At 35.3% G+C, this 72,089-nt stretch overlaps 3 protein-coding genes across 3 annotated transcripts in view; all 3 read left to right on the top strand.

Moving 5' to 3' along the window:
* Window positions 1-42,582: 42,582 nt before the first annotated feature.
* LOC149165516 (U-box domain-containing protein 26-like) lies at window positions 42,583-43,194 on the top strand. Its single transcript, XM_089429841.1, has one exon. The coding sequence runs from the start codon at window positions 42,583-42,585 to the stop codon at window positions 43,192-43,194; it is 612 nt and encodes a 203-aa protein (XP_089285967.1).
* Window positions 43,195-43,224: 30 nt separating this feature from the next.
* Window positions 43,225-43,811, top strand: LOC149165515 (U-box domain-containing protein 31-like). The gene is made up of 2 exons (XM_089429839.1): window positions 43,225-43,355; window positions 43,403-43,811. The coding sequence occupies exons 1-2, from the start codon at window positions 43,225-43,227 to the stop codon at window positions 43,809-43,811; spliced, it is 540 nt and encodes a 179-aa protein (XP_089285965.1).
* Window positions 43,812-71,966: 28,155 nt separating this feature from the next.
* Window positions 71,967-72,089, top strand: part of LOC149165514 (U-box domain-containing protein 26-like) — a 612-nt gene continuing 489 nt past the window's right edge. Inside the window, exon 1 of the mRNA XM_089429838.1 lies at window positions 71,967-72,089. This exon is cut by the window's right edge and continues 489 nt beyond it. Coding sequence (XP_089285964.1) covers window positions 71,967-72,089 — 123 coding nt within the window.

Genomic DNA, 72,089 nt, shown 5'->3' with positions numbered 1-72,089 from the left:
AGGCTCATCAAAATTTACTAGAATGTCGGATTGGTTTATTAAGACATAAATATGAAGCTTTGGATAAATTTAAGGACTTCAAAGATTTAGTAGAGAATGAGTTGGACTTAAAAATGAAATGTCTCGAATCTAACACGGGAGGAGAATTCATGTCAAATGAATTTTTTGACTTTTATGAATAACATGACATCAAGAGGAAGTTATCTATACCTAAGACTCCTCAAAAAGATGGGGTAGTAGAAAGAATGAACATAATAATTCAACAAAGGACACATGTCATGCTTGATGAGTCTGGGACACATCATACCTTTTGGGGTGAAGAAATACATACAGAGGTAACTATTCTCAACAAAGGTCATATCCGTGTAAGCAATGATAAAAAGACTCATGAACTTTGGTTCGGTAAACATCCAGTTATTAAGAATTTTAGAGTTTTTGGATGTAAATGTTATATAAAGAATAATGATGATAAACTTGGAAATTTTGGAGGTAGAGTTGATGAACAAATTCTCCTTGGATACTCCTCTATATGAAAATGATATAAATGTTACAATAAAAGACTTCAAAGTATTATTGAATGCATTGGCATTGTGATTGATGAAGCATGCATAGGTACCAAAAGCGGAAAACTAATAAATGATGAAGATACTCCTACAACAAGCCAAAATGAGGTTCAAGAAAGAATCAATGAAGCATCAAAAGAAGAATTTGATAGTACAAAAGCATCATAAAAGACTCCATCAATGTATGTTCAGAAAAATCATCGAAAATCATAAATTATAGGTGATAAGGAAACTGGAGTACAAACTAGAAGAACTCTTATTGGAACTTCTAGTTATCTAGCCTTACTATCCATAATTGAACCACAAAATATAAATCAAGCTATAAAATATGAATTTTGGGTTAAGCGTATGAATGAAGAACTTGACCAAATAGAAAAGAATCATACATGGGAATTAGTACTAAGACTTGGTGATAAGAATGTTATTGGGACAAAATGTGTATTCAAAAATAAATTGAACGAGAATGGAGAAGTAATTAGAAATAAATAAAGACTCATTTTCAAAGGATATTCTCAACAAGAAGGAATAGACTTTGAAGAAAAAATTTCACTTGTAGCCAGACTTGAAGCCATCAGAATATTTCTTTCCTTTTCAAGATTTCATCATTTCAAAGTCTATCAAATGGATGTTAAATCTACATTTTTAAATGGGGACCTAGAAGAAGAAGTCTAGAATATAGATTGAACAACCTAAAGGGTTCATTTTACGAAATGATGAGAAATTTTTTTGCAAACTAAAGAAGGCATTATATGGGCTAAAACAAGCCCCTCATGCATGGTATCACCTTGATAGGTATCTTCAACAACAAGGCTTCACTAGGGGGTCTACTGATATAAACCTATATATAAAGGTGGATGATGGTAAACTTTTAATTGTTGTTGTTTACATGGATGACATCATCTTTGGTAGCAATGAATAATATATTAGTGAAGGGTTTTATTCTATCATGCAACAAGAATTTGAAATGTATTTACTTGGTGAACTAACATACTTTTTTGGTTTACAAGTACAACAAGCAAAGAATGGATTTTTCTCTCACAAACAAAGTACCTCAAGTAGATTATGAAGAAATATGGAATTGAAGATTACAAATAGTTATGCACACCAATGGTGACAGGATGTAGTCTCAGTTCGCATGATGATTCTCCCACAATCGACCAATTAGAATACAAATCCATGATCAAAACTCTACTTTATCTTATAGGAATGAGACCAGATATCATGCATGAAATTGGGATTGTTGGATGATTCCAAGATAATCCAAAATAAACTCGTATTTAAGAAGTCAAAAGAATATTCAAATATCTACAAGGAACTCAAGAATTTGGTTTATCGTATCCCAAAGATGCATAGATTACTCCTCTTGCTTATAAAAATGTAGATTGGGATGGAAATATTGATGATAGAAAAAAGCACTAGTGGAGGAGCATTCTATTTTGGCCCCCCCTTCGTATCATGGTTAAGCAAAAAGAAATCTCCATTGGTTTATCTACTACAAAAGAAGAATATATTGTTGCTGCATCTTGATGTGCACAACTTCTCTAGATGATGCAAACATTGCAGGATATTCAAATCAATTATTCTCCACCCATTTCCATTCTATGTGTAATACAAGTCCATCAGAATTTCGAAAAATCTTATTATGCACTCAAAGGCCAAGAATATTCCAATTAAATATCGTTTTCTAAGAGAACAGGTGCTTGAGAAAAATTTCAAACTGGAATATGTTCCCTGAAAAGAACAAGTTGTTGACATATTTACAAAACCACTTCCATGTGATGCATTTGAATATCTTAGACATGAATTAGAATGATCCATTCTTAATCACTTTTATCTTTCAAGGTCAACGAAAGCAATGCATATGTTGTCTTGGAGATGATCCTCATGGTTTCTTTTTATATCTATCCTATTATTACTAACATTGCATCTAGTATATTTACAGTAACTATGATTAGATATTACAGGCTCAAGGGGAGCTATAGTTGTGAATTTTTAGTGATTTACTTTCTGTACGAGGATCCTATAAATAATAGTCATGTATATAAGTGAGTTTCTACTTAGACATTCATGTATATTTCACTATGATGAAGAAACAAGCTCCAACTTTGGGTGTTGTTTCTAGAATCGGTTGAGTACAGTCTGATGATATTACCTGTAGTTTAGGAGGAGAAATTGCATTGCTAGAATTATATTTACTTGAAAATGTATTGATGATTATGTTGTTGAAGTAACTTATATAGTTTGATTTTTTCTACCTCACTCATTGAGGTGTTTTTTTGTTATAAATGCCATATTTGTCTCTTGATGTAAAGGTCATGTAAAGACCTATGTTATAAATCATTGTAAAATTTACTCATGTATGGACTATTGTGGTCAATTAATGTAATCCCATCTTTCTTGGAATGTGATGTAGTTTGTAAACTCAATGTATTGAGTGATGAACGTAAGCATGAGTCATTGGTAATAGGAAAGGTCATGTCTAGTTGAGTCATAAAGTCATGTACATCTTTGTATAACTTCAGAAAATTCAACATGTGCTAAGGGGGAGCATGGTCAGTATTCAGTATACGTAGTCAATAAATCAAATCTACATCGCTCATGTCAACAAAGGTTAGCCCTTTTCCATTGATGTCAAAAGGGGAGAGAAGCTTGGTGTTTGGATAATATTTGGTATCTATACAGATGTGTTTACAAGTACCTACAGGTGGTGGTGAGGAAACACCAAAGTGGTTTCCATAAATTCCAAAGGGGGAGGTTGTTGGCATTATGAAAAATGTGTTATTATTAATGGAAACCTACTTAATGAACATGTCAACATGATGGTAGTAAGATGAGTATTAAGGCCAGTACAATTGTGACAAAAATATTGGACAAAGGAGTATCAATTCAGAGATAGAGGAATGATAAATATGAAGTTTGAAGAAGTATACATGGGTTCTATGAAGAAAATCCATGTACACACATGAGTATGAAGAAGAAAAGGTGCATACAGTTTATGCACCATGGTATTCTAAATACCAAGGGTATTTACCATGGTATTAGCCCATATTATTGAGCCCAATAACGATTATTTGATCGAGTCAAATAATACCATTGGCATTAGTGTGGTTTTGATCTGTGGTATTGGATAAGTTCTAAGTTATATAATGAGATAAAGATCAAAGTACTTGGGTGTGCAAGTGATGAATATTTCATGAATAGTTAGATTTGAAGCAAGTGTGTATGTAATGGGCTATTAATGAATTGCTTGATCTGAAACTAAGTATGCATACCAGAATTTGTTAATGGATTAGATCCAATAGTTCTGAAATGACTATAGTGATAATGGATTGATTTGATCTGTAATATTTGTGTCTAACACATGTTTTATTATGTATTATGAAAGATGGGTTTGATTTGAAGATTTGATGTGCAACGAAGCTATAAGTCAATAGTTGCAGATCTATACATGGTTTTGATAACCTGAAAGGCATGTACAAATGCGAGTTTAGTGTTGGTCAGTCATGTATTGATTCTGCACTTTGGATATATATGTAGCAATTTTCATTACTAAAAATAATGTATACACGTAGAAATGTTTTGGGGAAAGTGCTTATTTAAGCTAGGGCCTTGTTGAATAAGATGTTCAATTAGTCTAGTCAGTCTTGTTGTGTTTCTGTTGTCTAACAGTTAAGTTTTTATTGATGATCTACGTTTAACAATGATGATTGAAGATGAATTGATTGATTGAAGAGTGATGATACTGCTAGTTCTAAGTGATTGAAGATTTGTGATGGTTCTATGATTATTTTAGAATAATTTGGTGGTTCAAGGTGTAAATTAGTGTTTATTTAAAAATGATAGTGATTTCGATTTAGGGTTCAATGTTTTGAGATCTGTACGCTGGTATGCTTCAAGGAACTCGCATATACATGTTGATTAGCTAAAGTAAAGTAGCATATATACTCTTGACATTTTATTGATCAGTGTTTTTAGTTGGCTTAGTGAGTTCATGCAATGTTTGGATTCATTATTGATATTCTGGTTATAGTGATCAATTTTAGTTTTGATATTTGGTAATGGGCTTAAATTATGGTAGTATGTCCAGTCTAAAAATTTGATGAAACATGGCTTGAAGATTTGATGTTTTGGTTTATGTGGATCCACTATGAAAATTATGAAACGTGTTACACAAAGGTGTTTAGCATTGGATCCTTCAATGAGGAAGTTGAAGTTTCCTTCCAGTGATAGCTGGTAAACCTCATCAGGCGGTTGGAGCTCCCTTCTAGTCGGTGCTAGAAAATGAGATAAGGTTGTATCCTTTTACAGGTGGGTGCCTGTGTGATGGTATGAAACTACATAGTAAGGGATAGTAAGAATTATTTCATCATAATAAAAAGAATATAGAGACGACAACAATGGTGGTTTTTTCTAACATTGGGTTTCCACCGAAAAAAGCATGATGTTCATCTGTTTCTTATGTTTGATGATTTATTTTGTTCTTACTTCACATGGTTATTGTATATATAATGGTGATGAAGTACTAACATACTGGTTCAAGATAAAATTGACTAAAAAACTAATTTGACTGGATATATGCTAGTTGTCTGCATGAAAGTCATGTACATATGAATGTTTACTTTAGAATAGTAATGTACAAAAATTAGAATAAGAAAATTAAATCAAGTTATGTTAAAATACTAATTCACCCCCCCTCAATATTTTCCTAATAATCCACCAGGTCAAGACTAATATAACTATAGTTAGGTCCAGATTCAGTCAAAATATAAAAAACTTGATCACAAATCTTACGTTCCATCTCAATAATATATGGTTGATTATCTACCTGCATATTATCCAATGTTGCATAAATCCAAGGAATACTCTATCTAACATCCCCCACTTTTTGTGTCTCCCGACCACTATAAATTTATGTTCTTACACCGTGATGTTGTGGATAATATCTCCCATGATGATCCTTTCCACAAGTTCAACACTACAAACGTTTCCTGCCATCACTCTTTTTGTGCTTCTTAGACTAAAACACATGTCCTCTATCAGTTTCATTGAACTTCTTTTGTGGTGCTATATTCTCCTTGTCATTTGTATCCTATGATTTTCCTCTCTTCTTAACCCACTTTCATTTATTGTTTTCAATACCTTTCCAATCTTTCTTAGACTTAGTATTGTGCTTTGATGTCTCATAATAGTGCTTCAACATTTGGATGGATTCCTGCAACAATCTAGGCTCATAAAAATCAATCCTTTCTTTGAATGATATCAAAAGCCCACTCATGAATCTCTGAATCTTTGCTTTCTCCTCCTTAAGATAAGGCACACATCTCAACAACTCCAGGAATCGGCTGGTATACTCCTCATCAGTCATAGATCCCATATTCAACTCATAAAATGTCTTTGCCTTGTCATCATAGTATCTCTCACATATATAGTTATTCTTGAAAAGTCTCTCGAACTCACTCCAAGTCAGCTCTTATTCTTGAATGCCTCTAACATTCTTGACATATTCCCACCAAATCTATATATTCCCTTTAAAATTGAATGTATCTATCATGGCCTTCATGTTACCTGCATAATCATGCAATCTAAAAAATTTATTCATCTTTTGTGACCAAGATTCTATATCCTATGAATTCTTCATTTCTCCATCAAATATTAGAGGCTTTGATTTCTTGAACTCCTTTACAGAGTATTTCTTCTCACTCCTCTTATACATATGGTGATGGTGATGATGATCTTGTGTCTATGACCCAAATCTAGAGTAGATCCCATGGTCATTACCCCTCCTGTCAAGTGTATCCAAGAACCTACCACCTCTGACTGTATCATCCCTGTCAAACCTGTGTCCTGATTGGAAAATATTGCCATATGCATCATTGGTCATTTCCACCTATCCATGACTGATCCTAAAAGGTGCCTATATATGTAAATCTGATCGGCTCTAAAGGATGACTGCATAATCACTACTTGCTTCTCATATTTCCTAGAAATTCTTTCCTGTGAGTGAATGATCCTCTCATTATCTACCTTACAACTTTTGATCTCTACCTTCAAACTTCTTAATGTATTTGCTATGTCAAGGGAGTATTGATCACCATGTTGTTCATCTGATCTATAGGAAGAATCATGTGAATTATAGTCCACCATTTTTCTTATCATCTTTGATATTCTATTTCATGAAAGCATACCATGTAACATAATTAAATATAAACATAATCAATATACCTCACTAAAGTTTAGGAGAGGCTATCTCATTTGTAAAATCAATTCAAATTAGGACAAGAGAGGTATATATAATAAGATCAAAATCTGAATCATATTAACATCAACATCATCTACTTCTACATAACAACACTACTGCAACAATGACTATCACAATGCATGCATAACGAACACATATAAAACTAACATGCATGCATGATAAACACATTTCGACCATCTAGTCCAAGTGTTGAGATTGAGATATTTGATGCCAATCTATAACCAACGCTCCCACATTTACCAAAATTCATTGGCATTCCAAGGTAAACATCAGAGGAAGGGATACTATTACCTGACCCAACCTCCCAGATCCAATTAAGGAAGTGGGGACAACTAACTTACCACAAATATCAACTCAACAAATCCTATGTGACGTATAGGTCACTGAGGGGTTGAACAACTACCCCAAGTGGCCAAACCCTAAGCTAGACGTTTATTTATCAACCCTAGGACCATAACCTCACCTAAAACAAGATATCCATGTAGTTGGGAGCCTCCAACTGTGTTGTAGGGAAAAGTATCCGACTCGGATGACCCTATCCCACTCTAAGGGTGATAGTTCCTTAGCAACAACTGTAAAACAAACTACTTAAGGTTTACTTCTTTATGAAAGCAAAAGAGAATGGAGAAATGCACTAACCGTTTCCTTGCGCTTAATGTCGAATCCAAACTCTTCTCTTTGGCCGCTTGCTCCTAGCTCCTTGTTCTTTTGCTTGCCCAGCTACAATGAGATCCTGCAAAATAACAAAGAAGGAAACTACAAGAGGCATGCAATCATAACTGGTTCATGGATTAGTGTAAACCAAACATGCAATCATCACAATATATTATTGAAACAAGAGCACATAGAAGAACCTCAATAGCTTTTATTAATGAAGGAGTAAAGGTTCTAAGAGTATTACAACCATTGAAGGCTCCAACCCAGCAACACCTCCCAACAGAAAGAATTTCTCCTCTTCACCTCTCTCAAACAATCACCCAATAGTTCTATAGTGAAACCAACAGCATATCATTACTTTGCACAAAATTCCAGCCTCCTGAGCTCATAGGAGAGAGCTCAATATATAGATGAATTGAGAAAGGATGAGTCAGCTTGCAACTGATGTGTAGCTGCCTTGTGTCCTCTCTCTCTTCAGTTAATCTTTAGTTGATCTTCAGTTCTTGAGTCCACCTGGAGAACCTTGCTTCCACTTGGAGAAACAGAGCCTCTGACTCATCACAAGGCGAAATACCTGATCCAAGTGTCATTTTTGGAAGATTCCAGAGCAATGACTCAGTGTGCCACTTGTCCCATCTCGCTCAGCGCAGGTGGCCTTTGTCCCACTTGCTTTGCAACGCAGGTACACCATGGAGCAACTGAGTTTCAGCGCAGAAACCTAGTGGAGCACCTGCTTTGATTTCAAGATTGCTTGTTTTTGAGTGTTTTCAGGTGGAGAACTGATCTGAGAGCTGTTGGTTTGCTGACCTTGTTCCTCTAGGGGTAGGAACATCATGTTTAGGGAACTTTGGATCCCTTGGATTATTGACAATTCATGCTTGTTGCTGTAAGGCACAAATTTGTCTATAACAGATGCCCCCTAAAGTATGAGGTCGTTTATCGGGTGAAATGCTTTATTGAGAGGATCCGAAGTTCATTCAATCTGCTGAGAAGTGTCCTGTAATAAGATACAATACAATACATTATTTTTCATACATTTTCATGATCTAGCTGAGGCGGGCATTCCCATGCTCAGCTTTATAAATACATTTTGGTACATAGAACAGACGATCGTCTGATTGTAGACTGATAATTCTCTGCTGAAATTATCATCCTTTGAGAAGGATGATCATCTGCTGCAATGATGTACATATCAAATGTCTTTATATCCTAAATATATATCGCAGCCCGGATGGATGAAACTAGATCCGGGGTCTTCAATCTCTTCCGATCTTCACTCGATGTACAAGTCGATCCATGTGAGAATTTCTTGAAGTCGAACGTGGAAAGACATCGCTTGATTACCGGCCAATGATGTAAACCATTAACAAGTGCGAGAGGAATCACCGATAAGGATGATGACCAAATAGAAAAGAATCATACATGGGAATTAGTACTAAGACTTGGTGATAAGAATGTTATTGGGACAAAATGTGTATTCAAAAATAAATTGAACGAGAATGGAGAAGTAATTAGAAATAAATAAAGACTCATTTTCAAAGGATATTCTCAACAAGAAGGAATAGACTTTGAAGAAAAAATTTCACTTGTAGCCAGACTTGAAGCCATCAGAATATTTCTTTCCTTTTCAAGATTTCATCATTTCAAAGTCTATCAAATGGATGTTAAATCTACATTTTTAAATGGGGACCTAGAAGAAGAAGTCTAGAATATAGATTGAACAACCTAAAGGGTTCATTTTACAAAATGATGAGAAATTTTTTTGCAAACTAAAGAAGGCATTATATGGGCTAAAACAAGCCCCTCATGCATGGTATCACCTTGATAGGTATCTTCAACAACAAGGCTTCACTAGGGGGTCTACTGATATAAACCTATATATAAAGGTGGATGATGGTAAACTTTTAATTGTTGTTGTTTACATGGATGACATCATCTTTGGTAGCAATGAATAATATATTAGTGAAGGGTTTTATTCTATCATGCAACAAGAATTTGAAATGTATTTACTTGGTGAACTAACATACTTTTTTGGTTTACAAGTACAACAAGCAAAGAATGGATTTTTCTCTCACAAACAAAGTACCTCAAGTAGATTATGAAGAAATATGGAATTGAAGATTACAAATAGTTATGCACACCAATGGTGACAGGATGTAGTCTCAGTTCGCATGATGATTCTCCCACAATCGACCAATTAGAATACAAATCCATGATCAAAACTCTACTTTATCTTATAGGAATGAGACCAGATATCATGCATGAAATTGGGATTGTTGGATGATTCCAAGATAATCCAAAATAAACTCGTATTTAAGAAGTCAAAAGAATATTCAAATATCTACAAGGAACTCAAGAATTTGGTTTATCGTATCCCAAAGATGCATAGATTACTCCTCTTGCTTATAAAAATGTAGATTGGGATGGAAATATTGATGATAGAAAAAAGCACTAGTGGAGGAGCATTCTATTTTGGCCCCCCCTTCGTATCATGGTTAAGCAAAAAGAAATCTCCATTGGTTTATCTACTACAAAAGAAGAATATATTGTTGCTGCATCTTGATGTGCACAACTTCTCTAGATGATGCAAACATTGCAGGATATTCAAATCAATTATTCTCCACCCATTTCCATTCTATGTGTAATACAAGTCCATCAGAATTTCGAAAAATCTTATTATGCACTCAAAGGCCAAGAATATTCCAATTAAATATCGTTTTCTAAGAGAACAGGTGCTTGAGAAAAATTTCAAACTGGAATATGTTCCCTGAAAAGAACAAGTTGTTGACATATTTACAAAACCACTTCCATGTGATGCATTTGAATATCTTAGACATGAATTAGAATGATCCATTCTTAATCACTTTTATCTTTCAAGGTCAACGAAAGCAATGCATATGTTGTCTTGGAGATGATCCTCATGGTTTCTTTTTATATCTATCCTATTATTACTAACATTGCATCTAGTATATTTACAGTAACTATGATTAGATATTACAGGCTCAAGGGGAGCTATAGTTGTGAATTTTTAGTGATTTACTTTCTGTACGAGGATCCTATAAATAATAGTCATGTATATAAGTGAGTTTCTACTTAGACATTCATGTATATTTCACTATGATGAAGAAACAAGCTCCAACTTTGGGTGTTGTTTCTAGAATCGGTTGAGTACAGTCTGATGATATTACCTGTAGTTTAGGAGGAGAAATTGCATTGCTAGAATTATATTTACTTGAAAATGTATTGATGATTATGTTGTTGAAGTAACTTATATAGTTTGATTTTTTCTACCTCACTCATTGAGGTGTTTTTTTGTTATAAATGCCATATTTGTCTCTTGATGTAAAGGTCATGTAAAGACCTATGTTATAAATCATTGTAAAATTTACTCATGTATGGACTATTGTGGTCAATTAATGTAATCCCATCTTTCTTGGAATGTGATGTAGTTTGTAAACTCAATGTATTGAGTGATGAACGTAAGCATGAGTCATTGGTAATAGGAAAGGTCATGTCTAGTTGAGTCATAAAGTCATGTACATCTTTGTATAACTTCAGAAAATTCAACATGTGCTAAGGGGGAGCATGGTCAGTATTCAGTATACGTAGTCAATAAATCAAATCTACATCGCTCATGTCAACAAAGGTTAGCCCTTTTCCATTGATGTCAAAAGGGGAGAGAAGCTTGGTGTTTGGATAATATTTGGTATCTATACAGATGTGTTTACAAGTACCTACAGGTGGTGGTGAGGAAACACCAAAGTGGTTTCCATAAATTCCAAAGGGGGAGGTTGTTGGCATTATGAAAAATGTGTTATTATTAATGGAAACCTACTTAATGAACATGTCAACATGATGGTAGTAAGATGAGTATTAAGGCCAGTACAATTGTGACAAAAATATTGGACAAAGGAGTATCAATTCAGAGATAGAGGAATGATAAATATGAAGTTTGAAGAAGTATACATGGGTTCTATGAAGAAAATCCATGTACACACATGAGTATGAAGAAGAAAAGGTGCATACAGTTTATGCACCATGGTATTCTAAATACCAAGGGTATTTACCATGGTATTAGCCCATATTATTGAGCCCAATAACGATTATTTGATCGAGTCAAATAATACCATTGGCATTAGTGTGGTTTTGATCTGTGGTATTGGATAAGTTCTAAGTTATATAATGAGATAAAGATCAAAGTACTTGGGTGTGCAAGTGATGAATATTTCATGAATAGTTAGATTTGAAGCAAGTGTGTATGTAATGGGCTATTAATGAATTGCTTGATCTGAAACTAAGTATGCATACCAGAATTTGTTAATGGATTAGATCCAATAGTTCTGAAATGACTATAGTGATAATGGATTGATTTGATCTGTAATATTTGTGTCTAACACATGTTTTATTATGTATTATGAAAGATGGGTTTGATTTGAAGATTTGATGTGCAACGAAGCTATAAGTCAATAGTTGCAGATCTATACATGGTTTTGATAACCTGAAAGGCATGTACAAATGCGAGTTTAGTGTTGGTCAGTCATGTATTGATTCTGCACTTTGGATATATATGTAGCAATTTTCATTACTAAAAATAATGTATACACGTAGAAATGTTTTGGGGAAAGTGCTTATTTAAGCTAGGGCCTTGTTGAATAAGATGTTCAATCAGTCTAGTCAGTCTTGTTGTGTTTCTGTTGTCTAACAGTTAAGTTTTTATTGATGATCTACGTTTAACAATGATGATTGAAGATGAATTGATTGATTGAAGAGTGATGATACTGCTAGTTCTAAGTGATTGAAGATTTGTGATGGTTCTATGATTATTTTAGAATAATTTGGTGGTTCAAGGTGTTAATTAGTGTTTATTTAAAAATGATAGTGATTTCGATTTAGGGTTCAATGTTTTGAGATCTGTACGCTGGTATGCTTCAAGGAACTCGCATATACATGTTGATTTGCTAAAGTAAAGTAGCATATATACTCTTGACATTTTATTGATCAGTGTTTTTAGTTGGCTTAGTGAGTTCATGCAATGTTTGGATTCATTATTGATATTCTGGTTATAGTGATCAATTTTAGTTTTGATATTTGGTAATGGGCTTAAATTATGGTAGTATGTCCAGTCTAAAAATTTGATGAAACATGGCTTGAAGATTTGATGTTTTGGTTTATGTGGATCCACTATGAAAATTATGAAACGTGTTACACAAAGGTGTTTAGCATTGGATCCTTCAATGAGGAAGTTGAAGTTTCCTTCCAGTGATAGCTGGTAAACCTCATCAGGCGGTTGGAGCTCCCTTCTAGTCGGTGCTAGAAAATGAGATAAGGTTGTATCCTTTTACAGGTGGGTGCCTGTGTGATGGTATGAAACTACATAGTAAGGGATAGTAAGAATTATTTCATCATAATAAAAAGAATATAGAGACGACAACAATGGTGGTTTTTTCTAACATTGGGTTTCCACCGAAAAAAGCATGATGTTCATCTGTTTCTTATGTTTGATGATTTATTTTGTTCTTACTTCACATGGTTATTGTATATATAATGGTGATGAAGTACTAACATACTGGTTCAAGATAAAATTGACTAAAAAACTAATTTGACTGGATATATGCTAGTTGTCTGCATGAAAGTCATGTACATATGAATGTTTACTTTAGAATAGTAATGTACAAAAATTAGAATAAGAAAATTAAATCAAGTTATGTTAAAATACTAATTCACCCCCCCTCAATATTTTCCTAATAATCCACCAGGTCAAGACTAATATAACTATAGTTAGGTCCAGATTCAGTCAAAATATAAAAAACTTGATCACAAATCTTACGTTCCATCTCAATAATATATGGTTGATTATCTACCTGCATATTATCCAATGTTGCATAAATCCAAGGAATACTCTATCTAACATCCCCCACTTTTTGTGTCTCCCGACCACTATAAATTTATGTTCTTACACCGTGATGTTGTGGATAATATCTCCCATGATGATCCTTTCCACAAGTTCAACACTACAAACGTTTCCTGCCATCACTCTTTTTGTGCTTCTTAGACTAAAACACATGTCCTCTATCAGTTTCATTGAACTTCTTTTGTGGTGCTATATTCTCCTTGTCATTTGTATCCTATGATTTTCCTCTCTTCTTAACCCACTTTCATTTATTGTTTTCAATACCTTTCCAATCTTTCTTAGACTTAGTATTGTGCTTTGATGTCTCATAATAGTGCTTCAACATTTGGATGGATTCCTGCAACAATCTAGGCTCATAAAAATCAATCCTTTCTTTGAATGATATCAAAAGCCCACTCATGAATCTCTGAATCTTTGCTTTCTCCTCCTTAAGATAAGGCACACATCTCAACAACTCCAGGAATCGGCTGGTATACTCCTCATCAGTCATAGATCCCATATTCAACTCATAAAATGTCTTTGCCTTGTCATCATAGTATCTCTCACATATATAGTTATTCTTGAAAAGTCTCTCGAACTCACTCCAAGTCAGCTCTTATTCTTGAATGCCTCTAACATTCTTGACATATTCCCACCAAATCTATATATTCCCTTTAAAATTGAATGTATCTATCATGGCCTTCATGTTACCTGCATAATCATGCAATCTAAAAAATTTATTCATCTTTTGTGACCAAGATTCTATATCCTATGAATTCTTCATTTCTCCATCAAATATTAGAGGCTTTGATTTCTTGAACTCCTTTACAGAGTATTTCTTCTCACTCCTCTTATACATATGGTGATGGTGATGATGATCTTGTGTCTATGACCCAAATCTAGAGTAGATCCCATGGTCATTACCCCTCCTGTCAAGTGTATCCAAGAACCTACCACCTCTGACTGTATCATCCCTGTCAAACCTGTGTCCTGATTGGAAAATATTGCCATATGCATCATTGGTCATTTCCACCTATCCATGACTGATCCTAAAAGGTGCCTATATATGTAAATCTGATCGGCTCTAAAGGATGACTGCATAATCACTACTTGCTTCTCATATTTCCTAGAAATTCTTTCCTGTGAGTGAATGATCCTCTCATTATCTACCTTACAACTTTTGATCTCTACCTTCAAACTTCTTAATGTATTTGCTATGTCAAGGGAGTATTGATCACCATGTTGTTCATCTGATCTATAGGAAGAATCATGTGAATTATAGTCCACCATTTTTCTTATCATCTTTGATATTCTATTTCATGAAAGCATACCATGTAACATAATTAAATATAAACATAATCAATATACCTCACTAAAGTTTAGGAGAGGCTATCTCATTTGTAAAATCAATTCAAATTAGGACAAGAGAGGTATATATAATAAGATCAAAATCTGAATCATATTAACATCAACATCATCTACTTCTACATAACAACACTACTGCAACAATGACTATCACAATGCATGCATAACGAACACATATAAAACTAACATGCATGCATGATAAACACATTTCGACCATCTAGTCCAAGTGTTGAGATTGAGATATTTGATGCCAATCTATAACCAACGCTCCCACATTTACCAAAATTCATTGGCATTCCAAGGTAAACATCAGAGGAAGGGATACTATTACCTGACCCAACCTCCCAGATCCAATTAAGGAAGTGGGGACAACTAACTTACCACAAATATCAACTCAACAAATCCTATGTGACGTATAGGTCACTGAGGGGTTGAACAACTACCCCAAGTGGCCAAACCCTAAGCTAGACGTTTATTTATCAACCCTAGGACCATAACCTCACCTACAACAAGATATCCATGTAGTTGGGAGCCTCCAACTGTGTTGTAGGGAAAAGTATCCGACTCGGATGACCCTATCCCACTCTAAGGGTGATAGTTCCTTAGCAACAACTGTAAAACAAACTACTTAAGGTTTACTTCTTTATGAAAGCAAAAGAGAATGGAGAAATGCACTAACCGTTTCCTTGCGCTTAATGTCGAATCCAAACTCTTCTCTTTGGCCGCTTGCTCCTAGCTCCTTGTTCTTTTGCTTGCCCAGCTACAATGAGATCCTGCAAAATAACAAAGAAGGAAACTACAAGAGGCATGCAATCATAACTGGTTCATGGATTAGTGTAAACCAAACATGCAATCATCACAATATATTATTGAAACAAGAGCACATAGAAGAACCTCAATAGCTTTTATTAATGAAGGAGTAAAGGTTCTAAGAGTATTACAACCATTGAAGGCTCCAACCCAGCAACACCTCCCAACAGAAAGAATTTCTCCTCTTCACCTCTCTCAAACAATCACCCAATAGTTCTATAGTGAAACCAACAGCATATCATTACTTTGCACAAAATTCCAGCCTCCTGAGCTCATAGGAGAGAGCTCAATATATAGATGAATTGAGAAAGGATGAGTCAGCTTGCAACTGATGTGTAGCTGCCTTGTGTCCTCTCTCTCTTCAGTTAATCTTTAGTTGATCTTCAGTTCTTGAGTCCACCTGGAGAACCTTGCTTCCACTTGGAGAAACAGAGCCTCTGACTCATCACAAGGCGAAATACCTGATCCAAGTGTCATTTTTGGAAGATTCCAGAGCAATGACTCAGTGTGCCACTTGTCCCATCTCGCTCAGCGCAGGTGGCCTTTGTCCCACTTGCTTTGCAACGCAGGTACACCATGGAGCAACTGAGTTTCAGCGCAGAAACCTAGTGGAGCACCTGCTTTGATTTCAAGATTGCTTGTTTTTGAGTGTTTTCAGGTGGAGAACTGATCTGAGAGCTGTTGGTTTGCTGACCTTGTTCCTCTAGGGGTAGGAACATCATGTTTAGGGAACTTTGGATCCCTTGGATTATTGACAATTCATGCTTGTTGCTGTAAGGCACAAATTTGTCTATAACAGATGCCCCCTAAAGTATGAGGTCGTTTATCGGGTGAAATGCTTTATTGAGAGGATCCGAAGTTCATTCAATCTGCTGAGAAGTGTCCTGTAATAAGATACAATACGATACATTATTTTTCATACATTTTCATGATCTAGCTGAGGCGGGCATTCCCATGCTCAGCTTTATAAATACATTTTGGTACATAGAACAGACGATCGTCTGATTGTAGACTGATAATTCTCTGCTGAAATTATCATCCTTTGAGAAGGATGATCATCTGCTGCAATGATGTACATATCAAATGTCTTTATATCCTAAATATATATCGCAGCCCGGATGGATGAAACTAGATCCGGGGTCTTCAATCTCTTCCGATCTTCACTCGATGTACAAGTCGATCCATGTGAGAATTTCTTGAAGTCGAACGTGGAAAGACATCGCTTGATTACCGGCCAATGATGTAAACCATTAACAAGTGCGAGAGGAATCACCGATAAGGATGATGACCCTCAAGGTACAGCAGTACAATTCACATGGTGGGAATAAAGGACTTGGCGTCGACCACCATGCAAAATCCTCTGGTCGAAGGTCATTGATGTATACCTGTCGCCGGAAGTGAGAAACTTGCCATTGAGGCATGCAAGCTTCAAAGTACTGAAGGGGTTGTTCCTAGATCAACTCCTTGGATAATGAGCTGATGTCGACAAGGAGCGATCCGTCAAAGGAGGGCCTTAATGAATCCCACATCAGTGACACGGAACGGAGCTAGTGATTGTGATGAGGTGAAAACAAATTGTGATGTATGATTCAGGGTGGCGGTCATGAAGTGGATGAAGGATAATGTACGGCAGTGGATGGGACACGGTTGACTCTTTGCAGAACCACATCTCTTGAACATATAACGACACTGATGTGATGGATTGGTAGCATTACCCCAATTGTGGATGGTGTTGTGAGGACCATGGTTATGAGACCGGTGAATGAAACAACCCAACCCGATGTGATACGGAGGACAAAGTGTCATGTTCAAGAGCGACTTGCTACCATTAATGCTGTGAGGTTCTCCCAATTTTTCCCCAGTCATTGTTGACCAGTACCTCTTTATTTTTGTCAAGCTTGAGGAGGATAACATATGCTTGTTCTATAACCTGCCCTTCGGGCAAGCCCATCGCTATGTTTTAACGAGCCTAGCGATAAGGAAACTCGTTCTCATCTAAAGACAAGTTTGTCGCTATTTAATCATTTTAACGAGTCTAACGACAAGGAAAACTCGGTCCTTTTCATTTTTAGAGAGTCTGAAAAGGTACGGAAAGTTAACTCCAAAATTCCTTTTTCGTCTTCTAATCCCTTAAGTCCGAAAAATTATAAAACAATACAGAAGGGATGAATTTTCGATCGCTTTAACGAGCCGAACAAAACAAGCGCTCGATCTTTTTGTGCAATAATCCCTCAGGTCCAAAAAGATTAAAATCTAGAGGAGGGATAGCTTTCCGGTCGCTTTAACGAGCTGGAAGGCCAAAACTCGGCAATCTTTTCATATTTTATGAGTCAGTGAAAAGAGCTTAAAGACGACTCGTCTTCGAGGAACGAGTGATTAACAGGGCAGCAGCAGATTCCAGGTACAGGTTGGAATATTCCAATCACGGCAGTGTCACAAGGATGGCTTAGTGGAATCACTCTTCGCAGCTGTTCCTCAAAATGGGTAAACAAACATATGGAGATGAACGATTGGCCAAATGAACGGATGGAGGTGAGACTGCAAGAACACGACCAAGGGCTTTAATATGGCTGTCAAAGGTTACATTTACCAAGGTTATTTACCGGTTCATTTTTTCTGGGTGAGCTTGAACTCTAGGGGAAGATTGCTCACAACTTATGTTTATTTTTTAACGAGCATGAACTATGCGCTAAAACTGCTCGGATCTTGCGTTTATTTTTTAACGAGCATGAACTGTGTGCTAAAACTGCTCGAACATACCAGTCATAATACAAGAAACGCCTCAGGTGAGGTAGTCATATTTAAGGAGCTATACCTCACTAGTTACTCCAATTTCGCAAGTTTTAACTTTTGCCCCACATCCTTTCTTTATGCAAGCTGGAAACGGCTAATCCTACGAGTTTAACGGGTTAGACCTACAGGTTTAAAGGGAGGACCTAAAAATTTAAAAAATAAATAGTCGTCCCATGCTTGCACTCCAAAAGGTTTGCATGCCCCCAGGTATAAAGTATAATTTTGAGGCGCTGCCTCTTACTTATTATCCGAAAAATGGTTTTGCTTGCTGCCGCAAACTAAACTCTCTTTTTGGCGGTGTCTATCATTAGGTTGCTAAGGATGGTGACTACTTGTTGCAGCAATTTCATCTCTTTCTTTGAAGACTGCCCCTACTTATCCTTCAAAACATATTGTTTTAATGGGTGAGGCTTGACATTCAAAGATGGTGGCTACTTGCCGCCACAAATGGATCTCCTCCTTAGGAGAGCCTACTTTTTTAGACAAAGGGAGACGATCTTTTCGCTCACATAACTTTGACAAAAGAATCTTATTCTAGAACAACCCTCTCTTCCTTCTTTCGGACGAGGTACGGACTAGTCATATTCTTCTGCGGAAATCAACTTTATACCCAAGGTTTCCTCTGCCCAAGGCAGGCCAGGGTGCATGCCCCCTGGGCCCCAGTTATATCTTTCCGAATCACTCACATTCATCGGGAAGTAGAACCGGGGGTGGAGGCATTTCTTGAGTGAATAAGCCGTTTAGGGATGGTATTTGACTATTTGCGATGCGTGATCCTGGAAATGAAAGTTGGTCTACGAGCTTGACCATTCTTCCTTCGTGCGGAAAACACATGACTCTAAAGAGCGAGGACACTATTGCCTCCATGCAATATATATAGTCTCGTCCAAGGAGTAAGTTATAAACCAAGGGTCCCTGGACGACCATGACGTTCATATGAACTGTCTTCCCCTTCAATGTAATGGGAACATTGGGGAGAATCCCTAACGGGCGACTGGTTCCTTTATCAAAACCTGATAGATTTCTCATCTCAGGTAAAAGCGCCGGGGAACCCAGTGCTTTCCAAGCAATAGAGGAAAGGATACTCACAGATGCCCCTTCATCAATGATGGTTCCGGCCATTACCATTCTATAGATTTGGACAATGATTCTGAATGGTATACTGGCTGGTAACCGGGGTCTGCCTAGTTGGTTCCAATCAAAGGATACAACCAGGTTGCTTGGTGGTGGGACCGAATACACGGCCGGATACGACCCTGACGATGTTCCTTCCTGCGATAAAGGAATGGGCGCATTTCCCTGATGCTCATCAGAGTCTGTGTTGATGAAAAGAATCTGGACGGTGTCATCCTTATTCTCTTCAGTGGGGGTGTCATTTGAAGATGAATCTTCAACGACGGTGTCATTTGAGGATGAAACCTCCGAAGGAAGAACCGGGTCAACTGCCGTTTCGACCTTTAGACTTTCGTCTGGTCTGGATTCAGTTGGTTCATTCTCAATGACTGACACTTGAGCTGACCACTTGAGCGGGCCAGCTGGATTTTCAACTATCGAGGGATTAGGCATGAGTTTTTGGTATCCAGGAGGAAGTCGTAATGGTGATACCGGACGATCTTCCAAAACTCTTTTCGCCTCATCTAAGAATGGACATCGGTGGATGGCGTGATCGCCTTCACACAACATACAGGGTGATCTTGGTCTCCCTTTTCGTCCTTCACTCTCGCTAGTTGACGGATTGCAATCAACATGACTACCAGAGGTTGATGCTACCGGATTGTGCAACCTGGGGGACCAGTCCCTTAGTATCCAGGGAATACAAGGACAATCATGGTGGAAGTGGGTCCCTTTGCAAATGACACATGGCGATTTAGGCCCGGTCGGTGCAGTGTGTGGATTTTTGTCAGCTGTCTTTTGCTTGCCCCCAGTCGCCTTCGCCATAGGCCCCTTCTGCTTCTTTTCTTTCTTCTTCTTTTCCTTCTTCTCCATGGGAGGCTGACTTTTGTCGGCTCTACCTTGTGAAGATGAAGGATCAGAGGAAGAATTGTAAGAAGTGGAAGGCTGGTGGGTAGTTCTAGACTGGTCTGACTGTTGATTCGACTGCTCAGGATTAGTGGCGATTTGAACTACATTAGTTGAAAAGAGCCATACAGGTAGGCCAATTGTCAATCCTGGAAGTGAAAATGTGGCCATATGAGGCGCACCAACATCTCCCCAAGAGGAGAAGGGATTTGGACTTCCACCAAGGTTACTTCCTTGGTTGGTGGGCTCCATACTTTTCAACTGAAAGATCAACGTGGGAATAACAGGTGATTATGTTCCGTTTAAAATAAATTTTATTAAAGACGCTTTTAGACACAAACTTGCTTTTTCATGTTTTAAGAGTTGAGAAAAAGCTAAAGATGACTCTAGTCTCCTTCGATGTATTAACGAGCCCGAAGTGACAAATGCTCGGTTGGACCTTTTCAGTTATGGAGTTTGAAAAGGGCCAAAAGAAACTGCTCTGGAGATCTAGGCAGAGGGTGTGCCAAACCTTTCGCGAAACCACAGAATACGTTTTACGGTACGGGTGGTCGATCTTCGTGAATGCTGTGTTCACTGCATCGCGATCAGTAGGGCGGCCGACACGGCTTCCTAAGGATAAAGGATAAATGCCTATAGGGGTCTCCCAATATATACGCGACGGTACGTGGGAGCACAAGTCCGTATTAGTGCCACCGACTCTCAGGAGGAATCACCCACCTTCGTAGAGATCGACAGTCACTATGTTTAACGACGTCGGAACACGTCTCTACCTAGACTTCTATTTGTTTGCGTTATGTTACAAAGCGTTGTTATGTAAATTGGATTTATTTTAATGTTGATCTTGCTTAGCAGTTTGCCTTTAAGGATCACCACGAGATGTATGTAACAAATTCCTGAATGCAGTCTAAGATGAGAAGTAAACTTTTCAATCTTTCAACTTTGAAAACCTTAACTACTGAGGGAAAAGAAAGGCAAATCTTTTCACACAGATCATAGAGCACACACTAAATGCAAATTTTTCCTAAATCGTCAAGCAAACAGTCAAATGCAAAATGCACAATGCATGTATTTTCTTTTCCCTTTCTTAATGTGGATGGGTTACAAAAAGAAAGTTGTTATATAACTTTGATTTCGATTTAAAGCGAAAGTAAACAAGCTTGTCCAAAATCAAAAGACACCTTAAGATTCACTTGCTTAATTACTGGAAATACATGAAATCAAACCATAATGACGAAAGTAAAATGACTAATCAGCTATGGACAGCAAACAAGCTAACTCTTTAGACCAGCAAAATGCCTAACACAGGTTCAGATCTAAGAGGCCAAAGCAAGACTAGTTCACTTTCGTTATGGGAAATTGTAAATGATGTAAGAAATACCAAAGAACAAGAACAATTTCGTTATATAACAGAGGCGGAATGATGGCAAGTAAGGTTGGTTTCAGAACAGGTACAAGACTGGTAACTGGCATCCAAATCTATAGTGAAAACAGGCAAGAAAAAGGGAGGAAACCCCAACAGCACTAGGCAAAATTGGGCCAACGCAGGTGCTGCACAGCCAGTCTGGCTCTCAGCGCAGGTAGCCCCTTCGGGACCTGCATTGCAAAGCAGGTAGCCTGTGTACTACCTGCTTTGGAAAACGAAAGTTGCGTTTTCACAGTTTCCGGGTCATAATTTTCTCAAAAATGCACAGTTTTTGCTCAAATCAGAAGCAATCAGTCAAGCACACTCAAAGGGATGATTAGGAAGGTAAAAAGCTATCACTAAGAGCTTACAAGGATCCTTGTAGATCAGCTCTTCAAATCATGAACTTGCTCAGAAATGAGCCAGAGTAGCTGCCCTCTACTTCGCTTTTGATATAGTCAAAAGCTTTTCGATTTGGTACTCTCTTGTTCAGGAAATGAATAGAAAAATACTACAAACACAATCAAACGGATACGGTCCCCAGTGGAGTCGCCAGTTTGTTGTAGGGAAAAGTATCTGACTCGGATGACCCTATCCCACTCTAAGGGTGATAGTTCCTTAGCAACAACTGTAAAACAAACTACTTAAGGTTTACTTCTTTATGAAAGCAAAAGAGAATGGAGAAATGCACTAACCGTTGCCTTGCGCTTAATGTCGAATCCAAACTCTTCTCTTTGGCCGCTTGCTCCTAGCTCCTTGTTCTTTTGCTTGCCTAGCTACAATGAGATCCTGCAAAATAACAAAGAAGGAAACTACAAGAGGCATGCAATCATAACTGGTTCATGGATTAGTGTAAACCAAACATGCAATCATCACAATATATTATTGAAACAAGAGCACATAAAAGAACCTCAATAGCTTTTATTAATGAAGGAGTAAAGGTTCTGAGAGTATTACAACCATTGAAGGCTCCAACCCAGCAACACCTCCTAGCAGAAAGAATTTCTCCTCTTCACCTCTCTCAAACAATCACCCAATAGTTCTATAGTGAAACCAACAACATATCATTACTTTGCACAAAATTCCAGCCTCTTGAGCTCATAGGAGAGAGCTCAATATATAGATGAATTGAGAAAGGATGAGTCAGCTTGCAACTGATGTGTAGCTGCCTTGTGTCCTCTCTCTCTTCAGTTGATCTTCAGTTCTTGAGTCCACTTGGAGAACCTTGCTTCCACTTGGAGAAACAGAGCCTCTGACTCATCACAAGGCGAAATACCTGATCCAAGTGTCATTTTTGGAAGATTCCAGAGCAATGACTCAGTGTGCCACTTGTCCCATCTCACTCAGCGCAGGTGGCCTTTGTCCCACTTGCTTTGCAACGCAGGTACACCATGGAGCAACTGAGTTTCAGCGCAGAAACCTAGTGGAGCACCTGCTTTGATTTCAGGATTGCTTGTTTTTGAGTGTTTTCAGGTGGAGAACTGATCTGAGAGCTGTTGGTTTGCTGACCTTGTTCCTCTAGGGGTAGGAACATCATGTTTAGGGAACTTTGGATCCCTTGGATTATTGACAATTCATGCTTGTTGCTGTAAGGCACAAATTTGTCTATAACAAACTGCATGCACAATAGTGTGTCCATGTCGTTGCAACACAATTTCTTTGATTCAGAGGGTGTGGTCCCATATTCTGAGCATAAATTCCAATTCAAGCTCCAAACCATTGCCCATAACTAAGTGAGACTTTCCAGAATAATAAATGTCATCAAGAGAAATCCATTCATACAAAAATTGATCAAATAATTGACCTAAATAGGCCTAACCGTGATAGTCATTTCGTCAAACATATTGAGAACATGTAATCTATATGTCATGAATGCATATCTAAACATAATGGTCTGATACTTATTTAAGAATCACCACCTCTCATAATATCTTCAATAACATATGTTATCTCATGCACTCATTAACCATTCATAAACCAATCAAAATATATCAAGAGCCATAGATAATATACATCATATAACCAACATATAACAAGTGAAATGAAAAACATATAAACCATGATAGAACATCCATAAAACCATAAAATATCAAGTATAAGTACTCATAGAATACAATAGGAAAAGAGATCTTATTAACATGTGAAAATCCAACCAAGTCGAGGAATTCCACGTACAACTAAGTCGACGAATCCACATACCACACGATGATAGATTAGGCTGAACCAAATCTCTCTTTCAACCAATCACCATCACGCCATATTCCAAGTGTAAATGTGCGATCTCTTCAAATAAACCAAACAAAACCAAACTAGGGCTTCCAGGGGAAAAACCACCTCAACCCTAAATTAGTGATTCCACCTAACGGTTGGGCATCACTAACACTAATAAGATCAATCTATACCTAGTTTTTGAGGGCTCTAGGAACTAGGAACTCAACCCACATAATTCCAAGGCTCTAGAGAATTTGTCCAACTTGACTCCAAGACTAGTTGCTAAACTAAGCGAGGGCTCAAGATCACTTTTCCAACCTAGGATCTAGGAGTAGTAACTAAACCCAAGCTCTTCAATGGATCTAGAGAGTTTATTCCAACTGAAAACCATAAGGAATTATGAGCACCAGTCACAAAAAAAATCAGTGGAAAAACCCACAACAACATGGCTATCGAGGAAATGGAAAGGCAAGGCTAAAACATTGTATATCTAGGCAATACTCCATGCCAGTGCCAAATCATAACCAAATAATCACATTCATATGTGATGCATCCATAAACCGTCCAGGAGATCATATATGAAACATGTTACCTGTAAGTCATTCCCGTTGTAGCTACTGATCCTATTCTCCCTGTTGGGTCTCCAAAATTTCATCCACCTTCACCTTCATTTCCACCATTTTACCCTCATTCCATAACTCTGTAACTCCATAACCCTACGTTTAGTAACCATTTTCATAATCATACGGGTTTACTATTATTATTTTCCAAGTAATTGATATTAAGTATTTTAAGTGAATTTGTGATTAAATGTTAGGAAATTAACATTTTCTCATATATATCTAAAAGTGTCATGAGTTTTTTGATATTGTATGCCTACTTGGAGATTCTAGAATATTCTTTCTTGGCCATCCAACCACAAATCCGAATTTCAAATTTCAACTCATGAGGGTTTGTGGAATAATTGTAGAAGATGTGGATCATTAACTATGCACATCCAAAGGAAAAGAATCATGGATGAGAGGATTTGTATCTTACATTTTTAGGAGATTGGTTGTAACCACAAGAGTTAAATGTGGATTTAGGAGAGATCTAAGGATCTATATTTATTGAATAGTTAGCCTTAATTTTTTTATAGATAAGAGTGAACCCTTCATACAAAGGGTTGTCAATTGTAACTAGCTAGTGTTGTTGTCAGTTGTTAGGTGTTAGAGTTGCTAGTTGGAGGTTCCAAGTTCCATCCAAGATGTTATTTGTAAAGTAAGGAGAAAGAATCCTTGTAATATCTTGTAACTTCATTTTATCAAATACATACTACCTCTTTGATCTCCAAGATATGACAGTTCTTCAATGTGCTTGCTAAGGAATGGAGGGCCCCCATTAACCACAATTTTCATATATTTGTACATATTTGTAACATAATGTAGTTTTTTTATATCATTTATTCTCAAAAAGTGTTTTTTTTCATTTTATTCAAGTGTGCTTTTCTTTTTAGCAAGTGTGATTTCAATTTTGGAAGTGTGGTCTAATTTCAATTCAGAAAGCATGATTTCAATTTTGCAAGTGTGATTTGATTTATGCAAGTGTGGCATGATTTCAACTCTGCAAGCGTGATTTCATTTATGCAAGTGTGATTTCATCTTCAAACAAGTGTGGTTTTCTTTATGCAAGTGTGATTTCAATTTCTTTATGTTTGGTTTGATTTGGATTAGATTGACTTAATTAACTTTGTAATTAGTTTTAATTGCATTAGATTAATCTATTCTGATAAGTAACCACCTAGTACATATAGTACAAGTATACCTCATCAGTTCTACGAACCCTGGGTTGACAATTAATAATAGGCATTTAACTCATAATTAAATCACCGAACAGTCCCCTTGTTCTTTCTTTCTTTTCCTTTTCCATTTTTCTCCAAATCCAAAGTATGTCAAATTACTCCAAGAGTATTCCAAGAAAACTCTAAGTGTGCAAGAGTATGAGGGAATGATAGAATAGAGAGATAGCTTCAAAATTGAACTAATAAAAGCTATGAACTGATCCTCATAAGATTTTTTATCATTGAGGCGTTCATGTTCTTAATTTTCCTCTATTTTTCCTTCAATTTTCCTCACATGCAGTTTTGTGACCTTTCACCTTCATTTTCTCTTATTTTCCATTATTTTGATAAATAAATACCAATTAATGCCACTTTTCCTTTGCTAATGCCCTGGCAATTTCCAAAGACATTAATTAATCACAACTGATCCTTGATCACTGTGTTTTTCCTAACATTTAGCTTCGAATACATATCCCATTACATTGGTATTATTTTTCCTTTATTAACTTTATTACATGAAATTTTAACTTGGGGTTCTTCCATTCTTGTAAAACAAACAACGATCTGACTACTAGGTAAGGTACAAAGATGATGACGTAATTTTTCAGAAGATATGGCCCGAAATGTTTTACTTCTTTGTATATTGCATACACTTGTTTATCAATGGTGGGGAAGTGCAACTCAGGTCCTTTGAAACTAGAACTCGTGAATGAAATAGGATGCACATTCCCTTGATCATCCTTTTGTGTGAGAATGACTGCAAGAGAAGTATTAGAAGAGGAAGTATACATCAAGAAATATTTTCAACCAACATCTATGAATAATTCGTTGATATTCGACCAACATTTCAAACAATCACACGAGTAATATATCATATGACCTTTGGACAAGCCTTTGTCCACTCACCATCATCTCAACCCACTCCACCATGCCCCAAGTTCAAATTATTTGACCAAGCATGTTGGAATGCAGACAAACACCCCATTAATAATCTAACATTCTAGAATTAGAGGTCGATGGTTCCAACTAGTTTCTAGGGTAAAGGAAGAGAAGATGAATTCATATTTTAAGTCACTTGGGAGGAGCACGATCATCAAAGGAAAACCAATCTACGAGGTCAATTAAGAAGCAAACAAGAGAAAAGGTCGAAACACAACCCTCGATGCTGACAAAAAAATGATTTTTCATCATCCAACCAACATAATTTTTTTATTCTCTCTCTTTCATTATTTTGTCCTCTTCCATTATACTTCTGAGAGTTTGTAATTCTCCACATGTGCTCCTTTAGGATGGAGAAGAAATTGAAGGTGGGGTATATGTTCAAGGGGTTAGTCAACTGAGTCAACTAGCTGAGTGAAGTCGACTTATTAAAGAATATATTGTAATTTGGCCAACTCCCTAATCAAGCCGACTCACAAAGTCAATCTGGTTAATTTAGTTGATACAATTAAATTGTTGTAATTGTCTATTAAGGATATAAATATGGATGTACTCAACTCTGTGTACTAGTTATATTTGTTGTTGAGGATAGATTAATACTAGTGTTGTTTTTATCTCTCTCGAGTACTTTGTATCTCTTTACTCTCCCATGTATTGCATATTATTATATAGTTTACCTAATACTACTTCCTACTAATAATCAATGCAGAATTCTTACTTGATTACAATAGAGCATTGATAAACCAAATCACGCACGTATATTGTGTGGACTTCACAAGAAATTGTCCATGTCCAATAATTTAATGTAACTGAATTTTAACCATACAAATCATGAAACATTTTTTTTGCCGTTAGCAAGGGATTTTTAAAAAGATTTAGTTTCTTTATAGTATTAGCTTTAATGGAAAATAGAAATTCATCTCAATTCAAATCATGGTAAATAGAATACATGGATTGATATAAAGATCCTAGAGGTAGATTTATTGGAGAGAGGACTACCCCACCAACCACTCCATGAAATCCAGTTCATGGTGCACTGATATGGTCACCATGCACTAGTCCATATGTTTGCAGAATTAGAGGATGAAGATAATAAGAAAAAGGAAAAGCCAAAGAAGAAGAGAGAGTTATAGAAGTATCTAGTCCACAAGAAATTTCCATACCTTCATCTTATCAAATGGATGAATAATTGATCATGGGCTAACAATTAGAAATATCATTTGACGATAATCCAATGCAAGAACCAACATATTCTATTTCATCAGAGTAATCTCTACCAGGTGATATAGCTGAAGAAGAAGGAAAATAATGAATAGGTGGCTTAGGAAGACCAAGCGTTTAAGACATTGTGGATTTCCCATTTTGGATCCAACTAAGGTCTTGAAAATTTCCTTTTTCAATTTGTTGAATTATGTCACATTTATGATTATTCTCTTGATGCCAAAAACACTCAAGTTGTTCCAATTGGTCTTAAAGATTCATCTTTGTGTTAGTTTATGTGATTCAAAACTAGTACTATCAAATGTTGTTATTAAATAAGTCAAACAACTCTTACGAAATATCAAGCCAATTGTATCAAACAAGATTTATAAAAATATATATTTAAAGTGGCATAAAAGAAGATGTAAGCATTGAATATTATATAAAAAGATTTCATTATAATGTAAAATGTAAAAATGACTAAGCTACATTATTTCAATTTAAATACACTTAAAATCCCTTTTGATTCACAATATTAGAGTGAATGGATATATGTACTTAATCTTATGGGTAATGTCACAATTAGGTTCTCTAGAGATCTTTGATCTATGTCGCATTTCTGAAGTTAATTTATGAATGATTAATAAAGTGAGTAGAGCTTAAATTAGTAATTTATTAGAAAAATTCAAAACTAATATTTTTAATAAGATTAAATACATTTATCTATGTTTCTTTTTCTAAAATCAACACATGAACAATTAATAAAGTGAGTAGAGCTGAAATTAGCAATTTAAGTAGAGCTGAAATTAGCAATTTATTAGAAAAAATCAAAACTCATATTCCTAATAGATTAAAAATTAAGGAAAATAAAGATAATCTAAAATTAAGAAAAAACATCGAAATTTTATACATATAATTATAATGATCATTTATTTTAAATTAACAAAATTATTAATTTAACTCGAATGAAAATAAAATTACATCCTTATATAACTTTTTCGGTATTCCATTATATAACTTTTTCGATATTTACAAGTGTGTATAGTCCTACTCCATTTAGGTGAACTAAATAAATGTATACAGAAGAACAAGCCAGGACTTGTTACTTGTATAGAGGGGAAGGATACTAGTATCTTGGTAGATGCCTTTGCATTTGCAAAGGATTAGTCAGTTTGTAAACGGTAGCTATATTTTGGGATAGGCTTTCCATATAAAGCAATGAAATTGAAATCTGAGAGTTCATTTTCATATGTTTTAAAAATAAATCTACCTCTTTCGTATGTTTTTTTTACAAGATTTAAAGAGGATTACCCTTCTCTACCGCTGTTTCGGCAAGTTTGGTGGATATTCACATCAGTGTCTCCACATAAACCATTAGAAAACGATAAACATTGCTTTATATTTATAGAAGCATAGCTTCGTTAGGACTCTGAAGCTCACTTTTATTAGCGGCGTTACTACATTTTTAGCTGAATGGTCAATTGGCCGGTGGCCTGGTCCATTTACGAAAACAAATCCATTGTTACCTATTTTCTGATGTTCAAAATTCCGAAGGCCGATCTTTCTAAGACGTTACGTCTTTGACCAATCCATCAAATAAAAGTTTGTAAGTTCCTACATAGAACTATTGTCGCTAGAATCGTCGGTAGTCAACGTTGTAGAGATTGAATGTCTTAAAGCGTGTACAGCGTGGAAAATTAAATGCCTAAAATCCTGATGAGAAAGAAAGTTTGTATTCTATATCGAAGAAATGGCATTTTGATTTTATTTATATGACAATTCGTCTGTATGTTCCTCGCTCTTCGAACTACATCGTTCATCGTACTGCACAATCATATACAGTTATAAACATAAAATTCGCAGACAGTATTTTTAATATAAACGGAAGGTGATGCTGGCCTTTTAAAGCCTGCTTTTTAATACAATAATTCTCCCGTGTTGTTTGAATTTACTCATTAAAAGTCCTCTGAGATCGAATGCAATTTCGTTGACAACGGTTTTTTCTCATTTGAATTTGATATTATATTTACCGACTCCTTGTCACCAGGCGAAAGATATAGATTTGCGAAAACATAAACAGGGTCAGGGCGCCCGTTTTTTCCTACCGCTCCACAAAATCATGGGACGAGAACGGATAGTCATGAAACAATTCTAACTTCGAATGGAATATAATATAAATTCTACGTATGTTCTCATCCAGGGAATGTTTTTTTATGTTCTTCTTTCAGATAAACTAATTTTGAATAGAATATAATGTAAATTCTGCCTAGGTTTTCATTCTTGCAATGATTTGTATGTGGTGTTTTTGGATGAATAAAATATTAACCTAGAATAAATTATTGAAGTCAAGAGGTTTATTTCACAGCCCAGGATGAGGGTGAGGGTGAGCTCAATGGGAGGGTGAGAATAACCTAGAGGTATAAAATATTGAGGGTGAGCTCAATGGGAGGGTGAGAATAACCTAGAGGTATAAAATATTGTCTAGATGAAATATTTAGTTGATAATAATAAATATTTTTGTTGTTAATTTTTGTTGCTAAAAAAATATTTAGTAACTATATAAATAAAGTCTCATATTTATGTAACATTGTTGTTGTTGGTGGTATTTAGTAACTATATGAATAGAGTTTCATATTTATGTAACATTGTGATTTAAATGAGTCTATTTTAGGCCAATATAGAATAAAAATTTGGAGATAACTTGAAACCTTCTTTTCATAGTATATCTCATCACTTCCCTTAATTTATGCATTTACCATTTAGTTTAGTAGGCATTGATTATAAAGGCTTCTCTTCACACAAAAATGAAAGGACTAGTTTACACCTACTCGAAAATTTGAGAAAATCGATTGACTTATTATTGCCAAAAGAAAAGCCAAAATAATGACCAACCAGTTCCTTAAATAACCTTTGATAGTCTTCAAGAGAAGAAACCAAAGGAATGTATGGCCACTTTACAATGCATGTTATCGAAAATGAATTAAAGCTTAATATATTTAGTCAATTTCTTAATAATTACTTAATTAGATCATGAAAAGATTTAAGAAATGAAAAACGCATGCAATCGTAGTTAAATTGTTCAAAATGCTCATTAAAATTGACCCCAAACAAAGTTATTTTATTTTTTATGGTTATCGCAACTTATTTGGAAAATGCAGTGTGGGATAGAGTAGGACCAACATTAAGTGAATCAAAGACTACTTGAACTTAGCATAAAGTGATCAAATACTCATTGCTTGAACTTAGCCTAATGTGTTCAAATACTAATTGAACTTAGTTTAATTCATCTACCATTGGAAAGTAGCCAATATATAGCTTAAACAAAACCAAGCCAAGATGGTGATAGATCTAATAAGCCTACTTACAAACCTTCCCCTCTTAGAGACCCTATTGAAACTGATCTCAACAATCTTATTTACCTTAGTAGTTCAGAAGAACCGTAATGAATCAGGTAACTTCAATGATAAAACACTTACAAAAATCCCACCCAAGAGTTGATTGTTAAGATTTAGCATAACAATTTGTAGGTTTTGCGCATATGATTTAAGAGAAGGTTTAAAAAGAATGTTGGAGTTCAAACACTATATAGGTTTCTTTCTAGGATGTGGAATTTACATAAAACTTATGAAATACCTGTTGGAAAGGCAGAGGAGACAAAACATAACCTCACACACAAAACCCATAAGTTGTGTCTCTTCTATTGATCAAACAAAACTTAGTTCTTACAATGACCCCAATGAAGGGTATTTATCATTTTCCAACTAGTGACTTGCCTAAAATATGTTGATGTGCAACCACATGCAACAACAGATTAAAAGTTGTCCATCACTTAACTCGACTTGACTCAACACTCAAACACTCAATCACTCAGTTAACTAATTCTCTATGTTTAGTGAACTCCTCATGGAGGAGTAATTGTCTTATTTTAACACTCCCCCTTAATTACGACTGCCAAAATAAAACATGACTCATGACAACTCAAACATGTCTGCTGGTCTATGTCTCAACTAGGTTTACAACACCCAAGTTTCTTCTATGAAAATCAAACACATCTTTTCCTAAGGACTTAGAAAATATATCAGCCAATTGATCACTAGATTGACAAGGCTTCAAGTGAACTTCTCCATTTCTCACAAGCTCTCTAATGAAGTGATATCTAGTATTAATATGCTTGCTCTTTTGATGAAACACATTATTATTTGATAGTGCAATCACTGAGGTGTTGTCAGAGTAAATTGTTGTTGATCCTTGTTGTTTCTACTTGAGTCCATCAAATACTCTTCTCAACCAGACTACTTGACATGCTCTCGATGTGGCTGCTACATATTCTGCTTCCGCTAATGAAAGTGTCACAATGGGATGCTTCTTAGATGCCCATGAAATAAAGCCTGAACCAAGATGGAACACAAAACCAGAAGTGCTCTTTCTATCATCCAAACTGCCTGCAAAATCACTGTCTCTGTATCGAGTCAAATCTTTCTTTTCTGTGCTTGCATATATTATGCCACAATCTCTAGTTCATGCCATGTGTCTCAGAAATCTTTTTCCTCCACTCCAATGTGTCTCTTTTGGAGTCTCCATAAATCTAGAAATCAAACTCACTCCTTGCATGATATTTGGTCTTGTAGCTATGAGATACATGAGGCTGCCAAACAATATTTTGAATAGAACTGGATTGACATTATCCTTGACTATCCTTGTTCAACTTTGTACCTGTTGCAATTGCTGTAGGGACAGGTTTGCAAGTTTCCATCCTCAATATTTTCAACAAATCTTTGGCATATTTATATTGACAAATAAAAATTCCCTTTTCAGATTGCTCAACTTCTATGCCAAGAAGATATTTCATGAGACCAAGATTTGTCATCTCCAATTATTTCATCATGGCTGCTTTATATTCATCTATATTAAAATCACTTGTAAAAATCATGTCATCAACGTATAAGAAAACAATCAAAATTTGTCCATGCTCATTTACCTTTATGTACAAGGTAGGTTCAATGTTGCTTCTGCAAAATCCATTCTTAATCATGTGGCTCTCTATTCTATTATACCAACCTCTAGGTGCTTTCTTCAGTCCATAGAGCGCTTTCTTCATCCTGTAAACTTTATCTTTGTTACCTTCAACTTCATAACCTGTAGGCTGCTCCACATAAACCTTTTCTTTTAGAATTTCATTCAAGAAGGCTCATTTCACATCCATTTGATATACTTTCCACTTGTTCTGAGTTGTTGTGGCTAGAACTTCTCTTATGTTATCCAATCTCGCTACTGGAGAAAACATTTCTCCAAAGTCTATTCCTGGTTGCTGCGAGAATCCTTTTCCTACAAGTCTAGCTTTGAATATGTTGATTTCACCTTTCTCATTCAGCTTTGTCTTATACACCCACTTTACACCAATGAGATTTTTTTCCTTTGCTAAATCAATCAAATCCCATGTATCATTCTTTTCAATAGCTTCAATTTCTTCATACATGGTTTGCACCCAATTGTCATCTCTGATTTCTTCTTCAAACGAAGGAGGTTGGAATGAAAACAACGCAAAATTTGAACTAACATCCAAATCATCATAAATATCTTTCAAACTTCTCATATTTCTCTTACCATTGCTTGATGCATAACCTCATTGATTGATGGGGGAATCTTCATATGTTGATCTGCTGGAAGATCCATGCTTCTCTGAAATTCTTGGAGTCCTTGTTGGTGTGTCTTTGTTTGGTGTCTTCACCTGTGATTCTTTCTACTCCTTTTCTTCTACATCATCTTCTTCCATCAGTGGCACTTGTGCATCAACTATTTTGTCTATAGTTCCATTCCATGACTCTTGTTATTTGAACACAACGTCTCTGCTAATTATGGTCTTCTTTGTAATAGGGTTATACAAATTTTGAACTTTTAATTGCTCACTATAACCATTGAATATGCATTTTTCACTTATCATCGAATTTTCCTCTACGCTCCTTAGGCACATGTGCATAAGCTACACATCCAAATACTCTTTGATGATATATGCCGCAAGAGATATCTGGCCATGCTTGTTCTAGTAGTATGTTCATCACACTCTTTGTATGAGATCTATTGATCACATAAATAGCATATGAAACTACTTCTACCCAATACTCATTAGACAAGTTTATGCCCTTCAGCATGATTCTTAGCATGTTCATAATTGTCCTGTTCTTTCACTTTGCTACACCATTTTGCTTCGATGTGTACCTACTTGTAAACTATCTTCTGATCCCATGTTGTTTGCAGTAATCCTGGAATGCCTTTGAGTCATATTCTCCATCAAGATCTCACCTCAATACATTGATCTGTTGATCACTTTGGTTCTTTGCTAAGGCTTTGAATTATTTGAACTTTCCAAAAGTTTCAGACTTCTTCTTCAAGAAGTAAACCCAAGTCTTTGTGCTATAGTCATCAATGAATGTGAGGAAGTAACAACTTCCACCAATCGACTGTGTCCTCGTAGGTCCACACAAGTCTGTATGCACTAGCTTAGGAGGTTGATTTTCTCTGTATGCAACTCCCTTTGGAAAACTTTCATGGTGTTGCTTTCCCAAGATGTAACACTCACAAGTACTAGCAGGTTCTTTGATGGGAGGTAATCCTCTAACCATTTGTTTATGCTACAACAATCTTAAACCAGAAAAGTGAAAGTGTCCAAATCAAAAGTACCATAACCAATAATCATGATAACATGCAATTGTAAAGGAACTCACCTCACCACTGTAATTCATATTTAAAGGAAAGAGTATGTTCCTCGTCATCTACACCTTTGCTATAAGCTACTTACTTGGGGGCGTGTCATATATAACACATTCTTGACTTGCAAAGATAACTATGTATCCTTTCTGTGTCAATTGACCAACACTTCACAAATTATGTTTGAGATTAGGAACATAGTATACCTATGAGATTGTTCTCGGCTCCCCCTGTTTGGTTAGAATGTTAACCACTCCTTTGCTATCTACTTCCACAGTCTTGTTAGTCCCCAACTTTACTTATGTTTTCACAGATTGATCAAAATTTGTAACGAAATCCTTGATTCCTGTCACGTGGTTACTGGAACCACTATCTAACAACCACACACTAGTAGAAGGTTCATGCATGGTATCACAGGCTAGGAAGATGGAGTTAGTATTCTCAGTAGTGACATGAGCTCTCTGGTTCCCTTGATCAGCGATATTCTTCCTGCAATCACGAGCATAGTGACCAAATTTATTGCAATAAAAATATCTCACCTTTGATTTGTCAACTCTTTGATTATTGTTGAAGCTTCTTTAATTTCTTCCACTTTCATGTTCATGCCCTTCTCGGTCATCTCTCTCACCACCATATCTTCTGCTTTCTTCTTTGCCTCTCGTTCTACTTCTGCCTCGACCTCTATCTCTTGAAAGGGAAACATAAGTTTTGAAAGCGGTCTCTAAAGTGGAATCCTTATTTCTGTCTATCCTTGTCTCATGCGATAGAAATGATCCCATCAACTCATCAACTATCAATGATGCCAAATACTTGGCTTCTTCTATGGCTACTACCACAACATAAAATTTGGTAGACAGACAAAGATCTGAGGACCTTCTCATTGAGTGTTTGATCTTTAATGTCTTCACCATAAATCTTTCACTGATTTACGACAGTTATTACCCAATTCATGAAAGAATCGATGTTGACAGTCTCCTTCATCTACATACTTCCAAGATCTCTCATAGTATTGTGCAACTTAACAATGTTGATTTTGGCCATACCTGTATAGTTTGTCGCCAAAGTATCCCATTTTGATTTTGCTGAAGACATGCTCATAATCTTCTGGAACACTACTTGGTCCACTCCCTACTAGATAAGATGCAACACTCGTCCATTCTTCTTCTTGTCTTTCTTCTATTGTTCCCTCTCTATATTACTGAGAGCCTGTTATTCTCTTTCATTCTTAGGTACTGAAAATCCAAACTGGACATAATCCCAAATATCATGTGTCTTCAACATGGTCGCCATCTTAATGGCCCACACATTATAATCTTTCCCGTGAAAACTTGGACTAGAAATTTGAGAGAACCATCTTTTTCCAAAATATTCTAGTAAATTTTTATATTATATATATAAAAAGAACTAGTTTTGTTTCTTTTGGAAATTAAACTTCTTTGAAAACTCTAATTAAAAAAACCTTTCTCACCATAAAATAAAAAGGCCCACTTAAATTCCAGGCAACATATAACCTTCTATTTATGGTTTTTATAGACTTCCAAATACCAAAAATAAAATCTTTACTTATACTTGGCCCACTTGCCCCACGTGACTCGCAATAGTTTTGACTCGTTCGAATTGCTTTCGACCAAGGTTTGCTTGGTTTTTAAAAAAAAAGCCTTTCTTCGTGGTCTTAACTTTTTGTGATGCGACTTTACCCTCATTCGTGTAGCGGCTACAATAGGCGCGGTTCTCTTTAATTAGCAACGGGGACTCGTGATTACCTCGTACTCCTGCGGCTACCGAAAAAATTCCGACTATTGGTTGTGATTGATGCTCACACAGCGTGGCTATAGGCTGAGGCTACGACTTCACACAAGAGCGAATATCTCTTGCGAGACATGCTCACACAGCATGGCTCCTTTAGCTCTAATAATAAACCATTAACTTTCTCTGCTGACTGCGGGCGGCTACACTTCTCCGATACTCATGTTGTTTGAAAAATTTAGCTTAACCTGGCTTTAATACCAATTTGTTGAAAATACTCTAATACGAATTTGTTGGAAACACAGAGGAGACAAAACATAAATTAACAGTCAAAACACATAATGATTACAATGAATCAGGTGAAAGGTATTTAACATTTTCCAACTAGCGGCCATAAAATATCTTGACATGCAACCACACACTAAAAGTCCTCTATCACTTAACTCACTTGACTCAACACTCAAACACTCAATCACTCTCTCTATCTTTAACCAACTTGGTCATGAAGAAGTAATTACCTTGTTTAATTAATTATCTTATTTTAACAATACCTAATAGGTCAAACTATTAGGTTAGGATATATTTCTACGTGCCATTTTTGTAATTTTAAATTATCGTTGGCAAAAGCCAAAGTTTTCCCAATAAGGGTGCCAAGAAATCTATAGGTCACATATTTCATTATACGCTCAAGAAATCTATAGGTCACATATTTCATCATACGCTCAAGAATAACAGGAACGCTCTAATTCTAATTAAAAAAAAATGAAACAAAAACCTAAGAAGAATTTTGCTGCACTATCTGCGACACTTACATCGTTTGGTCTCAGTGGGGACATCACCCTCTCAAGCCCCCCTTCCGAGGGGCTTGTTCTTGGTAATTAGTGTTGTGTTCCCAAACAACCTGACTCATAGACAACACATCATGAATCTACGTAAAGCACTGTAACCTATGGCAATTTATCCCTGAAGCCTAACTATAAACAAATTTTGCAGCCACAAACAAGCTAAAGCCAGGGAATGGCTTAGACGCCTTCACAGGGTATTAACCATGAGTACCTGTAAGATTGAAGTAAAAGAAGAAATTATATGTTTTTAATAACTTTTGAGAATGCCTCAGGTGTAGTCGAGAGACTAACCAACCAGCATGGAAAAGTGAAAACCCTTAGTTTTTCCTCAATTAACTGAAACTCTTAGGTAAATATTTGAAAGAAAATCAAATTGCAAAAGTCTGGGAGGATCAATGAAAAACCCTGTGTCATCGTAATTAAGTGGAAGCAGGCTCAGTATGATATATATATTTATAAGAAGAAATCTTTTCGAGGAATAAATATCAATGTTTTAATCTAAATTAGAGTTTTCAGAAAATTACCACGAAGGAGACCGAAAAGAGAAGAATAAACATCGACATTCCTCGAGAAGAGTTGACGCCAAGAAAAGCCCTCGGAAGAATGTTTGACCTGCAAATATATTATCAAACCAACCTGCAAATATATTATCAAACTAAGCAATTAGTAGCTGCAAATTACCTTGTTCATGCCATAAATTAAATCGAAGGTATAAAGCTGAAGAACCAGTATGAAAGTTACGTCTTGGTTGGCTAGCCATATCAGTTCTCATCGAGTTGCTGAGCTAGATAACCCAAAATACGTTGACAATGTATCAAATGGCAGTTGAAAGCCTCGACATTTTTAGTACTGTAACCTTCAATTGCAAAGCCCGCCTCTCAGCTCGTCAAGACGCAAATGAAACAACGGCGGTGAGAGGAAAAATGGTAGGTGATTACCCTAATTATCATGGAATGATCTGCACCGTCGATCAAAGAAAAGGAAACTGTCACCATCAGATATAAACACATATTAGGTTTCAACCAGCCTGCATGAAAGCCTTCCACAAAATGTCTATTCTCCTGGATAATAAGTAGAATAGGTAAGCTAGTCACAAGTTTTTTAACAGAATAGGCTGCAACTAGATTACGTAGAGAACATCTCAGCCTTAACCAAGGAAATTTTTAGTATAATCCTCACTAGGGAGGAAAATTTCATAGTGGCCACTAGGAATCAGGATTGCACATTTCATGCAGATAGTGGTTAATGCGGGCTAGGATCCTCGGAGACAGATCTGTGCAATTCTTAGAGGTAAGGATGACTGGGCGGCAGAGAGACCTGGAGGAGAAATATGCATAGTTCTTGATGTCAGTGAGCTCCAACTGAGGGAGGACGACATTGGGGGAAATTCTACGTAGTTCTGGAAGCCAGGGGAGGTTGGGTTCTTTGTTTATTGTGGTGTTCTAGTAGGTAAGGAGAAAAGCTTGAGGAATGAAAGTGTAAAGTGTGCAGTTCAAGTCAGACTACGAGAAACTGCTGCGCAATTATGGGGGTCAAGGAAACTTGTTGGGCTCTGGAATTACGCAGTTCAACATCCCTCGAGGACAGCGACTTTGCATTATGATGTTCCAAGAGCAAGGTCACATCACTCAGGGTCGATACTGTGTAGCGTGTAGTTCAGTCGGGTCGGGTGAAGCTGAGTTTCCCAGTCGGGAAGAGTTTCGGGAAAATGGTTCAGGTTGGGAGAAATATATACTTGTGATAAACTTGAACTTGTGATTATACACTTAGCATACTTTGAGGACACAACAATATATATCCACTCGAGCAAAAAGAAAGCATTTCTTTTTTTGTGATTTCATAACAAGAAGAGACAAGTGCGACATTTGATATAGACTTTTGGATGACTGACTTTAGGATGACTGTGACAACACTTTTGCAACAATGCTCAAAACTTTGAATATGAGTGCAACGAGTGTTTACATAGCTAGGAAAACTCATATACACAAAGACCGACCTTATAAACCGCCACAAAGCGTTCCTAGTCATGGAAAAAAAATTAAAACATGCCAAAACATTACCACTGATCCAGCAAGCAAAAGGGAACAAAAGAATTTCGAAAAACTCATAATATGAGCTAAAGTGTTTTCAACAATCAAGGGAAAGGCCAAGGGAGGCTCCAAAATTTTAGTGCAAACCAAAAATTTAGAGGGTATTGCTGCCACCACAATAGGTGTATAGAGTAGAACGTAGGAAAGTGCGTTGTAGTGATTCATCTTAATATGAGGTAAGGGATTCGGTGAATCTTGTTATATAGAAGAAAATTGAGAGATAGATTTATGATATAAAATTTTAATTACATCATAGATAGGTGAATGGATTTGATCAGCAAGAATTGTTTTATGGAAAGAAATACGGGTTATAATAGTTTATTAATTGAGTTGTTTGTAATACTTAAGGTAACCCCTTTTTTCAATTTTCCGACACCTTCCATGCAAAAAAAAAATTAGCTTTTTGGGCTCACCCCCTATTTTTCCCAGAAAACCATAAACGTAAAAGAGGAAGGGTATACGACAACGGTGGTGGTATTAGTAGGCACAGGAAGAAATTATACTATTGGGGAAGAAGAAAGCTATTTGCTATCTAAGCCTTTCTTAAACTTATTGAAAGTGCATGAACGGAAATTCTGGTAGGAATATTAAGTAGACCAAGGTTAATCATCCAATATGGCTCGCAATCAGGACGATTTAGATGATAAGAAAATGATCCAACACTTATATATATGGGAAAGAAGTCTAAGAGCTAAAGAAAAGTCTAGATCAAAGGTCACAGAAATTAAATATTAGAAAAAAATAATAATAAAAATGTTAATAGAAATTTTTTTTAAGCTTGTTAGGACTATATCTTTATCATGTCAAATTTCTGGTTTTTTTTTTTTTTAAAGTTTGGTATGATCCTATCGTCATCATGTCCAACTTTTATTTATTTATTTATTTTTGTAACCTTTGTAGGACTAGGTCTTGATCATGTCCAACTTCTCACCCCGATTGGGGGGCAGCACAAGATTTGAACCCAAAACTTCCAATTCGGTGAGACTTCATTTCCACGACCATTGCCAATTGAGCTATCCCCCTTAGCTAGTCCATTTGGGATAACTCAATTGGTAATGGTTTTGGAAACGGTAATGGTTGTGGAAATGAAGTCTCACTAAAACGAAAGCCTTAGATTCGAATCTTGTGCTATCCCCTAATTCTTTAATTAATAATAAATTTAATAAAAAATTATAGTTATATTAATAATAATTAACCATAACCAATTATTAATAAATATGAATATGATTTTATATTTATATTTATTAGTAATTGATTATTGTTAATTATTACTAATATAACTCTAATTTCGTTATTAAAATTATATAATTTTATTATTATTACAACCATTATTGAGTTTTATAATGTTTGATTTCTTTGATTTTTGATGTAGACTCCTTTTAAATTGGAGTTCTTTCATTTAGATCGTCTGCATAATAAACCACACTGCATTGTTCGAACGTCTAAGCCATTAATACTTTTATTTAAAAAAATTCAAACATTTGATATATTCTTGCAAACCTAGAAAAAACGAAACTCACTTATCAAATGATGGAGTATATCAAACTTGAACACAACAAACCCATATCAATCTTTTATATTCTAACTGCATTGTAATTATTGTATCTATTAATTTCTCAAGTTTTTTATTCATATAGTTATTTTGAACTTGGTTTATTTTGAACTTTGTTTAGACTGATATTAACTTGTGCTGGGTAAATATTATTTTTATATGATGCTTGTCAACTCCACTTGAACCCCTACAAAATCACACATTCCCATCTCACACTAGATTGTAAAGTGCATTCCCGTCTCACACTAGAATGTAAAGTGCTTCTATTGTTATACTTTAATTTTAATATTATAATTAAATTAAATATAAAATTATTTTTATGTATAGTTTTATTATTATTATAATAATAATATCTATTTTTAAGGTCATAGCCAAGCCAAACACCAAATTGAATCAAATTGGTGTATGAGATCTCTATTTGTGGAACAAGGGACCCACCTACCCGCAGGGATTTGACTGCAAGTCTACGACTAAGACATACATACTCTACCCCTCTGGTTTTGAACCTGTGACCTCTTTAAAAGAAAATACATGCTCTTAATCATTAAGCCCACTCAAACTATAATTATTAATATATTTAATTTTTTTGTGATACATGATATTCCAAACAACAACTTTAAAAAAATTAAAATTACATAACTTTTCGTAAAAAGAAACATTCTCGCTAAACTATATTATTACTCTGAATTAACATGACTAACTGCTCCAATCATGATTGATACAACGCTACAACGCATCTCGATGGGAGAGTAGCGAGGACCTAGTTTAATGTCTGATTTGCATGACTTTGCATTCGACTTTAAAGGCTAATATTCTCTGTTGCTATGATTCATCTGCTGATCAGTGCAGAATAAATTTATAAATTCTGGTTAACAGCAGATGGAATTGAAAGGAAAAAAATAGTAGGCTTAATTCGCGGGATTCAACTGTTCCGTTATTGAATATTCTATTCAACTTTATGCTCGCTGCACGTAACACTTCAATCACAGTCCAGGAAAGAACGGGCGGGCAAACGTTTAGTGCAGAAGAATTTTCAATGGAAATCAATGATCCATTTCGCAATCAATGATCCATTTCGATGTTAAAATTCAATTTACCAACACAATTTTCAAGATCAAAATGCTCGGCACTATCTTTTGACGCGCTTTCTTTTATGCGCTTTCTTTTATGCGATCTTAAGTTTCAAGCTTAAATGCCCAGCAGAAGCTTTTTACGGGTTTTAAAGCTGTATTGCATATCCATTCATGTAAAGGTTCTCAGCTTTCTCTGTCGTAGAGCTTTTCGAAGGTACACCTTCGGTAAATTCGGGTTTTGTTCAAAATTTTGTCAGTTTGTCTGCTTACTCTAGTGGTTTTATTTTTGCGATCATCTCTTGATTTTTCATTCTTTTTTATTTTATTATCATATTCTGATACTTTAGGAAGGCCTCGCAATATATCTATTTGTGTCATGCTCCTAAGGATAGATCCATCGTTTCGTACTCTGATAATCCGCCATTATATTAGTGTTATGATGATTTCTTTTATAATCTAATGTTTACGAGTAGTAGATCAAGGATATTGACCTCGATACTTCTCCGCTCTGTAAACGGTCGATGATATTGTGATATTTGCTTAAAGATAAAACAAGTTTTTTAGTTGTTTGGTGATGGTTTCTCTGTTTTAGCTTAGGGTTTCTAATACAGGGAGTATTATATTTGAAGAATTTATAAACAATGCCACCAGAGACCGGAAAGGAGCGTGTGGATCTCTCCGTATCGGTCTCTGTTCCTCCATTGTTCAGGTGTCCCATATCTTTGGGACTGATGATAGATCCAGCGGTCCTATCCACGGGAATAAGCTACGACCGAGCTTCCATTGAAAAATGGTTGGACGACGGCCACAACATATGTCCAGCGACTCTCGAGGTTCTTCACAGCAAAGAGCTCATCCCCAATCACACTCTATGCAGGCTGATAAAGGAATGGTGCATTGCAAACAGTTGCAATGATGTCATCAGAATTCCAACACCTGAGCCCGTTGAAGAGCAGAGCAAAGTGCGCAAAATAATTCAGGATATTCAAGATGCAAGTGCAGATAAACTCGGAGCTTTGAAGAACCTGACAAGTCTGGCAAGGGTCAGCGAGAGGAAGAGACCTTTTCTTCAATCCGACGGGGGTTTTCCTGTTCTTGTCCACGTCTTGGATTCAGGGGCCTCACTGAATTCTGAAATGGGTGCAGATTGTGAAGCAGTGGAAGAAGCAATCGCTGCAATTTCACTGTTCTCTGTGGATGAAATATCTAACATGAGAGATTTCATGAGACCTGTGCTGCCTACCCTCAAATGAGTCCTGGCAAAACGTAGTTTGGAGGCCAGAATGAACGCAGCATCTATTGTGGAAAAAATCTCAAACGACAGAAATTCTTCCAGAGAAATTTGTATGAACGAAGGAATAACAGATGGACGGCTGAAGCTGTTTGACGAAAGTCCATATCCCGCAGCCATAAGGCTAGCCTGAAGGCATTATTGCTTTTGTGTACCCTGACTAAAAATAGAGCGAAGATTGCCAAAGCAGGTGTCGTTCCTCGCTTGATAGAGCTTCTTCCTAAGCCGGACGCCGACATGGCCGAGCAATCGCTGGCGATTTTGGAGGCACTTTCATCCATTTCAGAAGGCCGATCTGCCATACTGAGCCATACCCTAGCAGTACCGACCATTGTTAGAAGCGTGCTGGCTGTGTCCGATGCTGGAACTAACTATGCTGTTGGGATTCTATTGAGAGTCTGCTTCCATTCAGAACGAGAGGTGCTGACAGAATTTCTCCAGATGGGCACCATTGAGAGGCTGCTTTTTCTGTTGCAAATGGGCTGTTCACCAAGGACGAAACAGAAAGTGAATGAGCTGCTCAGGCTCCTTTCTTCAATGCACCAGAATAGTTCATGCAATGATTCTTATACTTTCTAACTATAATTACCCTTTCAATACACTATATCTCACCATAATTAATTTCTTAAATCAATATACGTTAAACAGCATTGTAAGGCCAGTCTGACATTCTCTCGCAGGGTTGTTTGAAGGTTTTTTATATGAAATATAGTTCTTAATATAAATAAAATAAAAAAAGCATGGTTTATCTGTAAGCTACTATTCTTTTGCAGCTGAGCTCCCATTGGTGCCATCTCTCTGGTACAGTGAATTCCCGTGCTCTCGCCTATAGATATCATCGAAATAGTTATTCAGTAATACTATCGAATATAATTGCCTATTTAAATGCAATTATTGGCTGAGATGAGAAACTTCTTTTATAGTTTGGTACGATGTGTAATTTTTACTAAAAAGTTGAAATTTTGTTATTTTTGTTAGAATAAAAAATTTTAAAATTAAAAAAAAATCAAATAATTATACAAAATATTTAAATAATGTTTATTTATAAAAAAAATTTACTTAAAAAAATTTGATTTTTAAGATTCATGTTAGATCAGTATTTAAGATGAATTTATATTAGTAAAAAAAATAGCTAAACACCAACCCTATATACAATTTAATTAATTTCATACAATTTAGTTAATTTCACTTTATGTAAATAACTATCATAAATATGTAATATTTATTTTCTTGGCACGAAAGTGAGAGAAAATTAAAATTGTTTTGTTTCGATATGGTTAATCGAAAGATTAGATTGGTAGTACGTTAGTTCATGAAAATTAAATGTAAGAAATAATTTATTTACTTGTCATTCAGCCAATTAATTTTTATATTAGCAATTGCATTACGTTAGAGATGAATAATTATGATGGAAAGTTTTTGATAATAAAATTCCGAATTAATATTAAGCTGTATTTCATTTTTTTGGTAAAGAATCTATAAAGACATGTGGTTGCTTTGACTGGTTTTGCATGTGAATATATAGTCTGTTTGGGTTAACTTGGTGTGTATTTTTGCCGTGTGAACTTTGTTAAATGTGTTGACAGTTAGTTGCAGGAAAGATTACTCTGTACCAAATAGAATTCTTATTCCAAATACTGGACTCACACTGGCCTGTATAAAAAGAAGAGAAGGAAGAGAAAGAACAGGGTAGAAAATGGGTTATTTCTGGACACACACTTCAAAATTAATAAGAAACTGTTGTTAAATCTAGCCTTCTGGTTCTTCCTTCTAATCGTCATCAATGATGTCAGCGTCCCCGGGCGTCTTTTCTGTAACAAACCAATTTACATACTTTACCCTGGGGTGTTTTCTAACAGACATTTCTGCTTCTATTTGCATATGCGCGATGTGGTGCTTCTCATGGATGGAGAGTCTACATTCATGGATAGTGAGTCTACATATGAAATCTCACAGTGCCCACAATATTCTAAGTGCTCTGCAAGCTGATAAAGGAAAAGGGTAAACAAAACCCCTACTGGAAGGTATATGTGTTTCTGTTATATACATTCATCTCACAGTGCCCACAATCTTCTAAGTGCTCTGCAAGCGGATAAAGGAAAAGGGTAAACAAAACCCCTACTAGAAGGTATATGTGTTTCTGTTATATACGTTCTGCATTGCCGAGGAATGTGGTTATCTTGGCATGAGTAGTTAAGTTTTGGCATGGACAAGGCCTATAGGTTTCTATTGTTGTAAATGGAAATATACTTTCTTTTTGTTATCCATTGAAATTTGATTGAAAAAAATTGCAACCATAATTATTACTATAATGAAAGTTAGGTTATAAATTTTGGTTATCTTGGCATGAGTAGTTAAGTTTTTTACTTTTCGGTATGGACAAGGCAAGATACCCTCTTTTCGTTATTAATTGAAATTGATTAAAAAAATTGCAACCATAATTATTACTATAGTAAAAGTTAAGTTATAAATTTTCATAGTTTAATTGTCTCAGTTTTACCTTTTAAAGAATATTACTAAAAAAACTTATACTTCTTTATAAGAAGTGATAAGTTACAAATCTAAAAATCACAATCTATATACACATCACCCAATTTTAACAATGAAAGATCCTTAGAATTTATTATTTATAACAACATAGCTGAGGTTGATGGTTTCAATAGGTAGTAAGTGGAAGCCACTATTAATGAATTCAATGTTGATGAATAATTAAACTAGCATTTGCACCAGATGTTGCAAACGAAATTCCGTAAGGCATAAATTGAAGAACACAAATAAAACAAAAGAATACTTTGATAAAGAATAAAAATATATTAAACGCTCAAATGAATGCCCCTTTAATTGGAACCACTTAGTAGACATATCTATCAACATTAGGATTATACACAATGATCAAGAAATTTCCCATATACAAACAACACCTTGCACAACAACCTTTTGTCACATCCACATTTTAAAAATGCTTTGGAAGGTGATTGGAATCTCCCATATTGCCTTTTTCATTATGCAGATAAATCTTCCATATTGCTATTTTCTTCATGAATATTGTTAGTTCATTGTTGTAAAGTGTTAGTGTGTTACATTCCTCAATTAGCATAATATGCATTTTTCTCTCACCATGTATTTTTCAGTCAAAGAGCACATGTAACAGATTAACATGTATTTTCCCTTCATTATTTTCATCATAGAGCCAAGAAATCTATGCCTTATCTATAAAGTAACAAAAACATTTTGGAATAAGTTTAATATTTCAAGCCAGTGTCTAACCGATAAAATAACAAAAACTTTTTGAAATAAATTTAATATTTTAACCAATTGACTAACCTAACTTAATAATTGAAAAATTCTCAAAGATGAATTATACTCCATAATAAGGGAGCCAACATTGTAACCCATACTTTCACTAAAACCAAAAGAAACACAACCACTTGTTAAGAAGAAATTCAAGTAATAATAATAAAACAAAATAATAACCATTAAACTATAAAATGGTATTTCCAACACACAGGTATAAATATACATGCTCTATGTCCATTTTTGAATTAAATGGGTGTGGATAAAATTAGTAGAGAACCCAAAATTGTATTTCTAATTAGGAGGGGGGTGGAGAAATGCTTTAAATGTGGGTTGTTGTCATTCTAATGAAACCCTTTGCAAAGGGGATGTTAAGATTCTCAAAGAGAAGCTAGGCTTGGTAGAGAACACCTTCCTTCTGAAGACAGAATGTCAGTGTTTGGTTGCTCAGAGTTGTTCTCCTAAAAAAAGGGGCAGATGAGTTTTGAAGAGGAGGGGCAGATGACTTTTGAAGATTTGCAGGACGAATTATAGATCTATGAAAATTCCTTCCATATAGATGCTTGGCATCTTCTATTTCTGACCAATGTAAGTTTATGACATATTATATGAAAGTTGTGACCGATACCTCTCACATTATGAGCCATTTATGATGGGAGATTCACATGCTAAGTAGGGAACATCTCTTGAGGAACGATTATTTGTTATATTGGCTAATTATTCCTTTGACAGAGAGATATTTTTGTAATTTATGTTTCCTTTCTTGTCAAGTCAAGTTGGGAGAGCATTGTAGTTAGACTTATATATAGCTAGAATGAGTAGAGTGAATGTATATGAAAATTCCTTCCATATAGATGCTTGGAATATTCTATTTCTGACCAATGTAAGTTTATGACATATTATATGAAAGTTGTGACCGATACCTCTCACATTATGAGCCATTTATGATGGGAGATTCACATGCTAAGTAGGGAACATCTCTTGAGGAATGATTATTTGTTATATTGGCTAATGATTCCTTTGATAGAGAGATATTTTTGTAATTTCTGTTTCCTTTCTTATCATGTCAAGTTGGGAGAGCATTGTAGTTAGGCTTATATTGTGTGGATAAGAAAATATAAACCGTTGTTTCAAACTACACAGTGTAACTTATATTGTGTGGATAAGAAAATATTAACTGTTGTTTCAAACTACTGTGTGTTGTCCACTATATTCATGTTACTGAATTATTAGATCTAGTTATCTTCTGATATGCCATGTTTGTGGTCTTTGAGTTCACCATTCAACAGATGTATTTAAACAGATTGGAAATTTTGATTGAAGTTTTAGTATTGGAGTTTTTTCTCTTATCATGGAATCATCACAATGATCACTATAAATTATTTGAATAAACTATCATACAAGAAAATAAAGAAATTCAATGGAAATACAAGGCAATCTAAACATTCTTATCATGAAGAAAAATAGGCATATGCATTTCTGATAAAAATCCCTTATTCTCCACGGTGCAATCAACAATAATTGTATAACACCCTGCAAGCTTAGCATAGTCATTCAAGAAAATGCTTACCTCTGATAGATGAATCCACAGAGGCGATATTTGCACCATAACGAGGTTTTATTTTCCCTGTTTCTTAAATTTCATTTCCATAACATATATTTGAAACCAATTTATCTAATAAATTTCATTTATACTACCTAAATAATTTAAAGAGAATCCTTAATCTATGTGATCTTTCCATTTGAATCTTGCCATTTGAACCATCCTTATTTATGACATATTATTTGCAGGTCGTAGATATTCCACAATATCACATATTCTCACCAATGACTTTGATTCTACACAATATCACACATTCCCACCAACGACTTTGACTCTACCCCACATAGCTGCATGGTCATGATTACAGAAGATGCTTTCAAATATTTTTAGCAGTTTCTTACACACTCACATGTCCTTATGGACAAGAACTTACAACATTACATACATACTTAATTATGAGACAGATAAACCTGAAGGCCAACACCACTACATTACAGTTCTAACTTGATAGTGCCATAATACTTCAAGTCTACTTCTTTGTTGCATTATTCCTATTACCAAAATTAGTAGTAGCTTTGGCTGCCCTATCAAGAACCCCAGCAACGATCAGTGCTCATGTTGCAAAATAACTGTTGTTGACAGCTATTGTTCCTGCGTTGCAAGTTGCATGCCCAGCTGTAATCAAAGTTGCTTTTGATATCTCTCCGAAGAATTTGCCAAAATCTGCCACCTTTGCTACATCAGTGTCACTCCCAGTGGCCACTATTCAACCATTCTTGGCATTTTCTATCATAGAGATGAGATGGTCATCGCCCAAATCCAACATTGAGATTGGTAGCAGAGGATCTATGCGAATGGAATTTATGCCTCTGTGAATTAAATTTAGGCAGATTGCAACTCGGAGAGGCCTGGTTAGAGCCACTGGTTGAAGAATATTTCTGTAAAATTGATTCACAATTCAACGGTTTTATTGATTACTTGTTGCATAGCCATCGACATTGCTGCACATAGTATTGTTGTCCATTAAGTCAATCCCAGGAGGCACAGTATTTTTTTATATCCATCTCTTGAACATTGTGGAGATTTCTGCATTTGTGAAAGCCATTTATGGAATTAGTACAACGCTTTGCTGCCCATGAAGTCAACACCACCAGACACCTTGTGGGCATTTCTACAACTTTTGAAAAGCATTCAAGGAATTAGTATGGTGTAGCATCCCATACCCAAATCGAATTACCTGTCAAGAAAGAAATCAAAGTCAGAAATGGAAATCAGTGCCGAGATTCATAAGCAGCAGAAGCTAATCATTAAACAGTCGAGGAGTGGGAAGGTAGGAGAGAATTGCGGTCCAAGTACTGTGATAGAGAGCTCATAATGTTTCCCAACCTTCGATCTGTACAGCAGTATGGTGTACTACAATAGACCATATAGCGGGCTATACAGTTTTCCTTGTAGGTTGTTTCTTCTCGGTCTTTGTGCAGATCTATTTCTAAGGTGAGTTTGATTAATTGTGGAGCTCCTAGATTTTAGAGCCAAAAAACATACCATAAACTTATGCTTCTTCTTGCTACAATTTCTCTTAAGATTCTGCATCTCCTTCTTGAGCTAATGTAGGCACAGATGAGTTGCTATTTTGGTTCTATTCTCACTCATCTAAACCCTTCAATCTTGCCCTTGTGCACTCTATTCACACATGCTATGGCACTCAACCTCCTTCAAGGGTTACATCAACATGGCTCGATCTCCTTTATTGGCCTTAGACCAAGCCCTAAACCAAACTCAACCTTGCTCTGGTGACACATTGTTGTATTGAAATTAATTCTCAATGTAGTGATGAATGCGTATGTTTTGTGGAAAAAGGTGCGAGAACCTTAATTGACATGTTAAGATCCATTTTACACAAACTGCTCCCTATGGAAAAATGTCTACCTGCGACACATTGTTGTGTTGATATAAATTCTCAATTTAGTGATCATTGCCTTTGTAGAAAGAATGTACGGATTAATCCAATAAGGCATCAATAAGTTTGAATCTCAGTATTTGAGATAGTTCATAAAGCATTTCTCGCACAGAAAGATTTACCAATTGGAAGTTGGCTTTGGAGTGCAAGTTCTTGGGTTGATGTGATAGCCTCCTTGCACAAACTTCCTTTGTGCAGTGCCATCATTGCTGGCGGCTTTAATGGCATGCCTCATGGACCATCTTCAGCTTTTGATTGTGACCTATGTGATGTTATAGGGTATGTTTCCAAAATGGCATATCCCTTTGTTGAAATTCCATTCCATATTAGTATTCTTTTGTCTTATCTTTAGCTTTAATCTTGTGACATCTAATTTATTGCTTTTTGACCTAGCTAAGCATTTTTGTTACACAACTGTGGCACACTTGGGTTCTGTATAGTACAACTTGCATTTGAAACAATGTTCAAATCATATTTCTATTAGTGCTCATTAACCCCAACAACAAACATAGGCACATCCTTGCTTGGAGCTGAGATAACAACTTTTTTAGCACCTGCCTGTTAGAAATCAACAAAAAAAATTATTATATGGAGCTCAAATTGTAATTTCCATTGTTGCACTTTATACCATTTCAAATTTATAAAATTAGATATGTTAATAGCCTTTGAAATTTGTTTGCATGCACCACAAAAAAAAAATCATAGAATAGATTGTTCTCCAAAGAAACTGAAAACAAACATGTTATTTTTTAATCACCTCGTCAATTTCGAATAGTCACAACTATGGAGCAATTTTAAGGTAACCTTTCATAGGTGACTGCTCAATTTGAAAGAAGTTTCAACTTAGAATAGGGTTGGTTATGTCGATATCAGTCAACAGTGTCAATTTTATAAATTGAGAAAGAGCCAAAGAAGACATGCTATTGCCAAATCTCCTTGCTCATGTAGGGAGGGAGCGGTATTACATGTGACAACTCCTTAGTTACCTCAAATATCATTTATCAACTTTTAGGTACACAATCCTGAATCCTAGGATAATAAATGGAGTCAATTTGGTGGGAGTCCAACTGTAAATTGGCACCTAAATCATTTCAGATTTGGTGAGTCGGGTTATATGTTTATTCCAGCAACTAAATCTCTGAGTTTTCTTTGAACCAAAGAAAAAACTGAGAGAAAAGTTTCTTATTTCTTTGATGTGAGAGAAACTATAAAGAAGGTTCTAAACTCTTTAGTTTTCTTTGAACCCAAGAAAAAACAGAGTAAAGTTTCTTATTCCTTTGAATAGTGAGAGTAACTTTCTTGGAACTTTCTCAATAGTCACTGTAAGGGAGGAGGAATGTAATTGCTTATCAGTCAAAAATGTCAATTTTGTATAGTTGTATAGATCTGTACAACAGTATGGTGTACTACAATAGACCATATAGCAGGCTATACAGTTTTCCCTGTAGGTTGTTTCTTCTCGGTTTTTGTGCAGATCTATTTCTGAGGTGAGTTTGATTAATTGTGGAGCTGCTAGATTGGCACGTAGATTCTGGAGGTTTTATTGCAGCCTTTAAATAAGGAATTAGAAGCTGATTCTAAAAGAGAAATTACATGTCTATGTGAAAATTATTTTATGCTTCCTATTTACTTTTCCAGCTATTTTATGATTATTGATATGGTCCGAAATTAATTTCTACATTAATTAAATTCAATAATTAATTTGTTTGATTGAGATCATAAGGGAAAGAATCACTTGGGGCTAGAATTTTCTACAATTGGAACAATGCACAATGGATTCATTATTGAACAATTAGAAGCTAAAATTCCAGAAATTTCACAATGGATTCATGATTGAAACCATTATGGAACCATTAGAAGCTAAAATGTCAGAAATTTCACAATGGATTCTCCACTCCCTTGGTTCCTTTGGTTTAAATCAGATTTGTATTGGATATAGCTACGATTTCGGACTTCAAGTTGGCCTTTTCAATTTTGTTTTAATCCCATCCACCTGGCTAAGCATTTTTGTTACACAACTGTGGCACAGTTGGGTTCTGTATAGTACAGCTTGCATTTGAAACAATGTTCAAATCAGATTTGTATTGGTGCTCATTAACCCCAACAACAAACATAGGCACATCCTTGCTTGGAGTTGAGATAACAACTTTTTTAGCACCTGCCTGTTAGAAATCAACAAAAAAAATTTATTATATGGAGTTCAAATTGTAATTTCCATTGTTGCACTTTATGGAAAGGCAGTGCTATGGCCTTTGAACCAAGGCCAGACATGAGGGTTCTGTGAAGCCTGGTATGCATTCCTTTTCCTTTCACATCACCACCTTCTAACATTTTAAACATGATTTCTCTCTTATTTAGATCTACATTTTTCTCTGCAAAGTTGCCTTGCTCTGCAATGTTCTTTGATATCAATAGTGATACGAACTTGTTTTATTTTGGTAATTAAAAGATGTTCTTAATACTTATTACTGATCTAAAAAATTTATTACAAAACTGGGGTGGCCAGAGCCAATCCCCCTGTTGTGGTTTGGAAGTGGCTTTTAAAGCTTTTATGCATGATATTCTAGCCATCTTTACAATGGCATGATATGAATTTCTCCAATATATATTTCTGCCCTGTAACAAAAGTGGCCTCCTAATGGTTGGACTGATTTGCTTTCTAGAGATCATATTGATATCCTTTAAGATTTTAATACCTTGGATGGCCCCATCTTGCAACCCATGATAAATATTTTGACAATTCATGCTTGTTGCTGTAAGGCACAAATTTGTCTATAACAAACTGCATGCACAATAGTGTGTCCATGTCGTTGCAACACAATTTCTTTGATTCAGAGGGTGTGGTCCCATATTCTGAGCATAAATTCCAATTCAAGCTCCAAACCATTGCCCATAACTAAGTGAGACTTTCCAGAATAATAAATGTCATCAAGAGAAATCCATTCATACAAAAATTGATCAAATAATTGACCTAAATAGGCCTAACCATGATAGTCATTTCGTCAAACATATTGAGAACATGTAATCTATATGTCATGAATGCATATCTAAACATAATGGTCTGATACTTATTTAAGAATCACCACCTCTCATAATATCTTCAATAACATATGTTATCTCATGCACTCATTAACCATTCATAAACCAATCAAAATATATCAAGAGCCATAGATAATATACATCATATAACCAACATATAACAAGTGAAATGAAAAACATATAAACCATGATAGAACATCCATAAAACCATAAAATATCAAGTATAAGTACTCATAGAATACAATAGGAAAAGAGATCTTATTAACATGTGAAAATCCAACCAAGTCGAGGAATTCCACGTACAACTAAGTCGACGAATCCACATACCACACGATGATAGATTAGGCTGAACCAAATCTCTCTTTCAACCAATCACCATCACGCCATATTCCAAGTGTAAATGTGCGATCTCTTCAAATAAACCAAACAAAACCAAACTAGGGCTTCCAGGGGAAAAACCACCTCAACCCTAAATTAGTGATTCCACCTAACGGTTGGGCATCACTAACACTAATAAGATCAATCTATACCTAGTTTTTGAGGGCTCTAGGAACTAGGAACTCAACCCACATAATTCCAAGGCTCTAGAGAATTTGTCCAACTTGACTCCAAGACTAGTTGCTAAACTAAGCGAGGGCTCAAGATCACTTTTCCAACCTAGGATCTAGGAGTAGTAACTAAACCCAAGCTCTTCAATGGATCTAGAGAGTTTATTCCAACTGAAAACCATAAGGAATTATGAGCACCAGTCACAAAAAAAATCAGTGGAAAAACCCACAACAACATGGCTATCGAGGAAATGGAAAGGCAAGGCTAAAACATTGTATATCTAGGCAATACTCCATGCCAGTGCCAAATCATAACCAAATAATCACATTCATATGTGATGCATCCATAAACCATCCAGGAGATCATATATGAAACATGTTACCTGTAAGTCATTCCCGTTGTAGCTACTGATCCTATTCTCCCTGTTGGGTCTCCAAAATTTCATCCACCTTCACCTTCATTTCCACCATTTTACCCTCATTCCATAACTCTGTAACTCCATAACCCTACGTTTAGTAACCATTTTCATAATCATACGGGTTTACTATTATTATTTTCCAAGTAATTGATATTAAGTATTTTAAGTGAATTTGTGATTAAATGTTAGGAAATTAACATTTTCTCATATATATCTAAAAGTGTCATGAGTTTTTTGATATTGTATGCCTACTTGGAGATTCTAGAATATTCTTTCTTGGCCATCCAACCACAAATCCGAATTTCAAATTTCAACTCATGAGGGTTTGTGGAATAATTGTAGAAGATGTGGATCATTAACTATGCACATCCAAAGGAAAAGAATCATGGATGAGAGGATTTGTATCTTACATTTTTAGGAGATTGGTTGTAACCACAAGAGTTAAATGTGGATTTAGGAGAGATCTAAGGATCTATATTTATTGAATAGTTAGCCTTAATTTTTTTATAGATAAGAGTGAACCCTTCATACAAAGGGTTGTCAATTGTAACTAGCTAGTGTTGTTGTCAGTTGTTAGGTGTTAGAGTTGCTAGTTGGAGGTTCCAAGTTCCATCCAAGATGTTATTTGTAAAGTAAGGAGAAAGAATCCTTGTAATATCTTGTAACTTCATTTTATCAAATACATACTACCTCTTTGATCTCCAAGATATGACAGTTCTTCAATGTGCTTGCTAAGGAATGGAGGGCCCCCATTAACCACAATTTTCATATATTTGTACATATTTGTAACATAATGTAGTTTTTTTATATCATTTATTCTCAAAAAGTGTTTTTTTTTCATTTTATTCAAGTGTGCTTTTCTTTTTAGCAAGTGTGATTTCAATTTTGGAAGTGTGGTCTAATTTCAATTCAGAAAGCATGATTTCAATTTTGCAAGTGTGATTTGATTTATGCAAGTGTGGCATGATTTCAACTCTGCAAGCGTGATTTCATTTATGCAAGTGTGATTTCATCTTCAAACAAGTGTGGTTTTCTTTATGCAAGTGTGATTTCAATTTCTTTATGTTTGGTTTGATTTGGATTAGATTGACTTAATTAACTTTGTAATTAGTTTTAATTGCATTAGATTAATCTATTCTGATAAGTAACCACCTAGTACATATAGTACAAGTATACCTCATCAGTTCTACGAACCCTGGGTTGACAATTAATAATAGGCATTTAACTCATAATTAAATCACCGAACAGTCCCCTTGTTCTTTCTTTCTTTTCCTTTTCCATTTTTCTCCAAATCCAAAGTATGTCAAATTACTCCAAGAGTATTCCAAGAAAACTCTAAGTGTGCAAGAGTATGAGGGAATGATAGAATAGAGAGATAGCTTCAAAATTGAACTAATAAAAGCTATGAACTGATCCTCATAAGATTTTTTATCATTGAGGCGTTCATGTTCTTAATTTTCCTCTATTTTTCCTTCAATTTTCCTCACATGCAGTTTTGTGACCTTTCACCTTCATTTTCTCTTATTTTCCATTATTTTGATAAATAAATACCAATTAATGCCACTTTTCCTTTGCTAATGCCCTGGCAATTTCCAAAGACATTAATTAATCACAACTGATCCTTGATCACTGTGTTTTTCCTAACATTTAGCTTCGAATACATATCCCATTACATTGGTATTATTTTTCCTTTATTAACTTTATTACATGAAATTTTAACTTGGGGTTCTTCCATTCTTGTAAAACAAACAACGATCTGACTACTAGGTAAGGTACAAAGATGATGACGTAATTTTTCAGAAGATATGGCCCGAAATGTTTTACTTCTTTGTATATTGCATACACTTGTTTATCAATGGTGGGGAAGTGCAACTCAGGTCCTTTGAAACTAGAACTCGTGAATGAAATAGGATGCACATTCCCTTGATCATCCTTTTGTGTGAGAATGACTGCAAGAGAAGTATTAGAAGAGGAAGTATACATCAAGAAATATTTTCAACCAACATCTATGAATAATTCGTTGATATTCGACCAACATTTCAAACAATCACACGAGTAATATATCATATGACCTTTGGACAAGCCTTTGTCCACTCACCATCATCTCAACCCACTCCACCATGCCCCAAGTTCAAATTATTTGACCAAGCATGTTGGAATGCAGACAAACACCTCATTAATAATCTAACATTCTAGAATTAGAGGTCGATGGTTCCAACTAGTTTCTAGGGTAAAGGAAGAGAAGATGAATTCATATTTTAAGTCACTTGGGAGGAGCACGATCATCAAAGGAAAACCAATCTACGAGGTCAATTAAGAAGCAAACAAGAGAAAAGGTCGAAACACAACCCTCGATGCTGACAAAAAAATGATTTTTCATCATCCAACCAACATAATTTTTTTATTCTCTCTCTTTCATTATTTTGTCCTCTTCCATTATACTTCTGAGAGTTTGTAATTCTCCACATGTGCTCCTTTAGGATGGAGAAGAAATTGAAGGTGGGGTATATGTTCAAGGGGTTAGTCAACTGAGTCAACTAGCTGAGTGAAGTCGACTTATTAAAGAATATATTGTAATTTGGCCAACTCCCTAATCAAGCCGACTCACAAAGTCAATCTGGTTAATTTAGTTGATACAATTAAATTGTTGTAATTGTCTATTAAGGATATAAATATGGATGTACTCAACTCTGTGTACTAGTTATATTTGTTGTTGAGGATAGATTAATACTAGTGTTGTTTTTATCTCTCTCGAGTACTTTGTATCTCTTTACTCTCCCATGTATTGCATATTATTATATAGTTTACCTAATACTACTTCCTACTAATAATCAATGCAGAATTCTTACTTGATTACAATAGAGCATTGATAAACCAAATCACGCACGTATATTGTGTGGACTTCACAAGAAATTGTCCATGTCCAATAATTTAATGTAACTGAATTTTAACCATACAAATCATGAAACATTTTTTTTGCCGTTAGCAAGGGATTTTTAAAAAGATTTAGTTTCTTTATAGTATTAGCTTTAATGGAAAATAGAAATTCATCTCAATTCAAATCATGGTAAATAGAATACATGGATTGATATAAAGATCCTAGAGGTAGATTTATTGGAGAGAGGACTACCCCACCAACCACTCCATGAAATCCAGTTCATGGTGCACTGATATGGTCACCATGCACTAGTCCATATGTTTGCAGAATTAGAGGATGAAGATAATAAGAAAAAGGAAAAGCCAAAGAAGAAGAGAGAGTTATAGAAGTATCTAGTCCACAAGAAATTTCCATACCTTCATCTTATCAAATGGATGAATAATTGATCATGGGCTAACAATTAGAAATATCATTTGACGATAATCCAATGCAAGAACCAACATATTCTATTTCATCAGAGTAATCTCTACCAGGTGATATAGCTGAAGAAGAAGGAAAATAATGAATAGGTGGCTTAGGAAGACCAAGCGTTTAAGACATTGTGGATTTCCCATTTTGGATCCAACTAAGGTCTTGAAAATTTCCTTTTTGAATTTGTTGAATTATGTCACATTTATGATTATTCTCTTGATGCCAAAAACACTCAAGTTGTTCCAATTGGTCTTAAAGATTCATCTTTGTGTTAGTTTATGTGATTCAAAACTAGTACTATCAAATGTTGTTATTAAATAAGTCAAACAACTCTTACGAAATATCAAGCCAATTGTATCAAACAAGATTTATAAAAATATATATTTAAAGTGGCATAAAAGAAGATGTAAGCATTGAATATTATATAAAAAGATTTCATTATAATGTAAAATGTAAAAATGACTAAGCTACATTATTTCAATTTAAATACACTTAAAATCCCTTTTGATTCACAATATTAGAGTGAATGGATATATGTACTTAATCTTATGGGTAATGTCACAATTAGGTTCTCTAGAGATCTTTGATCTATGTCGCATTTCTGAAGTTAATTTATGAATGATTAATAAAGTGAGTAGAGCTTAAATTAGTAATTTATTAGAAAAATTCAAAACTAATATTTTTAATAAGATTAAATACATTTATCTATGTTTCTTTTTCTAAAATCAACACATGAACAATTAATAAAGTGAGTAGAGCTGAAATTAGCAATTTAAGTAGAGCTGAAATTAGCAATTTATTAGAAAAAATCAAAACTCATATTCCTAATAGATTAAAAATTAAGGAAAATAAAGATAATCTAAAATTAAGAAAAAACATCGAAATTTTATACATATAATTATAATGATCATTTATTTTAAATTAACAAAATTATTAATTTAACTCGAATGAAAATAAAATTACATCCTTATATAACTTTTTCGGTATTCCATTATATAACTTTTTCGATATTTACAAGTGTGTATAGTCCTACTCCATTTAGGTGAACTAAATAAATGTATACAGAAGAACAAGCCAGGACTTGTTACTTGTATAGAGGGGAAGGATACTAGTATCTTGGTAGATGCCTTTGCATTTGCAAAGGATTAGTCAGTTTGTAAACGGTAGCTATATTTTGGGATAGGCTTTCCATATAAAGCAATGAAATTGAAATCTGAGAGTTCATTTTCATATGTTTTAAAAATAAATCTACCTCTTTCGTATGTTTTTTTTACAAGATTTAAAGAGGATTACCCTTCTCTACCGCTGTTTCGGCAAGTTTGGTGGATATTCACATCAGTGTCTCCACATAAACCATTAGAAAACGATAAACATTGCTTTATATTTATAGAAGCATAGCTTCGTTAGGACTCTGAAGCTCACTTTTATTAGCGGCGTTACTACATTTTTAGCTGAATGGTCAATTGGCCGGTGGCCTGGTCCATTTACGAAAACAAATCCATTGTTACCTATTTTCTGATGTTCAAAATTCCGAAGGCCGATCTTTCTAAGACGTTACGTCTTTGACCAATCCATCAAATAAAAGTTTGTAAGTTCCTACATAGAACTATTGTCGCTAGAATCGTCGGTAGTCAACGTTGTAGAGATTGAATGTCTTAAAGCGTGTACAGCGTGGAAAATTAAATGCCTAAAATCCTGATGAGAAAGAAAGTTTGTATTCTATATCGAAGAAATGGCATTTTGATTTTATTTATATGACAATTCGTCTGTATGTTCCTCGCTCTTCGAACTACATCGTTCATCGTACTGCACAATCATATACAGTTATAAACATAAAATTCGCAGACAGTATTTTTAATATAAACGGAAGGTGATGCTGGCCTTTTAAAGCCTGCTTTTTAATACAATAATTCTCCCGTGTTGTTTGAATTTACTCATTAAAAGTCCTCTGAGATCGAATGCAATTTCGTTGACAACGGTTTTTTCTCATTTGAATTTGATATTATATTTACCGACTCCTTGTCACCAGGCGAAAGATATAGATTTGCGAAAACATAAACAGGGTCAGGGCGCCCGTTTTTTCCTACCGCTCCACAAAATCATGGGACGAGAACGGATAGTCATGAAACAATTCTAACTTCGAATGGAATATAATATAAATTCTACGTATGTTCTCATCCAGGGAATGTTTTTTTATGTTCTTCTTTCAGATAAACTAATTTTGAATAGAATATAATGTAAATTCTGCCTAGGTTTTCATTCTTGCAATGATTTGTATGTGGTGTTTTTGGATGAATAAAATATTAACCTAGAATAAATTATTGAAGTCAAGAGGTTTATTTCACAGCCCACGATGAGGGTGAGGGTGAGCTCAATGGGAGGGTGAGAATAACCTAGAGGTATAAAATATTGTCTAGATGAAATATTTAGTTGATAATAATAAATATTTTTGTTGTTAATTTTTGTTGCTAAAAAAATATTTAGTAACTATATAAATAAAGTCTCATATTTATGTAACATTGTTGTTGTTGGTGGTATTTAGTAACTATATGAATAGAGTTTCATATTTATGTAACATTGTGATTTAAATGAGTCTATTTTAGGCCAATATAGAATAAAAATTTGGAGATAACTTGAAACCTTCTTTTCATAGTATATCTCATCACTTCCCTTAATTTATGCATTTACCATTTAGTTTAGTAGGCATTGATTATAAAGGCTTCTCTTCACACAAAAATGAAAGGACTAGTTTACACCTACTCGAAAATTTGAGAAAATCGATTGACTTATTATTGCCAAAAGAAAAGCCAAAATAATGACCAACCAGTTCCTTAAATAACCTTTGATAGTCTTCAAGAGAAGAAACCAAAGGAATGTATGGCCACTTTACAATGCATGTTATCGAAAATGAATTAAAGCTTAATATATTTAGTCAATTTCTTAATAATTACTTAATTAGATCATGAAAAGATTTAAGAAATGAAAAACGCATGCAATCGTAGTTAAATTGTTCAAAATGCTCATTAAAATTGACCCCAAACAAAGTTATTTTATTTTTTATGGTTATCGCAACTTATTTGGAAAATGCAGTGTGGGATAGAGTAGGACCAACATTAAGTGAATCAAAGACTACTTGAACTTAGCATAAAGTGATCAAATACTCATTGCTTGAACTTAGCCTAATGTGTTCAAATACTAATTGAACTTAGTTTAATTCATCTACCATTGGAAAGTAGCCAATATATAGCTTAAACAAAACCAAGCCAAGATGGTGATAGATCTAATAAGCCTACTTACAAACCTTCCCCTCTTAGAGACCCTATTGAAACTGATCTCAACAATCTTATTTACCTTAGTAGTTCAGAAGAACCGTAATGAATCAGGTAACTTCAATGATAAAACACTTACAAAAATCCCACCCAAGAGTTGATTGTTAAGATTTAGCATAACAATTTGTAGGTTTTGCGCATATGATTTAAGAGAAGGTTTAAAAAGAATGTTGGAGTTCAAACACTATATAGGTTTCTTTCTAGGATGTGGAATTTACATAAAACTTATGAAATACCTGTTGGAAAGGCAGAGGAGACAAAACATAACCTCACACACAAAACCCATAAGTTGTGTCTCTTCTATTGATCAAACAAAACTTAGTTCTTACAATGACCCCAATGAAGGGTATTTATCATTTTCCAACTAGTGACTTGCCTAAAATATGTTGATGTGCAACCACATGCAACAACAGATTAAAAGTTGTCCATCACTTAACTCGACTTGACTCAACACTCAAACACTCAATCACTCAGTTAACTAATTCTCTATGTTTAGTGAACTCCTCATGGAGGAGTAATTGTCTTATTTTAACACTCCCCCTTAATTACGACTGCCAAAATAAAACATGACTCATGACAACTCAAACATGTCTGCTGGTCTATGTCTCAACTAGGTTTACAACACCCAAGTTTCTTCTATGAAAATCAAACACATCTTTTCCTAAGGACTTAGAAAATATATCAGCCAATTGATCACTAGATTGACAAGGCTTCAAGTGAACTTCTCCATTTCTCACAAGCTCTCTAATGAAGTGATATCTAGTATTAATATGCTTGCTCTTTTGATGAAACACATTATTATTTGATAGTGCAATCACTGAGGTGTTGTCAGAGTAAATTGTTGTTGATCCTTGTTGTTTCTACTTGAGTCCATCAAATACTCTTCTCAACCAGACTACTTGACATGCTCTCGATGTGGCTGCTACATATTCTGCTTCCGCTAATGAAAGTGTCACAATGGGATGCTTCTTAGATGCCCATGAAATAAAGCCTGAACCAAGATGGAACACAAAACCAGAAGTGCTCTTTCTATCATCCAAACTGCCTGCAAAATCACTGTCTCTGTATCGAGTCAAATCTTTCTTTTCTGTGCTTGCATATATTATGCCACAATCTCTAGTTCATGCCATGTGTCTCAGAAATCTTTTTCCTCCACTCCAATGTGTCTCTTTTGGAGTCTCCATAAATCTAGAAATCAAACTCACTCCTTGCATGATATTTGGTCTTGTAGCTATGAGATACATGAGGCTGCCAAACAATATTTTGAATAGAACTGGATTGACATTATCCTTGACTATCCTTGTTCAACTTTGTACCTGTTGCAATTGCTGTAGGGACAGGTTTGCAAGTTTCCATCCTCAATATTTTCAACAAATCTTTGGCATATTTATATTGACAAATAAAAATTCCCTTTTCAGATTGCTCAACTTCTATGCCAAGAAGATATTTCATGAGACCAAGATTTGTCATCTCCAATTATTTCATCATGGCTGCTTTATATTCATCTATATTAAAATCACTTGTAAAAATCATGTCATCAACGTATAAGAAAACAATCAAAATTTGTCCATGCTCATTTACCTTTATGTACAAGGTAGGTTCAATGTTGCTTCTGCAAAATCCATTCTTAATCATGTGGCTCTCTATTCTATTATACCAACCTCTAGGTGCTTTCTTCAGTCCATAGAGCGCTTTCTTCATCCTGTAAACTTTATCTTTGTTACCTTCAACTTCATAACCTGTAGGCTGCTCCACATAAACCTTTTCTTTTAGAATTTCATTCAAGAAGGCTCATTTCACATCCATTTGATATACTTTCCACTTGTTCTGAGTTGTTGTGGCTAGAACTTCTCTTATGTTATCCAATCTCGCTACTGGAGAAAACATTTCTCCAAAGTCTATTCCTGGTTGCTGCGAGAATCCTTTTCCTACAAGTCTAGCTTTGAATATGTTGATTTCACCTTTCTCATTCAGCTTTGTCTTATACACCCACTTTACACCAATGAGATTTTTTTCCTTTGCTAAATCAATCAAATCCCATGTATCATTCTTTTCAATAGCTTCAATTTCTTCATACATGGTTTGCACCCAATTGTCATCTCTGATTTCTTCTTCAAACGAAGGAGGTTGGAATGAAAACAACGCAAAATTTGAACTAACATCCAAATCATCATAAATATCTTTCAAACTTCTCATATTTCTCTTACCATTGCTTGATGCATAACCTCATTGATTGATGGGGGAATCTTCATATGTTGATCTGCTGGAAGATCCATGCTTCTCTGAAATTCTTGGAGTCCTTGTTGGTGTGTCTTTGTTTGGTGTCTTCACCTGTGATTCTTTCTACTCCTTTTCTTCTACATCATCTTCTTCCATCAGTGGCACTTGTGCATCAACTATTTTGTCTATAGTTCCATTCCATGACTCTTGTTATTTGAACACAACGTCTCTGCTAATTATGGTCTTCTTTGTAATAGGGTTATACAAATTTTGAACTTTTAATTGCTCACTATAACCATTGAATATGCATTTTTCACTTATCATCGAATTTTCCTCTACGCTCCTTAGGCACATGTGCATAAGCTACACATCCAAATACTCTTTGATGATATATGCCGCAAGAGATATCTGGCCATGCTTGTTCTAGTAGTATGTTCATCACACTCTTTGTATGAGATCTATTGATCACATAAATAGCATATGAAACTACTTCTACCCAATACTCATTAGACAAGTTTATGCCCTTCAGCATGATTCTTAGCATGTTCATAATTGTCCTGTTCTTTCACTTTGCTACACCATTTTGCTTCGATGTGTACCTACTTGTAAACTATCTTCTGATCCCATGTTGTTTGCAGTAATCCTGGAATGCCTTTGAGTCATATTCTCCATCAAGATCTCACCTCAATACATTGATCTGTTGATCACTTTGGTTCTTTGCTAAGGCTTTGAATTATTTGAACTTTCCAAAAGTTTCAGACTTCTTCTTCAAGAAGTAAACCCAAGTCTTTGTGCTATAGTCATCAATGAATGTGAGGAAGTAACAACTTCCACCAATCGACTGTGTCCTCGTAGGTCCACACAAGTCTGTATGCACTAGCTTAGGAGGTTGATTTTCTCTGTATGCAACTCCCTTTGGAAAACTTTCATGGTGTTGCTTTCCCAAGATGTAACACTCACAAGTACTAGCAGGTTCTTTGATGGGAGGTAATCCTCTAACCATTTGTTTATGCTACAACAATCTTAAACCAGAAAAGTGAAAGTGTCCAAATCAAAAGTACCATAACCAATAATCATGATAACATGCAATTGTAAAGGAACTCACCTCACCACTGTAATTCATATTTAAAGGAAAGAGTATGTTCCTCGTCATCTACACCTTTGCTATAAGCTACTTACTTGGGGGCGTGTCATATATAACACATTCTTGACTTGCAAAGATAACTATGTATCCTTTCTGTGTCAATTGACCAACACTTCACAAATTATGTTTGAGATTAGGAACATAGTATACCTATGAGATTGTTCTCGGCTCCCCCTGTTTGGTTAGAATGTTAACCACTCCTTTGCTATCTACTTCCACAGTCTTGTTAGTCCCCAACTTTACTTATGTTTTCACAGATTGATCAAAATTTGTAACGAAATCCTTGATTCCTGTCACGTGGTTACTGGAACCACTATCTAACAACCACACACTAGTAGAAGGTTCATGCATGGTATCACAGGCTAGGAAGATGGAGTTAGTATTCTCAGTAGTGACATGAGCTCTCTGGTTCCCTTGATCAGCGATATTCTTCCTGCAATCACGAGCATAGTGACCAAATTTATTGCAATAAAAATATCTCACCTTTGATTTGTCAACTCTTTGATTATTGTTGAAGCTTCTTTAATTTCTTCCACTTTCATGTTCATGCCCTTCTCGGTCATCTCTCTCACCACCATATCTTCTGCTTTCTTCTTTGCCTCTCGTTCTACTTCTGCCTCGACCTCTATCTCTTGAAAGGGAAACATAAGTTTTGAAAACGGTCTCTAAAGTGGAATCCTTATTTCTGTCTATCCTTGTCTCATGCGATAGAAATGATCCCATCAACTCATCAACTATCAATGATGCCAAATACTTGGCTTCTTCTATGGCTACTACCACAACATAAAATTTGGTAGACAGACAAAGATCTGAGGACCTTCTCATTGAGTGTTTGATCTTTAATGTCTTCACCATAAATCTTTCACTGATTTACGACAGTTATTACCCAATTCATGAAAGAATCGATGTTGACAGTCTCCTTCATCTACATACTTCCAAGATCTCTCATAGTATTGTGCAACTTAACAATGTTGATTTTGGCCATACCTGTATAGTTTGTCGCCAAAGTATCCCATTTTGATTTTGCTGAAGACATGCTCATAATCTTCTGGAACACTACTTGGTCCACTCCCTACTAGATAAGATGCAACACTCGTCCATTCTTCTTCTTGTCTTTCTTCTATTGTTCCCTCTCTATATTACTGAGAGCCTGTTATTCTCTTTCATTCTTAGGTACTGAAAATCCAAACTGGACATAATCCCAAATATCATGTGTCTTCAACATGGTCGCCATCTTAATGGCCCACACATTATAATCTTTCCCGTGAAAACTTGGACTAGAAATTTGAGAGAACCATCTTTTTCCAAAATATTCTAGTAAATTTTTATATTATATATATAAAAAGAACTAGTTTTGTTTCTTTTGGAAATTAAACTTCTTTGAAAACTCTAATTAAAAAAACCTTTCTCACCATAAAATAAAAAGGCCCACTTAAATTCCAGGCAACATATAACCTTCTATTTATGGTTTTTATAGACTTCCAAATACCAAAAATAAAATCTTTACTTATACTTGGCCCACTTGCCCCACGTGACTCGCAATAGTTTTGACTCGTTCGAATTGCTTTCGACCAAGGTTTGCTTGGTTTTTAAAAAAAAAGCCTTTCTTCGTGGTCTTAACTTTTTGTGATGCGACTTTACCCTCATTCGTGTAGCGGCTACAATAGGCGCGGTTCTCTTTAATTAGCAACGGGGACTCGTGATTACCTCGTACTCCTGCGGCTACCGAAAAAATTCCGACTATTGGTTGTGATTGATGCTCACACAGCGTGGCTATAGGCTGAGGCTACGACTTCACACAAGAGCGAATATCTCTTGCGAGACATGCTCACACAGCATGGCTCCTTTAGCTCTAATAATAAACCATTAACTTTCTCTGCTGACTGCGGGCGGCTACACTTCTCCGATACTCATGTTGTTTGAAAAATTTAGCTTAACCTGGCTTTAATACCAATTTGTTGAAAATACTCTAATACGAATTTGTTGGAAACACAGAGGAGACAAAACATAAATTAACAGTCAAAACACATAATGATTACAATGAATCAGGTGAAAGGTATTTAACATTTTCCAACTAGCGGCCATAAAATATCTTGACATGCAACCACACACTAAAAGTCCTCTATCACTTAACTCACTTGACTCAACACTCAAACACTCAATCACTCTCTCTATCTTTAACCAACTTGGTCATGAAGAAGTAATTACCTTGTTTAATTAATTATCTTATTTTAACAATACCTAATAGGTCAAACTATTAGGTTAGGATATATTTCTACGTGCCATTTTTGTAATTTTAAATTATCGTTGGCAAAAGCCAAAGTTTTCCCAATAAGGGTGCCAAGAAATCTATAGGTCACATATTTCATTATACGCTCAAGAAATCTATAGGTCACATATTTCATCATACGCTCAAGAATAACAGGAACGCTCTAATTCTAATTAAAAAAAAATGAAACAAAAACCTAAGAAGAATTTTGCTGCACTATCTGCGACACTTACATCGTTTGGTCTCAGTGGGGACATCACCCTCTCAAGCCCCCCTTCCGAGGGGCTTGTTCTTGGTAATTAGTGTTGTGTTCCCAAACAACCTGACTCATAGACAACACATCATGAATCTACGTAAAGCACTGTAACCTATGGCAATTTATCCCTGAAGCCTAACTATAAACAAATTTTGCAGCCACAAACAAGCTAAAGCCAGGGAATGGCTTAGACGCCTTCACAGGGTATTAACCATGAGTACCTGTAAGATTGAAGTAAAAGAAGAAATTATATGTTTTTAATAACTTTTGAGAATGCCTCAGGTGTAGTCGAGAGACTAACCAACCAGCATGGAAAAGTGAAAACCCTTAGTTTTTCCTCAATTAACTGAAACTCTTAGGTAAATATTTGAAAGAAAATCAAATTGCAAAAGTCTGGGAGGATCAATGAAAAACCCTGTGTCATCGTAATTAAGTGGAAGCAGGCTCAGTATGATATATATATTTATAAGAAGAAATCTTTTCGAGGAATAAATATCAATGTTTTAATCTAAATTAGAGTTTTCAGAAAATTACCACGAAGGAGACCGAAAAGAGAAGAATAAACATCGACATTCCTCGAGAAGAGTTGACGCCAAGAAAAGCCCTCGGAAGAATGTTTGACCTGCAAATATATTATCAAACCAACCTGCAAATATATTATCAAACTAAGCAATTAGTAGCTGCAAATTACCTTGTTCATGCCATAAATTAAATCGAAGGTATAAAGCTGAAGAACCAGTATGAAAGTTACGTCTTGGTTGGCTAGCCATATCAGTTCTCATCGAGTTGCTGAGCTAGATAACCCAAAATACGTTGACAATGTATCAAATGGCAGTTGAAAGCCTCGACATTTTTAGTACTGTAACCTTCAATTGCAAAGCCCGCCTCTCAGCTCGTCAAGACGCAAATGAAACAACGGCGGTGAGAGGAAAAATGGTAGGTGATTACCCTAATTATCATGGAATGATCTGCACCGTCGATCAAAGAAAAGGAAACTGTCACCATCAGATATAAACACATATTAGGTTTCAACCAGCCTGCATGAAAGCCTTCCACAAAATGTCTATTCTCCTGGATAATAAGTAGAATAGGTAAGCTAGTCACAAGTTTTTTAACAGAATAGGCTGCAACTAGATTACGTAGAGAACATCTCAGCCTTAACCAAGGAAATTTTTAGTATAATCCTCACTAGGGAGGAAAATTTCATAGTGGCCACTAGGAATCAGGATTGCACATTTCATGCAGATAGTGGTTAATGCGGGCTAGGATCCTCGGAGACAGATCTGTGCAATTCTTAGAGGTAAGGATGACTGGGCGGCAGAGAGACCTGGAGGAGAAATATGCATAGTTCTTGATGTCAGTGAGCTCCAACTGAGGGAGGACGACATTGGGGGAAATTCTACGTAGTTCTGGAAGCCAGGGGAGGTTGGGTTCTTTGTTTATTGTGGTGTTCTAGTAGGTAAGGAGAAAAGCTTGAGGAATGAAAGTGTAAAGTGTGCAGTTCAAGTCAGACTACGAGAAACTGCTGCGCAATTATGGGGGTCAAGGAAACTTGTTGGGCTCTGGAATTACGCAGTTCAACATCCCTCGAGGACAGCGACTTTGCATTATGATGTTCCAAGAGCAAGGTCACATCACTCAGGGTCGATACTGTGTAGCGTGTAGTTCAGTCGGGTCGGGTGAAGCTGAGTTTCCCAGTCGGGAAGAGTTTCGGGAAAATGGTTCAGGTTGGGAGAAATATATACTTGTGATAAACTTGAACTTGTGATTATACACTTAGCATACTTTGAGGACACAACCATATATATCCACTCGAGCAAAAAGAAAGCATTTCTTTTTTTGTGATTTCATAACAAGAAGAGACAAGTGCGACATTTGATATAGACTTTTGGATGACTGACTTTAGGATGACTGTGACAACACTTTTGCAACAATGCTCAAAACTTTGAATATGAGTGCAACGAGTGTTTACATAGCTAGGAAAACTCATATACACAAAGACCGACCTTATAAACCGCCACAAAGCGTTCCTAGTCATGGAAAAAAAATTAAAACATGCCAAAACATTACCACTGATCCAGCAAGCAAAAGGGAACAAAAGACTTTCGAAAAACTCATAATATGAGCTAAAGTGTTTTCAACAATCAAGGGAAAGGCCAAGGGAGGCTCCAAAATTTTAGTGCAAACCAAAAATTTAGAGGGTATTGCTGCCACCACAATAGGTGTATAGAGTAGAACGTAGGAAAGTGCGTTGTAGTGATTCATCTTAATATGAGGTAAGGGATTCGGTGAATCTTGTTATATAGAAGAAAATTGAGAGATAGATTTATGATATAAAATTTTAATTACATCATAGATAGGTGAATGGATTTGATCAGCAAGAATTGTTTTATGGAAAGAAATACGGGTTATAATAGTTTATTAATTGAGTTGTTTGTAATACTTAAGGTAACCCCTTTTTTCAATTTTCCGACACCTTCCATGCAAAAAAAAATTAGCTTTTTGGGCTCACCCCCTATTTTTCCCAGAAAACCATAAACGTAAAAGAGGAAGGGTATACGACAACGGTGGTGGTATTAGTAGGCACAGGAAGAAATTATACTATTGGGGAAGAAGAAAGCTATTTGCTATCTAAGCCTTTCTTAAACTTATTGAAAGTGCATGAACGGAAATTCTGGTAGGAATATTAAGTAGACCAAGGTTAATCATCCAATATGGCTCGCAATCAGGACGATTTAGATGATAAGAAAATGATCCAACACTTATATATATGGGAAAGAAGTCTAAGAGCTAAAGAAAAGTCTAGATCAAAGGTCACAGAAATTAAATATTAGAAAAAAATAATAATAAAAATGTTAATAGAAATTTTTTTTAAGCTTGTTAGGACTATATCTTTATCATGTCAAATTTCTGGTTTTTTTTTTTTTAAAGTTTGGTATGATCCTATCGTCATCATGTCCAACTTTTATTTATTTATTTATTTTTGTAACCTTTGTAGGACTAGGTCTTGATCATGTCCAACTTCTCACCCCGATTGGGGGGCAGCACAAGATTTGAACCCAAAACTTCCAATTCGGTGAGACTTCATTTCCACGACCATTGCCAATTGAGCTATCCCCCTTAGCTAGTCCATTTGGGATAACTCAATTGGTAATGGTTTTGGAAACGGTAATGGTTGTGGAAATGAAGTCTCACTAAAACGAAAGCCTTAGATTCGAATCTTGTGCTATCCCCTAATTCTTTAATTAATAATAAATTTAATAAAAAATTATAGTTATATTAATAATAATTAACCATAACCAATTATTAATAAATATGAATATGATTTTATATTTATATTTATTAGTAATTGATTATTGTTAATTATTACTAATATAACTCTAATTTCGTTATTAAAATTATATAATTTTATTATTATTACAACCATTATTGAGTTTTATAATGTTTGATTTCTTTGATTTTTGATGTAGACTCCTTTTAAATTGGAGTTCTTTCATTTAGATCGTCTGCATAATAAACCACACTGCATTGTTCGAACGTCTAAGCCATTAATACTTTTATTTAAAAAAATTCAAACATTTGATATATTCTTGCAAACCTAGAAAAAACGAAACTCACTTATCAAATGATGGAGTATATCAAACTTGAACACAACAAACCCATATCAATCTTTTATATTCTAACTGCATTGTAATTATTGTATCTATTAATTTCTCAAGTTTTTTATTCATATAGTTATTTTGAACTTGGTTTATTTTGAACTTTGTTTAGACTGATATTAACTTGTGCTGGGTAAATATTATTTTTATATGATGCTTGTCAACTCCACTTGAACCCCTACAAAATCACACATTCCCATCTCACACTAGATTGTAAAGTGCATTCCCGTCTCACACTAGAATGTAAAGTGCTTCTATTGTTATACTTTAATTTTAATATTATAATTAAATTAAATATAAAATTATTTTTATGTATAGTTTTATTATTATTATAATAATAATATCTATTTTTAAGGTCATAGCCAAGCCAAACACCAAATTGAATCAAATTGGTGTATGAGATCTCTATTTGTGGAACAAGGGACCCACCTACCCGCAGGGATTTGACTGCAAGTCTACGACTAAGACATACATACTCTACCCCTCTGGTTTTGAACCTGTGACCTCTTTAAAAGAAAATACATGCTCTTAATCATTAAGCCCACTCAAACTATAATTATTAATATATTTAATTTTTTTGTGATACATGATATTCCAAACAACAACTTTAAAAAAATTAAAATTACATAACTTTTCGTAAAAAGAAACATTCTCGCTAAACTATATTATTACTCTGAATTAACATGACTAACTGCTCCAATCATGATTGATACAACGCTACAACGCATCTCGATGGGAGAGTAGCGAGGACCTAGTTTAATGTCTGATTTGCATGACTTTGCATTCGACTTTAAAGGCTAATATTCTCTGTTGCTATGATTCATCTGCTGATCAGTGCAGAATAAATTTATAAATTCTGGTTAACAGCAGATGGAATTGAAAGGAAAAAAATAGTAGGCTTAATTCGCGGGATTCAACTGTTCCGTTATTGAATATTCTATTCAACTTTATGCTCGCTGCACGTAACACTTCAATCACAGTCCAGGAAAGAACGGGCGGGCAAACGTTTAGTGCAGAAGAATTTTCAATGGAAATCAATGATCCATTTCGCAATCAATGATCCATTTCGATGTTAAAATTCAATTTACCAACACAATTTTCAAGATCAAAATGCTCGGCACTATCTTTTGACGCGCTTTCTTTTATGCGCTTTCTTTTATGCGATCTTAAGTTTCAAGCTTAAATGCCCAGCAGAAGCTTTTTACGGGTTTTAAAGCTGTATTGCATATCCATTCATGTAAAGGTTCTCAGCTTTCTCTGTCGTAGAGCTTTTCGAAGGTACACCTTCGGTAAATTCGGGTTTTGTTCAAAATTTTGTCAGTTTGTCTGCTTACTCTAGTGGTTTTATTTTTGCGATCATCTCTTGATTTTTCATTCTTTTTTATTTTATTATCATATTCTGATACTTTAGGAAGGCCTCGCAATATATCTATTTGTGTCATGCTCCTAAGGATAGATCCATCGTTTCGTACTCTGATAATCCGCCATTATATTAGTGTTATGATGATTTCTTTTATAATCTAATGTTTACGAGTAGTAGATCAAGGATATTGACCTCGATACTTCTCCGCTCTGTAAACGGTCGATGATATTGTGATATTTGCTTAAAGATAAAACAAGTTTTTTAGTTGTTTGGTGATGGTTTCTCTGTTTTAGCTTAGGGTTTCTAATACAGGGAGTATTATATTTGAAGAATTTATAAACAATGCCACCAGAGACCGGAAAGGAGCGTGTGGATCTCTCCGTATCGGTCTCTGTTCCTCCATTGTTCAGGTGTCCCATATCTTTGGGACTGATGATAGATCCAGCGGTCCTATCCACGGGAATA

This window comes from Pinus tabuliformis, chromosome 5_1 (assembly GCF_031772625.1).
Source record: "Pinus tabuliformis cultivar Carrire ecotype Pingquan chromosome 5_1, CPIR1, whole genome shotgun sequence".
Taxonomy (NCBI): domain Eukaryota; kingdom Viridiplantae; phylum Streptophyta; class Pinopsida; order Pinales; family Pinaceae; genus Pinus; species Pinus tabuliformis.
This window is presented reverse-complemented; position numbering and strand designations above follow the sequence as displayed.

Excerpts from the sequence above, each read along its gene's own strand:
- LOC149165516 (XM_089429841.1), top strand. The coding sequence starts at position 42,583 with ATGCCACCAGAGACCGGAAAGGAGCGTGTGGATCTCTCCGTATCGGTC.
- LOC149165515 (XM_089429839.1), top strand. The coding sequence starts at position 43,225 with ATGAACGCAGCATCTATTGTGGAAAAAATCTCAAACGACAGAAATTCT. Across the intron at positions 43,356-43,402 it reads CCATATCCCGCAGCCATAAG|AGCGAAGATTGCCAAAGCAG; the intron begins GCTAGCCTGAAG and ends GACTAAAAATAG.